The 72,089-nt window shown below is 45.1% G+C and overlaps 1 protein-coding gene across 1 annotated transcript; it reads left to right on the forward strand.

The window, feature by feature from the left end:
- The first annotated feature begins 14,970 nt into the window (after positions 1-14,970).
- CTXN3 (cortexin 3) lies at positions 14,971-22,697 on the forward strand. Its single transcript, XM_052701094.1, has 2 exons — positions 14,971-15,203; positions 21,953-22,697. Exons 1-2 carry the CDS (start codon positions 15,173-15,175, stop codon positions 22,291-22,293), a joined length of 372 nt encoding a protein of 123 aa, XP_052557054.1. The 5' UTR covers positions 14,971-15,172; the 3' UTR covers positions 22,294-22,697.
- Positions 22,698-72,089: the final 49,392 nt, after the last annotated feature.

Raw genomic sequence — 72,089 nt, forward strand, 5'->3', positions numbered from 1 at the left:
AGAGAAGATTTATGCCCATTATTTCCACTAGGCAAATTTGTGAATATCTCTTCTCCCTTTCTCAACACTGATCTCAAACTGCCATGATAATGTCAGCCTTGCTACACTGATGGAGTTTCTCCTATGTCAGATAACCAAAAAGTTTTCAAAACTCTTCTCTCTCTTTTCTAAGATCTCTTTTCTAAGATTTTGAATTAAATAGAAAAGAGAGTATCACAACCTTTTTAAGAAATGTACATGGGAATACGCACGTCTGTTTGAGATCTCAGTGCTGTGGCTGCTTGCAAAGACATTTAGATAGATAAACATTTACCTTACTGACATTCTGTTTTCACTTTAGGGCATGTATCTGGACTGAGATTATTGTTCAGGGCTCAGTCATCAGCTTCACTAATTCTTTCTCTGTTAATCACAAAATAATGCCTGATTATTTTCTCTTCCTATTAACTCCATGCCTATTCCTGCCAAGAGCTGTAAACTTTGATGCAAACCTTCCACTTCCTTCATTGTTGACTCTTTGGAAACAACACAAAACTGAGTGTTTCGGGTGCTGTCTGTAGCATTTACTCCCATCCTGTCGCCGCCATGGAAATACAAGTCATAGTTAGCAAACAGTCACAATGCAGTCATCAAACAAGAGGAAACACCTGGATCCAAGCACAGCTAGCAAGGAAACACGTCCACTTGCCTATCCGAGAGAAATGCTCAGAGGCTTTGTGATCTCAAAGCGGTTTCAAGGAAACCCTATTTCTAACAGCATCCTTATAGGAAAAGTGCCAGCTGTCATGTACTTGAGAACTGATCTCTCCAGAGAGAGCACCCTGCCCATCACACACAATATGGCCACGTGACACACTGGTGCTTTTCACTTTTTAAAATTTGCCTGTGTTCCTATGTTGGCATGCAGAGGAGGGCAGCAGCCAGGAGGATGGGAGTCACATCCTACCACAGTGTACTTTCAGGTGTCAGAGCTGCAGGAGGTTCTGAGCAGGAATGAAAACTAGAGTCTGAAATACTTCATTCAGAGATGGAGAATTGTATGCTTCCATAACCGTCTTTCAAGAGCAGCCAGCTGATCTTTTTGTTTCTTCATTGTTTTTCCAAGGAGAGAATTATTTCTCTTGAAGATCTTCTGATTATCCTCTTCTCTCTCCATTTTCATCAACACACTTTACACACCCTTCCTTATTAGTGGGGATTTAACAACACTGCTTATCAGAAGACCAGTTTGTGTTGCAGCCTTGCAGCCTTCCTTGACCCTTTTCCTGCTCAATTCCTCTTTTCTTGAGCCCACATCTCTTCTCTTCCAGTATTTGCTTCCATTCTTAAATTCCTTGCTACGTCATTTTCTGTCTGCTGCAGCTCCTTCTGGAGACAGCAGCAAACTTCTTTACTTTTTTTTCTTCTATTTTCCTTTGACTTTGTGATCACTTATCTCTCTCAAGTAATTTTTTGTTGACTGCTGTGTGCTGAGGACCAGCTGATGATGAAGTTGACTGTAGATACAATTAGGATGCTTATATACCTACTTTATCATTTTCTTCATCACTTTTTCAAGGTCACATCTAGTTAACTCTTATTTCCAGTTATATTTATGAGGAGCAATGAACCTATGAGTTTCAATGTGCTGATGTGAAAAGACAATCTTACTGGATACTTGCTGAATGCTGATCTATATCCTGCAGGATCTGCATCCATTTAAGCTTATTGTTATCAGTCATTTTAGCTCATTTTATTTTAAACATAGTATCTACTTTTCTTGCTTAGTCAGGTAGATTTCTAGAAAATAGTGTTACAACAGTTTAGGAATTTAGGTTACATTTCAGTGCCTGAAATGACTTCACTTGTAGGTGAAATCTCAAAAGAAATTAGAACACAGTCCTATTGCTGAATAAGATGCCTATGGAATATTCAACAAGAATATGATATCTGAGAAAACGACAAAATGTTTCCAAAACATAAGTAATCTGAATGTGAGGCACATAGTTACTAGCAAAAGTAGATTGGAATGAAAGTACTCAGCACGCTCTCTTCATTCTTTCTCATTTGTGGCCATTTCCTTCTTTTTTTACTCTTCATTTCTCTTTTCTTCCACATAAATTTCTTTTATTCCCATTTGTCTCTCCCTCCGCATCTACTTTCCTTCAAGATTTTATTTGCATTGTGTTCCTTCTCTATTTCTCCCTTCTACTCTTTACCTTACATGAACCTTTTCTAGCTATTTCCAGTTATTTACCCTTCTGGAAGTACAGAGAAGTCCAGACATTTTTTTCTTTTATATTGTTACTTTTGTTCACGAGGACACTGAGAAAACAGACAACCTATTCACAGATGTCCAGTGGATATCTCAGCAGAAGAATACAGCTTTAGCAACTGCAACTTAAAGTAATTCAGTCACACATTCAGTGTTTCATGGTACTGAGAACACTGTTCTTACTTAAGGAACTGTGAGGATCTTGCATGTCTCCCTGGGAAGGACATCTGGGAGCTCAGAGCACTTCCAAAGGAACTTGTATCTGAAGAAACACTGTAACAGAATTTCACAATATGGGGTCTGTGTTTCTTTGTGGGTAAAGACAGTAATGTTAGTGATTTACTATACTGCTCTTCAGAAAACCAGTTGAGCCCCAGGGCTGCCAAATTAGATTAAGGTACAAAGAAAAACTCGCAAACTAAGGTCATGTGGTTTTCCTCTGTGTGAGTCAGAACATCACTTGAGAGGCTCCAGCTATTCAAAAACTTGCCTGCTTTTCTTTCTCAGCAAGCTAAAAGACAATGCTGCCAACTTCTGCAACCTAATTGTGGCAATTTAAAGTTTTACTTAAAGACCAGTTCCTACTGGCATTTGACCATGTGAGAAATTCAACTTCCACTTAAAGAATAATGAAGATTCTAGCCATTAAATTGAAGAAATAAGCACTCAGTAGGGTTCCAAATGCACACCAGTGGCTCACAAAAAGAAGGAGAAGAAGGAAAATTCTTTGTTGAATATTAGACAAACATCTGCCAGAATAATTTTGGTGTAGTTGGGTTTGCCTTAGGAAAATCTCATGTTGGCTTCAAATAATGGAACTGAAAAGACATCAGTTTCAAGTTTTGTTTATAATTCTGGGAATAGATTGTGAATGGGACAATGAGATTTCATCCCTATTTTTATTTTAAAGAAGTAGTTTTAGTAATTCTAATGCTAAAGTATGAAAGCTTTTTGTTGTTAATTTTGTGAATTTTCAAAGAAATCATAGAATCAGAGATTCATAGAATGGCTAAGGTTGGAGGGGATCTTAAATAGCACTGAGTACCTTCTTTCTGTCGTGGGCAGGGCTGCCCCTACCAGCTCAGCTGCCCATCCAACCTGGCCTTTATTGCCTCCATGAATGGAGCACCACAGATTCTCTAGGCAGCTGTGCCAGGGCCTCACCCTTACCCTCTGAGTAAAGAATTTCCTCCTAACATCCATCGCAAATTTTCCCTCTTTTAATTTAAAGCCATTCCCCCATGTCCTGTTACTATCAGATCCTGTAAGGAAGTCCATCCTCCTGCTGCCTGTAAACTCCCCTCAGTACTGGAAGGCCACACTGAGATCTCCCTGCAGTGTTCCCTCCTCCAGAACAAGCTCCTCTTTGAAGGTGAGGTACTCCAGCCCTCTGAGCAACTTTATGGCAACTTCTCCGGACCGCTCCAAGAGCTCTGCACGGTTCTTGTGCCACACAGTACTCAGATGGGGTCTCACAAGGGCACAGCAGAGGAGACAATCATCTCCTTTGCCACTGTTTGTGGTGCAGTCCAAGATAGAACTGACCAACCTCGGGGATGATTATATGAAATGCATTTCATTGGGAAATTATCTTCAGAAAATAACGTCTCCTAAAGTAAAAGTAACTTCATTATCTGTTACGGAGACACTTGGTACACTCAATACACAATCTTAGAAATTGTCATTACAGATGATCCATCAGTGTAGACTCCCCTTCTCTTTATACAGACAAAGTTTTCTCTCTGTGACATTTTGTCAAGATAAAATGCAGAAAAAAAAAAACCAAAACAGTCCACCAAGAAACCCGCAGGCTTTTCTGAATGGGAACTGAAAAGTGGTCAAAGAGAATATTCTTATGTGCCCTCTCTATAGTGATAAAGAAGTGGGTAAAACTTACACATCAAATTTAAAGCAAAAAGAAAATATTTATGTGAGTAGGTAACTCATTGTAGAGCACACTGAAATGAAAGATACTCGAGCAAGTGGCAGAGCTGAATAAGCAAAAGAAATAGGTGATTTTGCACGTTTCTAATATTTACAGTTTTTGCAACCACAGCTGAACAAGGCTGTATTTTGTGGTGTCAGGACTTCACCTTGCCAAGAAGCAGAGGGTATAGGTTCAGGTGAAGCGAAACCAGTGTAGCTCAGGTCTTACGCTGGGAAAGCTTGTGTATACAAGGTGAACTGCTGCATTAGTGTTGTGAAGGCATTCCCATTGCCTTGCAAATGCAAATGCAGCACTGACGAGCAACCATCAGCCTATCTGTTTCACAGAGTGGCTGCTCTCAGCCCACCTAAGATGACCTGAAGAAAATTACTTGAATTTAGCTATTTTGCACTGATCTTCTGCTATAGGCAGAACAGGATGGCAAAGTGCCTCTGTGGACTAGAAGTAGATATGATTGCAAGTTAGTAAAATCCTGTGGAAGTCAGCAGCTTCCTTAGCATTTTCCCATGAGACCTGTTTTAGGCAGGCTGTGGGAGAGTTGAAAAAGCAAGGTGAGACAGGGAGGTCTATTCATACAGATTTTTGGAATGACTGAGCATGGAGAGAAAATGGGAAGTAAGATTAATAAGTTTGCTGGTTTCAGTGAATAATTGCCAAACTCTTAGAGGGATGATCACAGTGTGTAGACTGCTCAAAGAAGACAACATTCTTCTCTTGATAGGAGAAGCACAGCTAGATTTTGTGTTGTTCTTCCTCAGCCTTTCAAAAGGAAATATTTCAAATAATATCACTTTTATCTCTTTTATCTCTGACACTTTTATCTCTGAAGGTCTTGAGAAATAAAAACTTGCAGTCTCCAGTTCTATTAAGTCAGCTTCACAATTGTTTTAATATTACCTCATATCTTTTAAAATGAATTAATATGAAGTGCTGTTTTATCATTTGGAAAGAGCTAAGGGACCAGAGTTCTGTGTCACCAGAAAGCTGATAAATTTATGTGCTCATGAAGTTCTGTTTGATGGAAGGCAATTAAATACTCTTTTGATAGCATTTTCAGCGTTCATGGCTCTCAGCCACAGCTGGAGTTCCCTCAAGACCTTACCTGAGCCTGCCTTTTGCTAGACTGCAGTCTGCCTGTTACAGCGCTGAAGGTCGAGTTACTGGAAGCTGGCATTCAAAGTACTGCATCATCCACTGGTTGAGACTAATTTATTAAAATTTTGTGGGCATTCTTTTTGCAGATTTATGACAAGGTTCTTCTTTTTTCCTCTTTGTTTTTAATTTTGTACATGTCATATATATCAAACAGTTTCTTTTTCTTTTTTCAGTAAAGTAATTCAAGAAGGATGGAGGAGGACCTTTGGATATTACTTTTACATTTCTTGAAGTGAAAAAAGTAACTTTGGGGCCATTATTTTTCAGTATACCATACTAAATTTAAAGCACCAGAAAGCTATTTTTCACACAACAGGGAAAACACATACCAAAACTCTGATGGCATTGGAGTTCTACTTTCAGATTCACACTTAAAACTTTCTAGTGAGAACCTAAGAAAAATGAGGTGTCGAGGAAAAGGTGTACTCTCTTGTGCGAGAGAAGATGCACAGACAGCTCCAATAAGACCAGGGAACCTCACAGCTGGCAGTGTTACTGCAGGTGCTGACAGGGAGCACACAAAGCGTGCAGAGAAATGGGGTATGTATGGCTGGGAATCTTGTAGTTCATCATAAGAAACCTGTTCCTTTACCAGAAATGTCTTCAGCTTGTGGCACAATTGCAATCTGAATATCATATAAATATTTGTGTTTGCACCCATATGTACCTTTGGCTTCATCCAAAGTATTCTTATGTAGAGAAAATTCTTGTTCCTTCCTGTGAGCCATTAGAGCCCCATCTGGCTCTCATGCATACCTAACTCATACTGTGGTTTTGCAATTAACACTCCTTCAGTCTTCAACTTCTTCTCCCGGTCTCCTCCTACAGCTTCTTTTTACCTCAGCTGTGTGGATGCAGGTCCCCTACAAGCCTGCAGAAATCATTCCACTTCCATCTGCAGCCCTCCCCCTTTACAGTCTGTGACAGCCCTATTGTGTTTCTGCTTCTCAAGGTAGACACAGCTGTGGCACATTCACGGATTCTTCCCTCTGTTACAATCTCTTTCTTTGTCCATCTCTCTGTCACTGCAGAGTCATTTTCCTCCCCAGCTTTGCAGGAAGGCTTAGGATGCAGTTTCAAGTTGCAGCAAAACTAATCTAATAATAAGCTGCTGCTGAAAAAGGCAGTCCTGCTTCTCTGTTCCCCCATCTGTGCCCATCTCTCTTGAAACGGGAACTGTTCTGACAAGAACTGCTTTTTTTTCTTTTTTTTCCCCCAGATGAATTTTCCATACCTGATTTATGATGTAGTGGCACAATATCTCTGTCCGATGTGAAGGGCGTGATGGGAACCTTCCAGAATGGAAGGCAGGGAGGGTGAGTTTGCTCCTTTTTGTCAATAGGTTGCACACTGATCCTGCTGCAGTGTGAAATGGCTGTCTGGAAGCAAGAAGTAGGGAGATGACAGAAGTCACCAGCTCCTCCTGCCTGGTGGCTTTCAAGGAAGAAAGTGCCAAGTGATATGGGAGACCTTGAGAAGACTGTAAGAGGGATTGGGAAGAAGAAGCTTAACTTCTTTCACTTCTGCCTATCAAAAAGCATTCTAAAATAACTTCAGTATTTCTTTTCTTTTTTTGTGTGTGTGTGCATGATTTTAGTAATTTTTCATTTCTGCTTCAAAGAGAAGGAAAAAGGATGAAAAAGTAGGGTTATTTGAACTTCAGGTTATTGAAATCCCAGCTTAAACAGAGCAAAGGCTGTACAGTTGATTTTCAGAATAGGAGTTGAAATATGTCATAGGAGTGAAATATGGATTTAATTGATGTATAAGCAGTTACAATAAGATTCAAAATAAAGGTTATAAATTTTCAGATGTATTTCTATTAGTAGATGATAAATGTACTAATACATAAAAATGTAGTAAATGTACAAGGAAGCTTTTTGTTTTTGAAATACATTTTGCAATGTACAATTGAAGACTTGGCATACCTTTCTTTGTTCAAGAGTGTACTGCCTTCAGATTAATCTTAATTAATTCATTAAAGGGCCTTTCAAAGGAAAGCCATTACACTTGCTACCAACTTTTGAAATAGAATTGAAGCAATTGTTCCAGTCATGAAAAGCGTGAATGTATCTTGATTGTAAATTAACTGCTGTGTTAAATAGCTCCAGTGTCTGCCTGTGTGCCTCTCCATGGAGGGCTCACGTGCTTTCAGCTCTAATTAAGGAAACTAATTTTAGTTTTGTAGAAGTATAAATTCCCTGAGACTGGACAGTGAGAGGTAGAATTACGATATGCTAGTTATTATGCTCTTTGGAAAATAGAATTGCACCATTAATCTTCTGTCATGTGAATTTCATTATGCTCATATGTGAAGTGTATTGTTACAGTAAGTAATATTTTCTTACATTGAGCAGATTTCACAAACTTATGTAAAATAATATTTTATTGTTATTTTCTGATACAAACTCATAAGACATTTGTATGATGTTATATAAATGACAGTATTCTCAGCTATGTCAGTGTGACACGTTGTTCTGCTCAAAGTGTGAAGCATGCGTTATTGAAGTTGTGTGGTTTTTACTGAAAAAGCAGCCAGCTTTGGCACTTATTTCTCAGTTAGTGAACAGGATGCCTTACATTCCTTTAAGACCCAAGCTTAACCAAAACAGTGGATAAGAATCGCTTGGGCGTTACCACTTTCCTTGGCTGACATTCTGTAGCACATTGTATAGAAATCCAACTGTATGGGTTTATTTAAGGGACCTACCTTTTCCTTTTATGACACACTCTCAAAGGATGACATCACTGAGAAAAGGAGAAGCTTTTATAAAGGAAGCAGGATTCCTGAAGGGGAAAAACATACTCATCATTCCAAATTGTTCTAAAGGTCAGCAGTTATACCACTGCTATGCTCAACCTTCACTAAGACAATACCGTCTTGCTGCTAATCTGTAGCTCACATTGCTGCATAGTTATTGAAAATATGTGGTGCAGTTGCTATGGGTCCAGAGGAGGCTATGAAGCCTGGAGCATCTCTCCTACAGAAGTTTGTTCAGCCTGGAGAAAAGAAGGCTCCGGGGAGACTTCCCGTGCCTTAAAGAGAGCTTATAAGCAGGAGAAGGACTGACTTTTTATGTGATTTGGTAGTAATAGGACTTATAAGAGGGGAAAATTACAATAGATAGTTGTTAGGAGGAAATTCATTACTCAGAGGGTGGTGAGGCCCTGGCACAGCTGCCCAGAGAAGCTCTGGTGCCCCATTCACGGAGGCACTGAAGGCCAGGTTGGATGGGGCCCTGGGCAGCTGAGCTCCCCAGCAGGGGCAGCCCTGCCCAAGCGGGTAGGAAATTGATGATGTTTGAATTCTCCTCCAACCTAAGCCATTCTATGACTCTATAACAAGGACAAAATTTAACAGCAAAGAAGCTGTGTTCTGCTCATTAAAAGATCTCACACATTTTCAAATTCGTTATATCAAACTCATTGTGTTATTCTGAGATGACTTTTAAGGCAAGCTAGTTAATGTGGGGATGGGAATGTTTGATAGAATTTCTATTTTCTTTAGCAATAAAATCTGTTCAGTGGCATTACACTGTGTTTATTTTAATGGAAATGTTCCAGATAGGAAATGTTCCTTTATTGACTTTATGGACCTACGTGATAACAAGTTACAATTCCTATATATATAGTGCAGAGATTTTGTTTGGAAGTCTACCCATCCTAATTCAATTTCTCAGCTTTCAGCATCATAGTAGTAAAATTGCACATTGCTTGTTTAATGGCTAATAGCTATGGATTAAAGATAGAAATAATTGTATGCTTTTATTCTGCTGAGTCTGAGCAAGAAAAACACTGCTTTTTTAAAGCTTCCAGTCACAGGGCACCTAGTACTCCCTACATGCAGACATCATCAGAATTTTAAACTACTTCTGGTGTAAATCACATGTAGAAATTTTTACACAAGTTTACATTCTCACAGAAGAAACACTGTCATGTTATGTCAGGTGTCATGTCTGCCTTATGACAAAATGGAGAAGAAGAGAAAAATGCAAAGAAAATAAATCCCCTTTGGAATCTTGGCTTTTACGATAAGTTATGCTAAAGTTGTTTGTTGTTTTCTTTTTTGTTTGTTTTTGTTTTGTTTTGTTGTTGTTTGTGTGTGTGTGTGTGTGTGTGTGTCCTTACAGTGAAAACTAAGGAATACAAATGAAGGAAATACGAGTCAGTATCCATGCAATATCATTTGCAAACACATCTGCGGTACTGAGGAACAAGGAGTTAGCATATTGAATGCCACTTCTGGTCTAAAACAACACGTATGGCATATCATAAGCATGATGCTGAACTCCTCGGTGTCTGATCCCCATTCTTTTCAGTCTCTGATGTTAGTCAGAGGTGAGTGACCTGAATGCACTTTGGAGCAGTTTGAAGCAGAAAGGGTTTTGTCAGCTTCTGTGGCAAAATCATCAAGCTGAAGAACTTGGAGAAGGTCTCCATGGGACACAGTCATATGTAACTAAAACACACAAGCAAGAATATGAGGGCTTGGTTTAAGCATCATATTGATGCTTTAGGTATCTCCAGAGAGGGTGCCGTCATCTCACAACCTGTATCCTTTTTCCCTCACTTCCCAAGGCACAGCATTCCTTTCCCTGCAAGGAGGAGTGCTGTTTTCATTTGTCCTTAACCAGATTTCAGCAGTCATTGCAGATTAGGATTATATAAACAGATGTCAGTGCTGGCAGTCAGAATATGAATGATATTTATACTGAATGCAGAATAAAATCTCTCCTGGCTTTCTCTGGCCAGTATGAGACAGAAATATATGCAAACACAAGATAACCATTTTTCAATGGGACAAGTGAACAGAGAGGTTACATGGCCACCAGAGCTGTAAATTCACTTTTCCTTCAGACATCTGAACTTTGTCCTGGGAGCAATAAATAAATAAATTCTCAGGGTTGCGGCACTCTTTATAAATGCTTCAGTTCTTTGTTATTTTCAGCGTGTCAAAATAAACGCACGGGAGTCCACAGAAACGACCATCTACCATTTGTCTGACAGCGCGGTGGATGGGCAGGCCAGGCAGGCAGGCGGCGCGGGCTGGGCCTGCCCTGAGGCAGCGGCACAGAGCCAAGGAGCCCTCCAGAGAGCCTGCTAATAAGAGGACGCTATTCACAGGACCTTAAGGGTTGGAAGGGACCTCTGAAGATCACAGAGTCCAGCTCCCTGCTAAAGCAGGTTCCCTTAGGTTATGCAGGGAATATGCTCCACAGCTTGTTGCGGCGCTGCGTCACTCTCCCAGTGAAGAAGTACTACCTCATGTTTGTATGCAGCACATTTTCCAGTTCTGCTGTTGCCCTTCGTCCTGTTGCTGGGTCCCATCCACTTGACACCCACCCTTTACATATTTTCAAGCACTGATAAGGTCCCCTCTCACTTTTTTCTTCCCCAGGCTGAAGAGCCCCAGTATCTACATGGCATTGCCTATGTAAGCACTTTTGCATGCCCACCGAAGAACACTTCCTCTTGCATGCACAAGCAAAAAAATTACCCTGAAGAGACAGCACAACTGACTCAGTGGGCTCCTGAATACAGCCCGTGTATTTAGTTTTTGAAATGTCTTTCCTGGTGGATGTAGAGGGTGCCTGTGGAAGCACCACAGGGCCTGGCATGAGGAGTGGGGCTGGTGTTCACCCAGTGACGGCTGGCCAGACACCAATCCAATGTGTTGAGCACCTGCCTGTGCTCGTAATGCTTACAGAACCTGCCAGCCCCTGCTCATTTGTCACCCAAACATAGGTCAGAGGAGGAATACTTCCAGATTTCTATGGACATTAAAGCCAGCTGCAGGAAGAAAGAAGATTCAGCAAGTTCAGCAGCTTAACACATGACCTGCTGACTGAACCTAGTGGGCTTTCCCCCCTTTTGAGGAGAGAAGAGGCCGAAGGGGCTGACAGCTTTCCTCCCCACTTGACCCTCCAGCCCGTTCCAGGAAGTCCAGATGTTGGCTGGAGCGGCTCAGCTGAAACTCTTGGCCCTACAGTCCTGCAGGAGAAGGCAGGTTGTGGCAGAGGGCCTGCAAAGGGACACTGGCCTCCAAGCCCTCAGCATATCACTGCTGGCACGCACTGCATGGGCTGCACACAGCCGTCTGCTGCCCTTGAAAGTCCATGATAACTGTGTGGGTGGACAGAAATAGAAGCACATAAAAAGTTGGCAGGAGTGTCTCTTAGAGAGCTGTGGTGAATGCGCAGGACTGCATTTATAGCTTTTAATCAAAATCCAGTTGTTACCTGGAAGATTGCCTTTATTTACACCTTTTGGGATTGACACAGATTTTGGAACTTTAGTCCATGTCAATAGTAAATACAATTACCTCCAAGCCTCCTACTTCAAAAAATTTATGAAGAGTGAAATACAAGTTTGTAGAAAAGGAAGTCAAAGCTGTGGAAAATATTTTAATGGTACTGGCTGAGAAAAGTTTTCTTTGAAGAACAGTGAAGGAACTTTCCTCTTAAATAACTGCAGATGCAAATTCATCTAGTTAGCAGTGTGATAGGAAATTACCTGAAATACCAATGTATTTCAGAAGTCGGAGCTATTTCCTTTCAAAGGCATATGCTCAACATTATACTTTCAAATGAGATAAAAACGTAGCCTCTGGGACTGAATATGATGCACTCATTTCAGGCCCTGGAAGACTGTCCAGCACCACGAGGTAAAACGGTCACATCCAAAACCTTTTCATGTTGCCTAAAGCAACATTAAGTGGACTGAAAAAAACTAGCTCTAAGTAGCATTTGGTTGAACTCTCTAGTCTGTCCTCCCCTCTTCCCTTCCTAAAAAGGCAATGGGACTGTGTGACAGATGCCAAGGTTTCCTGCTCAAGTTCTGGTTCTACTGGTAGCTTTTTGGGAGCAGAACATGCTAAGAGCACAATGGAAGCCACGTCAGGGGTTCAATTCACATTATTTGGCACCTGTACACAGCTTATAAAAGTTAACCAACTTTTTCCCAGGATTGCTTTTGATTTTTATTTCTTCTCTCTAATAAAATGCATACAGAGCAATAGGGGAAAAAAAAAAATTCCTACCTTCTGTAGAAATTCCCTTGTTGCTGGATTACAGATCCATGCTCTTATAAATTATTTTTCCTGTAAGAAATCATAGATTCATGGAATTGTAGAATTGCTTTGAGTAGGAAGGGCCATCTAGTTTAACTTCTTCACAACAAACAGGGACACCTAGAGCTAGATTAGATTGCTTAGAGCCCAGTCCAGCCTGACCTTGAATGTCTATAGGGATGGGACACTCACCTCATCTCTGGGCAACCTGTGCCAGTGCCTCACCGCCCTGATCATAAAATTCTTGTATCCAGACTGAAATCACTTTCTCCTGTCCTATCACCACAAACCCTCCTAAAAAGTCAGTCCATTTCTATCTTACAGCTCTCTTGGGTACTGAAAGGCAACTATCAGCTCTCCGCAGAGCCTTCTCTTCTCCAGACTGAACAGCCCCAACTCTCTCAGCCTGTCCTCATAAGAGACGTGTTCTATCCCTTGGGTCATTTTTATGCCTCTCTCCTGGACGTGCTCCAACAAGTCCACATCTCTCCTGTACTGAGGACTCCATATCTGGACGCAGTACTCCAGGAGAGACCTCTCTTGCAGAATTTCTCAGGTTCTGGGAGCTGAGTGGATGGCAATTTGCATCATGATGAGGACTGTTTAAAAGGAAGTAGGAGTTTCACTGAGACACTCTATAAAACACATCAGTTTTCCAGGATTACAGAGCAGTGGTGCTGCAGTAGGGAACTATTAAAACTGAGACTGCATGATTTGAGAGAAGATAAATGCAAAAAAAAGCTTCTGCCTGGTGTTACAAAATCACTGTAATGAAATTTCTTGGGAATGAAGTACAGCCTCTTTTGTCAAGTCTTGTCATGAATCTCACAGACAAGAGAGAGTGGGGAGGAGAAGCTACTGGTAGACAATTATCTATATACCAACTGCTTGCTATAGCAGTGGGGTGAATCAAATGCACCTTAGCTGCAGGACTTCAGGTTGAGAGAGTGGAAAATCCTGAAGAAAGGAGAAAGAAAAATTTGAGGTTGACCCACAAGGAGAGAAGCAGTGGGCCTAAGATACCCATTTCTGAAGCCAGTCTACAGCAAAAAGATCCTGAGGGACTCAGAGGATGCAGAACAACACATCAGAGTGATGAATGTCTGTGTGTAAAGGAGAACAAGGAGGTAGAAAAGAGTGAAAAGAGGTGCTTCCTTCTTTCACTGTGTAAAGCATGAGAAGACAGGCTGTGAATGGGTTTAAAATAGTCCCCCACGGTAGTGTGGGTTTCTCTGTACACAGAGATGTGTACAGAGTGTGGGTGTCCACAAAATGATCATCTCTGCATTGTGGTAATCTAAACAGCAGCTTTTTCTTATCTGTGAAAGCATATTTTGTCCTATAAAATGCACAATACCATGGTCCCACACTACACAACATTAACCCTGCCAACCACAATGCAGTTGGCAAAGTTAGAGTTCTAAATAAAGGATGCTTCCACAGGAAAATGCACATTGGGCAGAGAAAGGAAGATTGTTTGGATTTGAGCTTCAAATTCATTTTCCATATCAGAAATCTGAATGAAAAATGAAAAGAGATTACTATCCCATATTCCTTTCTTGATCTATGGCAGGATGGGATATGTACTCTTAAAAGATAAGAATGAATGACGTTCTGTCACCCCTGAATGGTTAGGAATCTCTGTGTGTGGTTTTGTCTGTTTTTAAGTAAGTAGGAACTTTGGGGGGAAAAAACACCTTACATTTTTTAATGAGTCTATGTGACTGACATACTGAAACTGGCTTTATTTTCCCATGGGAAAGGAAAACAGGAACCTTCTTGCTTTAGTTATTATTCCTCAAAATAAAATGTGGCTATATCAAGGGCAGCTTTAGTAGGTGGAAACAAGGACAACTCCCAGGGCAAAAACCTCTAGATAAAAGTTGAGCAGTAAATATTAGTGAGCATACTGCATTGTAAGGTCAGTTTATTTTCTAAGAAAATGCACCACTGGTATGCATGTGATCCACTGAAGTTTATAAATTATTTTTAATTTATAGCTTATAACCAATTTGAAAAGGTTAATGTATTTCACAGAAGATCACAAATTGTTATCAATGGAGACTGTCTGATAAAAGGTGAGTTTACTGCCAAAATAAAAAAAGGTTACTGACAACAATCAATACAGAATAAGAGAGAAACACTAGCAGACTATACCTCTGGGAATATATATTATATATATATATATATTATTATAAATATTATATATAATATATAATATAAATATTATATATTATATATATAATATGTTATTATATATATTATATATAAATATAAATATATTTTATATATATATATATAATATGTATGCATATGTATGTGGGAATATCCCTGCCTTTTTCTTTCTTTCTTTTTTTTTTTCTTCTTTTTTTTTTTTTTTGGTACACCTTTTGAATGTTAATGTTCAGCTAAAGATGGTTTCAGACAGCCTGCTAGGCTACTGCTGTACTCAGTGAAGCAGAATCCACAGAAGTGTTGCTGAGGCAGAACTGAAATTGTAGCTTCCCTTTAAAGAACTACAGCATTGTCAGACAATTGCTTCTAATACATGAATATGATTCTCCTTCTAGTTTGCTTTTATTTTTTTGAAAATAAAATCTAAGGCTTTAAAAGGCAGGTTTTGAAGTTGTGTTTTCATCAATACCTTCGCAATCCTGATCTTTTGTGCTTAGAAACAGAAGAAATGCACAGAAGAATGGAAACTAACAGTACAACTTGTAACTACCTGTAACTGCTGCAGTGGGAAATGGGTCAGGTTTCCTCTCAACTAGATCAAGGTATTTTTTTCACAGAAATTGTTTATCTAATTTTCCTTATTTATTTTAAAAACTTACAACTTTTATATTATATATGCAAGATTAATACCATCTAGATATAATAATTCTACAGAGTAGATCAGCAATATTGACATTTGACTTAAAATTTACAATAATTAAATGAATGTGCACCAATTATGTTGCTGTTTGTTATGTGTACGTATGTATGTTGCTGTTTTCTTTTCAGAAAGCATATTAGAATTTATCATTTACTATTCCATGTCATTTTGAGCTGAAAATGATTTTTTTGAGAAAGGAAGTGGTGTAAGGAAAGGAGGTGGTGTAAGGATTTATGACTTTAGGCAAAAAATTGCTTATCTGCCGATTCATATACAATAGAGTCTGTAAGGATTTTAATTATATTACTGCTTTCAAAGGCTTTAGCAAGTTTTATTATTTTATTACAACCACACATTTGAGATACTGTTTTCAGAAAAGATTTCCAACACTGATGACTGAGTACCTGTATGCTCTCCTTCTAAAAGAAGAAGAAATAGAGAGGAAGGAAAAGTGTCTGTCATGTACATATTTGAAACCACTGCACAGGCTCCTGGATGGTGTAAATACTTGGCTGTTTCACGGAGTCTTGCTTTCAGATCTTCACAGATAGCATTCATAAAGCTAACAATTACTTCAGCAAACACAGTGAGTAATCCAATCTTTTAGACTAACTTTGGCTTTTTTTCTGCATAAGTCATCCTCACACAGCTTACGGTATGTGTAATCTTTCAAAGGTGAGGTTTCTCTTTCAGCCTTCCATGGTGCATTAAGTAGAAGCGAGGTACATCATAATAGAGATGGTCTAGAAAAAAAAAAAGGATGATTGCTCTCTAGCTTTGCTAAAGTTAACCCTATCAATTTGCTTTAATAATGTAAACAGCTGAAGGGCACACCAAAATTGTCATTTATCATGCAAAGAGCTGTTAACAAGATGATACATACATGTATATGCAAAGAAAGCAATATCAGTTTGATAACAAATATTTAACAAGAAAAGACAAAAGATATAAAAAAAGGTAGGTGTTGTTAATATACCCACTTAGAGTGTGCTGTGATTGATTGTTGCAAAGCACAGTTCAAATGTATGCAAGGCAAATTTGAATACAAGGGCAGGGAATATGTAATTTAATATTTAGCCTCATACCTTTCTGTAATCAAGTTTTGTTTACCAACAGCAGGCTTAAAATGTCTGTCACAGCAACTGAGCTGTGAGCACATGAGAGTATCTTTGCTCAAATAGTTTGCGTACAGATGTTTGAGCCTGAAGAGACTTGCCATGTGTTTTGTAGCTAAGGAAGTGAGTAATCAGTGAAACTAGTATGGGTGGTATAGGAAAATCATGCACATGGGCTTGGCACCGTTGTGTGCTTGCTACATTCCATGAGATATTTCATAATGGAAACCCAATTGCTCCACTAACATAGGATACCTAAATTTTGTACATACACTGTGAAGCACCTAGCACAGTCACAAGACCATATTCTGTCCTCACACTACTCCAGTAATTCTCAAGTGAATGAGAAAAGGGCACAGAAAATTTCTCAGGGGTTGACATAAAACAGAGAGAAGAATATTCTGTTTAGCCTTGGCCTTGATGCAATCATTACTTAATTTAATCTTTATCACTTAAATTCTGCAAGGTCAAAAGTGTAACTAGGCTAGATGATAATTAAGTAATTAGAATGGTAGCTTGGCCTTGGGTCTAGTTAGCACCATACATTCCCATGACTCAGGAAGGTTTTTTCAACCTGGTCATTTCAAATGCCTGTTTTATGTGATATATAGAACAGTAATGTGAATGATCTGCTAAGAAACAGTAATAAACAGTTGTTGCTACTCTATATGGTGTTTTATTTTTAACCTTTTTTCTTTCTTTCTTTCTTTTTTTTTTTTAAATCCAAGTTCACACAGACTATGTATATTGAATTTTAATTTGAATGTCTTTAACAGTTCCTTGAGTTATCACTTCCTCATTGCTTTTGGAAGATGAGGGGCCACCAATGCTTATCAGAGTGATTAGCCTGAAGGTCATTTGTGAAGTCTTTGCTGTGTTTTTGAGTATTTGTGCCATTCTGCAACCACGTGAACATGATCTCTGAAAAGTTTATGAATGGGTAGGATAGCGAAATTCAGAAAAAACGTGGAAGTGAAATTACAGCAAAATGTGAATATGATTTCTTACAGTTTCTTTGTCTGTGACTTCTCACAAGCATACAAGATTTTCACAATAAGAATGCACACATGTCTGTATTGCCATTTATGTTGCATATGGTAATAAGGGGAAGGGCTGTTTAAACAACAGAGAAAAATCCACATTTAATGCCTTATTAGTAAGTATGTTATTCCTATAGGTGCAGCTCTTGAAATCATTCTTTCCATTTGTCCTACCATTTTAAAAGTAAGAATCTTTACAATTTCCCTAAGGAAATTCCTTTATTCTAGAGCTATTTTCAACTACAGTCGACTTTGATACAAATGAGATGCTGAAAGCCCAGAAAGGTGCTCTATTATCTAACTAATTTAGTGCCATTTTAGCTTCAAAAACCATGGTGGCTTACCTAGAAAAAAACTTTTATTTGGTGACATTGACCATGTCATGTGCTAACAAGTTACCTAATAGGTTACATGTAGGCATCTGAAACTGTATGAAGTTTATTAATTCTTAGGATGTACTAAGGACTAATACGCTGACTCAATGCTTCTAACAGTATGCAATATCAGTTCCATTTCTTTGTTTCTTTAAAAATTAGTATCTTAGAATGCAAGCCCCACCTCAGGAAGATGCATAATTGAACTACATAATGGATGTGCGCACACTGGCAAGGAGAAATAATAAGAACCTGATACGGATAGAGTGATGTGCAGCTATGTACTTATTAAACAATGGATTAGTCACATCTGCTAGGAATCCATTATAGAAAGTAATTGAATAGCATGCCTGTGCTTAAAAAAAAAAAAAAAAAAAAAAAAAAAAAAGCAGGGTTAGTTATTTAAATGAAGGATAATCTGTTTGTTCTATCATTTTTATATTTATCTAAGATATGAGAAAAAGATCTGCACCTAGACGAATCCATCAACTCATTTTAAACAACCTTGAGACTTTTTCATAGCATAACTTGCCTCATTTCTCAGTGACCAGAACAAACTAAAAACATAGAAAACATAGAATCATTAATATTGGGAAAAAACACTATGAACATCTAGTGCAACTGCAGACCCATCACCACCATGTCCCTCAGTGACACAGTTCTTGAACAGCCGCAGGGATGGTGACTCCAACACATCCCTGGGCAGCCTGTGCCAGTGCCTCATCACTCTTTCTGAGAATAAATTTGTTGTCATGTCCAACCAGAACATCACCTGGTGCAACTTCAGTCCTATTGCTATTAAATTGGAAAATAGGCTGACCCCCACCTCACCACAACTTCCTTTCTCGGAGCTGTAGAAAGTGATAAGGTCTCCCCTGAGCCTCCTCTTCTGCAGACTGAACAATCCCAGTTCCTTCAGCCTCTTCCAATAAGACTTGTTCTCCAGACCCCTCACAGCTTCATTGCCCTTCTCTGGACACACTCCGGGCCTCACTGCCTTCCTTGTACTGCACAGTACTTGAGGTGCTGTCTTACCAGTATCAAGTACAGTGGGACTCGATCTCTAGTCATGCTGACTATACTGTTTCTGATACAAGCCAGGATGCCATTGGCCTTCTTGGAAAGTTCTCTCACGTTAGCCTTCAATCAAGCCACAGAGATGGGATGGAGTTCAGGAGGCTGGAAGATTCTCCTGAGGACTGCAGTCATTCTTATACAAGAAAATACAGCTTAATATTATGTTGCCATTTCTGGGTGGTCCCTAGACAGTGAACATTTTCAACAGGAAGGAGTAACTCATGCCTGGCTCCAGTGAAGCTCTGCTGACACAATCAGCACTAGCTGGCAGGGAATGAGATATCAGGCCCAGGATCTCCTGTGCAATGTTCGCCAGCTACTGCAGGCAGGAATAGGAATGTGGCAGACCACACTGTTGTGGCCAAAGTGCCAAGGTGCATCCACGCCAGACTAATTATCTCTGCCTATAAAAAAACTCTATGTGATTAGCTAGTTACATTCTGCTTTCAAGTACCTGTGTACTTGTATCACTAGGGACAGTTAGATGCTATTTTGGTGCACAGAAAACGGACAACAATCTCACTTACATTTTAGTTTGCAGTAGAAGTGGTCCAAACAGAGCAAAGGATGTGGTTATGCCAGGTGCCATGCCATCCTGTAGAGACAAACCACCTGCCCCCTGAAACCTTGCAATCATACAGTGTAATGATTACACTCAGAAAATTGTCTGCTGCCCAAAGCCTAGAAAATATGCTCCTTTCAGCTTTGCAATGCAGTCTTGCTATTTTGTTGCATAGAATCCATAGCATAAAGATCAGCATTCAGAGTGTGAAAAGCTCTTAAGTGTAAAATTATTGGACATTCTGCCCATTCCTGTATTCAGTGAATAGCTTTAATGGTATGAAAACAACTATCTGGCTCTTCTCTGTATAATCAAGAAGAAGTGCCTATTCAGAACCTAAAGAAAATATTGAACTGCATATGCTTGTTGCTGAGCCACTGATTGCATATATCTTTCTGAAGTCAAGTTTCTTCAAAAACTGGAAAGATACTGTTTGCTGAGACTTACGTGCATTCTAAGCTTGACACTGCTTAAACCTGCTTATCAAAAGCTGGACTTTCCTGACAGTTGCAGATTCTCCATCTTCTTCATTTTCTCCCATAGTTACCTACAGCATTCAGATAACAATTAGAAAAATACTAGGAAAGCATTTCCTAGAACCCTTGGATATGTGAGAGCAAACCTGGGATACTGGATCTTGAGACTGCAGTCTGGGAGAAGAGTATATAATATGTGTACAGTTGACAGCATATTCTTAACAACATTAAAGTCCATGATGTAATATGTGTGCTGTAGAGTTTCCTGAAGCCAAATTAGAATCATAGAATCACAAAACCACAGAATCATAGAATCATAGAACCATAGAATGGTTTGCTTTGGAAAGATTCAAATCCCATCCAGCCCCAACATTTTTACATTTTTTTTTGTCAGCTGATATCTGAAACACACTTTCAAAAGACTGGATGTTTCAATTTTGGATTTTCCTATCCTTTCAATCATCACAGAATCATAGAATCACTCGGGTTGGAAAAGACTTTAAAGATTCATCGAGTCCAACCACAGCCTAACCATACTACCCTAACTCTAACAACCCTCTGCTAAATCGTGTCCCTAAGCACCACATCCAAAAGTTTTTTAAATGCATCCAGGGATGGTGACTCAACCACCTCCCTGGGGAGCCTATTCCAATGCTTAACAACTCCTGTAAATAAATTTTTTCTGGTATCCAACCTAAACTTACCCTAGCACGTAAGGTGCTTGTTCATTCACTTCCTCACAACCGATGGTGAGCAAAGAACTCCTTGTTTCCTCAGATCATCAGTTGAAGCTGAATTGAATTGAAACAGGGAATAATAGCCATGCACTGCCAGTATTTGTGTTGCTTTAATAATTCCTCCATTTTATTTGAGGCATATTTTTTAGAATAATTCCAGCAATATGACAGTATGACTGACCCAAGACCAGTGGCAAAGCAGATCTAACTGTGTAGAAGTTCCACTATGTGCATATTATCCAGTATTGTGTTCGTCTGTTCCCATTTCCTCCTCTTACAATTGGCATGACAAGATCAGCTCCTCCTTTAGCCTTCCTTGTTCCTTTTCCTGAAGATACACCTCAGGTAATATTGGCAGTATCACAGGTCATACCTGCTGACATCCAGCTGTTCATCCTTCCCACAGGATGCAGAACCCAGAATTGAGAGTCTAGCAGACACCCAGGCAGATGGTGATGGCTGCTCAAGTGCCAGTCTGGTGGTGGTGCAGCATGTGCCCTGCTGTCCAGAAACAAATTCATTCAGAAGTTTTGGCAGTCCTTCTGGTGCCAATGGGCAGATGACATAAATACCATGTGCTTGCTAACAACATTTCTAAATCTTACTGTGGTTTTTAGTAAGAAGAGGAAACATTTGCCTTTAAGCTCAATTATCAATTGACTTATTTTAGGGTGTTTTCCTAAATATTTTCCTCTCATTTCAAACACGAACAGTTTATGCACTTTCCTCCTAAATGATGCAATGTTACAATACACTGAATGGTCACTGCCTTCCATCTTGGAGAGACATGTATTCGACTGTCCTGTATCAGATTCTGAATCATCCCACCTCAAAACATTTTGGGTCACTGTGTTTATACACTTGTCTTTCAAGCCCCCACTTACGGTTCTATCAACTGTAGTTCATCTGTCCTGCAAACAGCGCACGCAGTTTGCTTCCCACTTGCTGTTTCTGTAGGTAAGCCAATGGAGCTGCGTGATCAAAACCTTCCTTTATCCTTTGCAGGAAGAAGTGTTCTGCCTGAGTCTGAGTGACAAGGTAAAGCAGAGAGACTACTGCTAGTTCAGGTTCTGGTGACATTTAGCACCAATGGCTGGACTCTGCACTACCAACAAAGCAAAATGAGATTTCTGACATGACACAGAGAGGCAAGCAAAACTGTTCTCTAATTCTTTTCGTCTAATTATTCTTCACTAGGAGAAAGTTGCATTGAAGTAAACAAACAAAAGGGCTATTCACATTTAACATTGCTTCTCCCCTTGCCCCACAGATAACAAAGTGCATCTAAATGGCTTCTACTATGGCCTTAGCAAACTAATGATGAAAAGGAGGAGACTGTGGGATTATTCGTTTCATCTTCCCTGGATGATGAACGGAGACATATTCACTGCAACTTTGGTGCCATCTGGGAATGTGACACCAGATTCTAGCATGACCCTGGAACAGAAAACAACCTTTGCCTTTGTGATTTTGTTATTTATTTTCTTGGGAATCCTCATCATTCGTTGCTTCCGCATTCTGCTTGACCCCTACCAAAGTATGCCAACCTCAACCTGGACTGATGGACTTGATGGGCTGGAGAAAGGCCAGTTTGATTATGCTCTTGCTTAGAGACTGAGAATTATGGAGGGTTATTTAGCACAGCAATAACGAAATACAATTTCTGGAATGTCTGTTTATTTTGCTTTTGTGTTTCATTATATCAAATGTTAGGAATTACAATATACAAATGTGCACAATAATTGATTTATTCTTTTTTAAATTAAATCTCAAAGCAAGTTAACTTTGTGAAAGCAGATTAGTGAATCTCCTTGTAGGAAAAAGAGGGGTGTTGCATTAGCAGAATGTTACTTCAGAACACATTGGAACAATATGTAATATATGTGATCTCATATAACTGAAGCAAGTGTTTTATCATTATGTATTATCATTAACAAAATGCTGTAGTCTAAGGTGTCTTACGAATGCTGTAAAAATGTGATTTTATGATCTATATATAGTAAATAAACTTTACTTTCCATGCTCTGAGGACAAATTAGGAAGTTTTCTGTTTTGTAATTTGAATTTGAGAGCTCAAACACCGCCATGGTTTCCCAGGTTATTTCCTACAATTGATCACTGGTTGTGCTACTTAATACTACGAAATCACTGGCTTTGTAATCTGTATTGTGAACAAAATATGTAATGATTTTGACCTACGTGTTGCCTTTTTTCCAAAACCGATTTCCACTAAGATTGGTTTTTGAATTGATCTTACAGCTGCTCATGCAAACAAATTTCAGACTGTGTATTTCAGGTACTCACTCATCCTGTTTATTTGGTATGTGTGGGTCACATTGCATTGTTTGTGTTTCCTAATTGGATGACTGAAACATCAGCAGCAAGAATCAATGAAAATGCACCCTCCTTCACTCAAAAAGTACCCTTGAAAGTGTTTGTACAATGGCAAAACATTCCTAGAAGTCACTGTAAATGAACACATATACACATGATTGACCAGGGAAAGAAATGCGTAGAAGACTGCATGAAACTTAGTGGAACAGCTTACGTGTCCACAGTGGAGGTTTGCAAGTGCTGTTCAGCAGTACTGAAATACTACAGTCTTAACAACATCTGATGTACTGCCAGGGGGGAAAGGCCATGCTCCCAAATACACCAGTGTTGTGAAAACATCCTGGAGCTGCCCAGATTGTGAAAAATTCCAGGCAGGAGGGACAGGAAGCAGCATGCTGCCTGTCTTAAGACAAAGCCTTAGATATAGCTGTACTACACTCACTGTAACAATGACAAGCAGTTGGGAAGTTCTCCCTTTGTGCTTTGGCATGCAGCCGGTAAGCAAAGCCAGCCTGTAGCTGGTACAGCTGGGGCTGTGCTGACTCATTTGCGCTGTGGCCCTGTCTCTAGCTGTTGCACTTGGAGCTATTTGTTTCCCTTTGCTTCTCATCCTGTCCATCGGCTAAAGGTTGCGGCTATTTGTGGCAAAGACAGTGGGATGGGAGGTGGCTATGCACGGTGGCTAACACAGTTCACAGGAGGGCAGCAAGAGCTCAGCTTCCTGATGGTTTCAAAGAAAGAGGAGGGACTGCAATCTGTGGCTGCTAACACACAAGCACAGCTTTGGCCCTCTCTGTCACAGAGGCAGTAACCTATGATATGGTTGGGCAGAAGGCGACAGTGATGTAGCCATGCTTTCCAGAAGCCATGAGGTGCAGCCTGTCACTGCTTCTCCACCAGTACCAGGGCACCTAGGTCAGAGCTAATGCAAACTTGCAGACTGTTAACTAAAGGCGGTGACAGAGTGGCATACAGAAAATGTTCCTGTTGGTGTGCCAATGCCCCCTAAAGCAATGTGTTTTCAATATTTATGAAGCTGCAGTAACAGCTCCCTCCGGCTTGGGATTTCTCTCCTATATCAGGGTCTACTTTTCCCTTTCCCTTTCCCTTTCCCTTTCCCTTTCCCTTTCCCTTTCCCTTTCCCTTTCCCTTTCCCTTTCCCTTTCCCTTTCCCTTTCCCTTTCCCTTTCCCTTTCCCTTTCCCTTTCCCTCTCCCTTTCCCTTTCCCTTTCAATTTCCCTCTCCCTCTCCCTCTCCCTTTTCCTTTTTCTTTTCCTCTCCCTTTTCCTTTTTCTTTCCCTTTCCCTTTTCCTTCTTCTCTTTCCTCTTTTTCTTTTTTTTCTTTCTTTTTCTTCTTCTTTTTGTAAACACAATAAATTTGAATTTATTTTAAAAGAAAAAGACTTTTCCTCATCATTACACTGTTGTGGTTTAACCCAGCAACAGCTCAACACACAGACATTCACTCCCCACCACTCCCAGGGAAATGAGGGAGAGAATGGGGAAAATAATGCAAAAGCTATAGGTTGAGATAGAAACTATTTACAATCACGGAAGAGGAAGAGAGAAATAATAGTAATGATAACAATAATATATATTTGCACATATTTACAAAGCACAACACAGCTGCTCACTATGCACTGACCAATGCCCAGCCAGTCCCCACACAGCGGCCGCCGCCACAGCCAACTCCCCTCAGTGTTACAGCTTTTCCACAGGACGCCATCTGGCATGGAACCTCCCTGTGGCCATTTGGGCCGGCTGTCCCGCTTCTGTCTCCTCCCCGCTCCCTGTGCCCCCTCAGCCCCTCTCTGCAGACGGTACGAGAAAGCGGAACGGCCTTGGCTCTGTGCAGCACTGCTCAGTGACAGCTGAAAGAAACGTCACTGTGCTGTCAGCACCATCTTTCTCCTGAAGCCACAACACAGCACCGTACCATACTCGATGAAAAAAAACAACTCTGCCCTAATTGAAACCAAGACACACACCTGGATAGGGAGGTGAGGTCTCTGACAAAAAGAACGTAGCCCCATGTTGAAGTGAGGCAATTTGACTCTTGTGTGGAGCTTGGAAGCTGTTAGCTGAGGACTATTTTTGGAACTGAGCTTGCCAGCATCTGTGGTATGTTTGGACGAATTCCAAAGAGATATTTTTGTAAATCACTGGCATAAGTCAGTCTGTTAAAGGGAATTTAATACTGCTGGGCAGTCACTTTAAGTCCGTCTGTGGATGTCACTAAATTCACTGTAGCAGAGAAAGGAAATTCACACCAGTTCCCCCACCGCAGCGTGGAATTTTTCCTTAGCGCATAAGTTTTCTGAAGACATGCTGGCACTTCATTCTCGTGATTGCTCCTTTTCCTTTCCCTGGAGAAACCGGGCCAAACTTTGAATGGAAATATGAGTATTATTCCTCTCTATGAGGCTGTGTCTGGCACATCGCTGGGCCTCATAAGAATAAGTGTCCATTGTGGAATGATCTGAAATATTAATGAGACTGGAAAGAGAGGATCTGTGTGCTAACGCAGCTGTGCTCAGGCAACTCCGAAGCTCTGCATCACTCTGCTATAGACTCTTGTTTATTACATTGGTTTTCATAGAAAATCCTATGAAATTATTAAAAACTTTTTTTTTTCAGAAGGAGTATTTCTTGATGTCAGTCAAGCAAATATAATTATGTACTGTGGACAAAGAAGTAATATTTGTATATTTTTATAAATACCACATTCATGTTAGATCGTTCAACAAACTATCCAACTGTAAGCACTTTAAATTGAAGGACTGCTGCAGAGAAAGATAGCCAAATAAGGGCACAGATAAGACTTTACTGGTAGACCCAGGTTTTACTCCAACCAAGATTTTAAGATTTTAAACTTCAGACATGAGGCATAAAGCAAACTGCTGGCCCAAACAGAGTGCTGAGGCGGAAGTCTATCCTCAGTAATGTGTAGAGGGTATGTGTGTGAAAACAGCACTGGTGCTGTTTCTCCCCTGCAGCTGGAGGTTTGAGTGAAGCTGGGATGCACTTGAGCTACCTTTAAAGTAACCTCAGAAAGCCACATCCCTCTGCACTCTGTAAGAGCTGTGCAGAGGTTACCACTGTGAACTTATGTGCTGCACCCACACAAAAAAATGTCTGATTCTAATGTGCAGCTAGCAGAATCAGCTCCCTTACAGTGGTAAGTGAAGATGCATGACCAGTGATCACCTGGTGATTCTCCCATCTTCACTCCACTCCCTTGAGGCCTTACCTGGAGTACTGTGTCCAGGCTTGGAGCCCCCAGTAAAAGGTGTGAAACTGCTGAAACAGATGCAGAAGAGACCATGAAGATGCTCAGAAGGTTGGAGCACCTCTCATATGGAGGAAGGCTGAGGGAACTGGGCTTGTTTGCCTGGAGAAGAGAAGGTTTTGGGGAGACCTCATTGCAGCTTTTCAGTATTTAAAAGAGAGTTTGTAAATAGGATGGAGACTGATTTTTTTGTATTATCTGATTCTAAGTATTTGAGGTACTAAAGCTACACATGCAAGATGCAGTCTCATGGAATGTTTCCAAGATGTCTAATTCATTGATGTAAATTATGGACCTATAGACCACTCTGTGGGAATATACACTCAGTTTGGTGCAAAGATCAAATCTTGTCAGTGTCAGTGATCACCAAGAAGAAGCCCACAGTCCCCAAAGAGAGAAGGAAAGAAGACAAAATTCTTTAATTTACAACGTGACAAGTTCTGTGGCCATGATCAGAAATGTTTCCAATATAAAATCTCATTTTTTTCCGTCCCGGTTTATTGAAATATATTTAGTTTGTAAATAGCTTCAAATGTCTACTCATACTGTTCCATCTTGCATGAAAAAAAAGCTATTCTGCAATTCTATTCTATTTTCATAGTTTCTGCAGTTCTACAGAATTTCAGAATTATCTTCTGCAGCAATATTTTGGAAATTTTATTTATTTTTTTAATATATAGATTTATTTTTGCAGCATTGATATTTCAGGTTGCCATGGCTCCTGTTTTTGTGCCGGTGCCATGATAGAAGCAGCTGACACTTCACTGCAATTTTTCCTCCCCCCCTCTTGGCATATTGACTAATCAGTACCAATTATTCCCCCTGCATTGTTGTCTGCATGGTTTAGCAGGGCCAGCAAGGTATGAAAAGTTAAGGACTTTTCAAAGCAGAGACAAAAAACACCACTGGTGCAAAGACAGGATCTACAAAGCATGGGGCTTCTTATGTTGAAGTCACTGCCCCCTATCAGCAGACAGTAGGAAATCTATGTTTTATTAGTGGGAGAACAAATGGTGCTGCAGTTGCCCACATCTGCTATTTAGGCTAGTGCAAGAGCACCAAGGGAGCTGGGGTGGAGATTTCGGTGCAGTGTTGGTGTCCTGGCATCTTGATAACCAATTCCTATAATTCTGTGCCATGGATTTGATTTTCAATGACATTCTTCATTTTCAGTAATCAGTTTAAAATTTTATCCAGTTTCTTTGGATTGGTATTAAATGTTTAACTACAGAGAAGTGATACTGAGAATTAAATGCTAACTGAGCAGAGAACTTCTGTGCATACAATTAAACCATGGCAAAGAAATCCAGTTCTGTTCCACTTGGGCAAAGAATGATGAAGGCTGGAGTAGGACCACTACATCTTAGAGCAGGGTATGTTTAATAGCCCCCACTCTGAGACAGCGGAAAGATTTGCACATGGTAGTTCCTAATCTTTGTAATTCCATGGTTGATTCTGGTAATAACTTCAGATTCCAATGTGAATCAAAGCATTGTCTATTAATCACCAAAGAACAGAAATAAAATATGACACTGTACTTGCCAGTTGTGCAAAATGAGATGTCTCCTCTGTTTATCATTTGGATTTCTCAGCGTAAAGGACTGTTTTATAGCACTCCTACTTTCATTTTCTAGAAATGATTGGTGAAAGGTCATTATTTCTCTTCCTTCCTTTGTCATTTCACATATCTGCCTTAGCTTCTTTACTACAGTTCTTTCTTCTGTTAGTGTTTCCAGGCTCCTATGTTTCTGCTTGCTTGTTGCCAAACTTTTACTTCCATGAGAGAGGTTTATTTCCAGGTGTCATGAAGCAAGAAAACATACTACAGTGGTCAAGGTAACAAAATACAATGAAAGAATTGCAGCATCAGATATTAAAACAGTTGAAATATTATGATATTTATCTCTGCCTTATCTCTGACTTAACCTAAGGATTACCCCATCAAGATGATCATTTTCAGTCATTGTAGCTCCTACTATAGATGAAGACCAACTATTTCCATTGTCGTTAGTGACTTTCTGTGTACAATTCCACATCCTCCTCCTCAAGATGCTGGTGATGCAATTATCAGAAACATTTATCATAAAACGGTGTAAGATCACCATATGTTGTCATGTTTACAAGTCTTGCAGAGCTTTCCTCCAGCAAATGCCGTTATGCTTATTAACACAGTAATTAAAATGGAAAAAAAATGAATAATGTAGAAATAACTTATAGGATGGTTTACCAAAATTAGGATGTCTACAGTGTGTTTAGAAAATAGTTGTTCACAAATGCTACTTAATGCATCTCAATTATATTAGCATACCTGTTGCTAGCTTATATAGCTTATTATAGCTTATAATGGTTCGTATGCTTTAAAGTGTTCCTTGTTGTATTCCAACTCATTTCTCAGAAGATTCAGATTTTCTGATTGCACAAACACAAACATAATTCAACACATTTATGTAAGAACAGACATGGTTGATCACGTAAAATAAGCACATAACACTATTACCTGAAGCAGTTACTGCTGACATGAAGAGGAGAGGCATGACTCTTTAGTGGACAGGGAGCAGCAACAAATCCTAATGTAAACAAGCACAAAGATATTTCAGGATATCCATATAAAATCACTTTTTTACTCCTGCATTGTGAAGTCTGAATCTACGTCTGCACTGCACAGACACATACAGCATATCTATTTCCTTTGCGATTTGTATAGGAAAACACACCCAGACACTTGAGTAACAAGGTCGAGTTTTTCTGGTAGTACAATCACAGCACTGAAAAGCATATTTTGGCTCAGAACTGAACAAGTCCTGGATAGGATATGTCACTCTGGCTAAGCTCTTTGCAGCCACTTGGTGTCTGGGGCTGATAACAGGGCTTGCAGTTTACAGAATAAATTTCACAGGTATCTCCATCCAGCTGGACTTGCTCCAGTACAGTCATTGTAACCGTATGTCACAAACTGGGCACCCAACCCCTACAATTCTGTGATTCTGTGATATATGGTGTCCGTCATGTCTATTAGAGATCTATCACTGCTCTGGATATGATGGTTACACCCTCAGTAATACAGCCTGGGACGCAGATCACTGCCTTCACCACGAGAGCAGACAGAAGGCTTATACAATTTTTCTCCCAGCAACATCGTTCAGTAATTCCAGATGCATTTTCTTGCAATGAAATGATCACAATGGAGGCTCAACTGCCCCCAGCCTAATGTGATTTTACATGGGATTTTGTTTCACATGCACAAAAGTAAACGGTGAAATTTCTCTTTGAAACTTTCATCTAAAAGCTAATCCAGAAAGGTAATTGTGGATTAAGCCAAAGACTACTTTAACAACCTTATCTTCTTTACCTCCTTCTGAAGAAGTAAAGCAGGGCTCATTTGATGATTCAGTAGTGGTATAAGGAAGACAAAAGCATTTTCTTTTATTTATATCCCTTCCTAAACCCTTCTTGAAGGCCCTATCCATTCAGCCCTCCCCCCCCAAAACAACAACCAAAACCACACAAAAAAACCACAAAACACAATGAAATCCACAACAGCTGACATAAAGTACCCTTTCTGCAATCACTTTCAATAGGTGCTTGTGCATGCAAGGATTGTTCCTGTCTTTGCATGCCATGTGATGTCTGAAAAAGAGAGGAGAGTTGGCCTACAGTTTAATTCCTCGTCATAAAGCTATTTGGTAAATCCTTCTCAGTAAGATGTACCTAAGCATATCACGTGTGTTACTTTAATAAAGCTCGTAACTTCTTCCTAGAGTCTTCCAAATATACTTAGACTACTTTGTCATAATCAATTATCAGCTATCAAAATCCACGGTATTAGTAGTGACTGATGGTAGGACTGCAGGTCCTCTCAGGTCATGGTGTAATGAGTGTTGCCTATACAGCGCTTTATTTTAGGGGCTAGATTTCAAGAGCAAGGATTAGTGACAAGCCGTTATCCCTGATGAAATGCAAATTCGCCTAGACGAAATCATAAACCTGTTTTCCCAGTCTCATCAAGCATATTTCAAATGCATATTCCATATGCTGGAAATTGTTTTAATTTCTAATGTACAGAATGTCATTTTTCCACAGCTGCACTCTTCTTATACAGTTTAGGTAACATCCCCTCAGGGCAAGTGCCTTTCTATTGTACATGAAGACTTACTGTTACCATCAACAGTACATTTACTAGGTCAGCACATTTACCAGAAAGAAAGGCCTGCATTGACTGAGGCTAAAATCGTAGAAACTTAGTTTTAAGAGATTTGAATTTCTTGCTCTACGGATATCCAACATTCATTTTCAGATAAAACAAGAGAATACATAAATATTTTCTTGAATATCTAAAAGACTTTCATTTCATGCCATTTTCTTTCTGAAAACTTTGAACAGGACAGTGAAAGGGATGTGTATTTCTCACATCCTTCCTGAGTTCCAGAGCTGGATTCCTGAGAGATGCCTGAGTTAGGACCCCTTTCTCTCTCATAAGAGGTGAAAATCCTGCCCCTTATTTCTCTGGGAAAGAGATTTTAAAATGTGAAAACTTTCTGCTAAAAAAGAAAAAATCATCTCTGTAGAATCATGACTCAAGAAGTTCAGTAAGACAAGAAAATACAATCCAAATTGGAAGTTGTTGGCCTGATCCTTATCTGTTATTAGATCATTATAATCCAATGTTATTAGAATTCTATTATTAATTATGATTACCACTGAACGATTTCAGTTTATTTCAATTTCCAGAATCCAGCCTTTGTCTGTTGCCAGGACTAGAACTGATCCTAGCTGGTTCAGCTACATTACGGTGAAAGAAATTTCAGGTGAGATCAGCTCTATGTGGTCAGGTCTGAACACACTCAGCTTCAGGCTGCAGCACACTGCATGAGGTTGTATTTTTAAAGGTTGAACTCAGTGGGCAGAGTGCATGCAGATGTAGGAGCACATTAAGGACTTTCCATAAGACAGCTAGCAAACAAAACCCACCTCCGGCCACCTGAACCCTGTTTGCTCTTGATTCGGGAGGAGAGCTGTACATGCTGGGAATCAGCATGTATCTGGAAATCACAGCACGTACGAAGCCTGAGAGGGAATTTGAGAGAGTAGAACATTTCTTTCAGATAGCATTGCCTGGTCAAGTGTTGCTCTTTGTAGTTACAAAATGTTTGCAATGTTGAAAGGACTTTATGTCAGGGTTGTGGTACAAGTGGAAGCTTTGATACTCCGTTCTATTTGATCATACACTTGTTCCTTTCAATTGTGTGGCAAAAAAAAAATAAAAACTGGAACCCATAATTATGCTTCTGTGCCTGATGGTAGCAATAAGGGCAGTACAAACCATCAGGGAATCTAAACTGAAGTTTGGATAAGCTGGAAAGAGTTATAGCATTATTGTTAAGGAAAAAAAAAAACACAACCCTCAAACAATGCAAAGCAAAAAAAAACCCCTCAAAAACAAAACCTCATTCAACCTTAAGTACCAGACCACATTAGCTCTTTTGCATCTTGATAACTGTAAGGAATCACTTATTTGATTGGTAAGCATTCCTATTTAAATAAACTAAGTCAATCACAGGAACTCGGGTATAATTCTGTAGAGCTTGGATTCAATGTACCAGAACTCCCACTGAAAGCAGAACGTATTTGAAACAGCATGAATCAGGAAGAAGAAAATTCTTAACACTGCTCAGAATACACTATTCTGAAATGTAGACATTGTTTGCCATATCTGGATAGCTGTGCCTAAAGTGCAGTAAACAATCGATTTAACAATTAAAAAATTAAAAATTAAGAATTAAACAATATCTATTCAGTAATTTTATCTGGAAAGCGTATAGGACACTGAAAGGCAGCTGTGTTCAACCCACTGCATGCAGGCTGCGCATGGTCTGTGTTGGCTTGTAATGTGGCCTACACTGTAAAGGTGGCAGTTTTTCCCTGTGAAATGGGGACTTTACAGTCAACCTGTATTACAAGGGATGCTCTGTAAGTAGTGCCTCTTCTTTTATGATGTTGTCCCATGGCATCAGAGGCAGATGCTGGTGGTATGGCAAAGATAGAACCTTCACACCAATATCCTACATGTTACATGTTGTTGCCATGTGACAGATGGCAGCAGAGGAGCAATGTGAGAGAATGGTGTCTGACACAGGAGCACGCATGAAGCAAAGGTGTGTCATTCAATTCCTCATAGAGGAAACAGTGGCACCCACTGACTTTCATCGACTCTTACTGATCATTTACAGAGACCAAGCAGTGAGCGTGAGCTCAGTGAGGTGGTGGGTGGTGCATTTCAGCAGTGGCAACACTAGATCACTTCCACTGGTGCAGAATTTTATGAGTGCAGCATGCAGGTTTTTGTCCACTGCTGGCAAAAATGCATAGCTAATGGTGATGACTGTGTTGGAAAATGGTGTTTTGTAGCAGAGAATTTGCTCTAACAAAGTGTTGTTATGTTCTTTGTATCTCAAAGTTTCCATGAAAATAAATAGGAGGTATTAGTTTTGAAGCAACATATATATATATATATAAATATACAGATCAGCCCATATATATGCAGCCCAAGACAACTTTTATTTTCTCAGTGTGGCCCAGACAAGCCAAAAGGTTGGATACGTATGCTCAGAGATATTACTGTAGACGCATTCATAGCAAGGACAACTTCAGATGTCTCATGTATGCTACAGTCACAGCTTGAATGCGAGGACCTCTCTTCAATTTGCCCCGCGTTTTGTGCTGATTAACTGCAGGGGAGTAGCTGCTCCCTTGCCATAAACTGGGCACTGCATTAGATGAGTCTGATGATGTTGTTTCTAGAAGGATTCATTGAAGCTTTCATGGCTTTATAGCCATAATGCTAAAGCTACTTGAGTAAAACACAGTGTGAAGAAATAAAGATCCTAAGATGGATTATAGAAAAATAGACCTTATTTATACTGTACCAATAGCCTTTAATTTTATTCCAATATTGACTACCTGCACATACTAAGAAAAGGAATATCCAGTATATGTTATGACTACTCATATGTATGTACATTGCTTTGATTTCTGTGTTTCAGGTCTTCAAAAAAAAGTAAAAATAGTAATTACCAAAGTGCATTCTTTTTAAAAACTCAAAACTGGGAGATGCATGCTGGTTATTCTGACTTCAGGATTGTATTTGGGAGTGGTACAGCTGATAGTGCAAAAAGCCTGAGCACACAATCATGGCAGACCAGGGGCTGGGCTCCTGCAGAGCTTCTTACCTCCTCCATGAGACAATTGGATCTGCCCAGCAACCTTATGTTTTCACGGCTAGCTCGCCTTTCCCTTTGGCTTGGGGCTGCCTCAGTCTCTCTGCAACCCCAGGGAACAAGTTTGGCCATCAGAGGCAGCCAGAACAGCGTGCCTGCTAGTGTGTCACCTGCACCTTGCTGCCAAACGCATGCCTTCCTCTTGAAGCCATGAGGGAAGCAGCTAGAGCCCAAATGCCTGCTTCATCCTCCCAGGGCAAGGAAATGCCACAGCGGAGTGGTGAGGTGAACATGTCCAACCTAATTTTAGCCCTGAAGTATCATAGTTGTTACTAGAGTGGTGTTTCTCAGTGCACCTATTACTAGCAAAAGGGCGAGCTTGAAAGCATGGCCTGAACAGCGGGAGGAAGGGCCTGCAGAACCAGGTTGTAATTTTGGAGATGATGGAAGGGAGGAGCAACATGTGGTGTAGCTCATTGGGCTTTCAAACACTGTTCTCTGCAAACCCACATTCTGTCATCTGATCTCACTCTGGACATTTTACTTTTATTGGAGATAAGATTAAATGTTGCTGTATTGTTTAGTCGGTGAGGAATGACGAGCCACACATTCAATATGAATGTTTAGCTATCGTCCTCTTTATTCCGCAACTGATAACATATTTATACACAGGGTTACATAACACCTGTATGGCTTTGCATTCTATACATGATAGATTTATTATTCTCCTAATGATAAACAAAGCAGTTTTAATGAGCATCTCGTACATCTTGGCTTTCTCTTATCAAGCATCCTTCCGTCTATGTCGTTTATCATTCTCCTAATTAGAGATGCAGCACAATATCATGATTGCCAAAGCACAAAAAGTTATACTCTTAAGCGATTACACATTTTTAAGCTTTCTACATAGAGCAAGGTCACAGTTGGCTCATAGCAAACTTTCCCATGAAACTTTTCCATTATTTTACTGCACTAAATCCCACAATTAAACAACATCACTGAAGGGGAACCTTGGCCTAAGGAACAAAATGAGTTTCCTCATGCATCGGCTGCCATAGGTGGGTACTACTACCAATGGTGTGTCCATGCTAGACAATTTTTTTCTGTGCTATTTCTTTCTCCGTCTTGTTTTCCAGTATCATCTTACAAAATCTAATACTTACACTGCTACACACTCCAGAGACATTTAATGCTCACATTTAAGCATAATTTGTTTGCCAGACACTGACATTTACAAGATTAACTAAAGTTTAATCATTCCTGAACAGAAGATTCCATACTCGGACCCAAAATGGTTACATCAGCAGCACAGGGATTTAAATAAAAACATTTGGTTTAACTTATCATTCAGCTGAAGATTGCAATAATGAATTAGACAAAAAAAATAATTCAGTGTACCAGCATAAACTGGTACAATTAATTTCTACTGTAACTATGACCTAAATCATTCTTGGCAGTAGACTTTGTGCGGTAGGCCTGTAGGAAATAGTTTTTAGCTGATGCAGATGGCTTGGCCACCCTTCCTGGCAGTACTATTCATGTGTTGATGGTAAAGGTGAACTTAATGAGTGAGTTAAAGTATTACCTCCTAAACAGTGATGGTAATCAGGTTTGTAGCAATTCAGAAATGCACATTTCTATTAAACAATGAGATGCTGACAAATTATGCAGAGATACAGATGCATGATGGTGTTTGAAAGAGATTTCTGCATGTTGACAGTAGGCTGATTACAAAATTTGGAGCCATACATTTTCTGCTAAGTTGCCACAGATCACTCCCTGACTGAACAGATCTTGCTGGATTGCCCTGGAGAGGAACAGCATTTTGCTCAGAGCTGCTTTCAGGAAAAGGGTTAATACTCCATCATGATCCCTTCTGAGGGCAAGTAAATCCTTCAGTGCAAGGTAAAAGAAACATGCACAGAGGCAAAATGGTTTATTTTCTTATTCTTGCACCAAAGATCAGTTCTAGCAATTCCTGCAATTATATTAGGGACATGAACATGAATGGGATGACAGACTGGGGTGAGTGGCTGTCTCTAACAAGTAATGACTGCATCTTGTAAAGTGATAGACAGACTCCAAAAAAAGCACGTCATTATGGTAAGAAAAAATACAACAGAAAGACTGAGAAATGCAGCCAGAATTAAAGAAAAAGGAAGCAATAAATCTCACATACTTTACTGAAGTGTACAGCAGGAAAACTGGTAGGCATACACACACATACATACACACCCTAAAAAAATGAGAGAAAAGGCAATAAAGAATCACAGAATCACAGAATTGTAGGGGTTGGAAGGGACCTCCAGAGATCATCGAGTCCAACCCCCTGCCAAAGCAGGTTCCCTACAGCAGGTCGCACAGGTAGGCATCCAGGCAGGTCTTGAACATCTCCAGAGAAGGAGACTCCACCACCTCCCTGGGCAGCCTGTTCCAGTGCTCCGTCACCTCACTGTAAAGAAGTTCTTGCGCACGTTTGTGCGGAACTTCCTGTGCTGCAGTTTCCAGCAGAAAGAAAAATACAGCTCAACCCATAGAAACCATAGGAAATCATGTGATTACACTGTGATATCACTTGCATTTCTGCACACCATCTACATTTTAATAGCAGATATCTACTGGGGCCTGATGACCATTTTAGGCATCACCTCCACTCTTACAACAGAAACTCAGCAATTCATAAGTTATTTGCCAAAGACTGCATGCGCTGAAAGTAAAAGATATGATGTACAGTCTTTATGTAAAACTGACCATTTTGGAAAGGGAAGGGTTATTTCCTATTTCTTTCAAGGCATCCTTCTAGAGGAGGAGCCATTGTTTTCTGTATGTTTGTGGTTTTTTTTTTTTGTTTGTTTCTTGTGAAAGAAAACTTTAAGCAAACTGAAACTCTTTAGAATAAATGTTGGATTTTAAAACAGAAGTAAGTGAAGCTGCTTGTTGTTTCTCAAACTGCATAGACATCTGATATAGTTGTTGTGAAGGCTGACTTGCTTAGAAGCATCTTCTAGCACATCTCTCTTTATTAAGCCCTCATTTTAAGAGAAAGGTCCAATTTATTTTTCTCTGCAAATACCATCCAGAAACTTTTCAGTAACATTTGTAAGGGTGTTTACATCCAGTGCCAAAAGACAAGCTCTGTTGGTATGGTGGGTTTCTGGCCAGAAATTGTGTTGAGCTCTGCTTTATTACCTGGGAGAGAGGGGTACATGAGCAGATGCATGGATGGGCAGGACTGACTGGATGACTAGTTGACCCAGACCTGGTGTAGGGAACCTGCTTTGGCAGGGGGGTTGTATTTGATGATCTCTGGAGGTCCCTTCTAACCCCTACAATTCTGTGATTCTGTGACCCTGAGTGAGGTTCCCCAGAACTCTATTGCTGTGCAAGTGTGAGTGCTTGTAAGAAAACCTGAAAGAAAGCCACAGGAAGGTGACATGAGAGTAATGGGAATTACCTCCACTGGAACAAGAGGCCCTAGCTGCAATACCTCCACTCATGGCATTGCTGGTTCTTAGCTGGGATAACTGAAGGTGTTTCTGATTTATAGCAGTGTAGTTTTGGTCGTGGTAGGGTAGAGAAGAGAACGGGTGGCATAAACTGATATCTGAGTGTAACCTGAAATCTCTGGCATTCTGAGCTACTGACATGGAGAAAATAGCCCTCTTTGCTTTAAATCTGGTTTGGGCTAAGTGCTTTGTGGGGCTGACAGTGAGCAGTAACTCTGTGGAGTAAAAGAGACTCCTATTTGTAGCACAGGTATGTTGTCAGGACCTTCAAGTATCTCAGAGGTTCTTCAGCTCCCTGCACCTTGGCTTTGCACTGAAAAAGCAGGATGAGTAGCTTACCCTGTCAGAAATGGGAAGTAGGGGCCTGAGTAGCCCACAAACAGTATGGATATGCCATCTCCAAAGGTGGCACTGACTCCTCTTGTTTTTTCTTGTTTTTTCCTTTCTTCTCCTTCCAGCCCGTGTGGGACATAAAAAGAAAGTGAAAAATGCTTACAGACATGGGCTCGCCCTTTCTCCATGGGCAGATCTTCATAAGAAAGTCAGAACTGGTCTAAATTCATCTGGACTATATTTGTTAGTATGTTTTCCTCGTAGCATCAGCAAAAGAGATCTGGGATCCAGGAGAAATAACAGTCTTAGATTTGCTGCAGCTTAAGAGCAGTGACAATCCTAGAAGATGATGCCTTACGTTGGACAGTGCTCACAGTTCAGCTCTTGGAAGAAAAAAGCTATGGGTCCTTGAAGTATGTCAAGGTTTGCATGAGGTTAGGGAACTGTGAACACAGTGTATGAAGACACATTATGAGTTGGAACATAGAGATATTGTGGAACGTGTTCTTCAGATAGGACTGTCTGGAGATTCTCTAGCTAGAGACTACAAATATTACAGTATCCTATACTAATGTATTGGATGCTGGAGTATGCCTGATTTTAAATAAACGTGTGCACAGGTGTGTGTGTATATCTGCACATGTATAAACACACTGAGAGGTCATACAGTGAAACAAAAATGTAGCCTGATCTTATAAGTTCATACAAAATGTCTGTACTGTGCTTCTCCTACGGATAGGGCTAATATCATGTCTTTTTGAAATAATTTTTGGCTGTTCCTTTGCCTGATCATTTCAGGTTTGTCTGCTCTTACTTCTGTGCTGTTCACACTTAATTTACAAGTGGCTAAAGGCCAGTTTTTCTGAGAACTTAGTCCTTTTGCAGACATTCTCAATTATTTATGCCTTTCTTCAACACTGAGCATATTGTTCTTCTGCCTTGTTTGCAATGAATCTGTCTCCTCTGTGTGACTACTACTCTCTGTTATACAAGGATGCTTTTTTTTTTTTTTTTTCAATAGCTCGTCTCAAATTACCAAAAAGCTAAACAGCTTTTGTAGGTGATGATTTAAAATGATCTTTCTTCTTTCTTGGATCACATAACTGTGATGCAGCAGGCAGAACAGTAAGCCTCACAGGAAAGAAGTTGGGGGAAAAGAACAACCAATTCCCCATTGGCCTGTGAACATAGGCTAACCAGATTATTCAGGAAAAAATTATCCTTACAGTAGACAGCCATGCAGTTCCTGAATGCTTTAGGGGCAGAAACATGACGTGCATTGGTAGTGACTCAAATGATTGTCTCCTTTTTATTTGGATAAATTCTAGTGTTCTTGCTGTGACTGTTTCTCAGATGTGTCTACTGAGGTTTTTACCTGACCCTGTTCAACACTGTTTTCTGCACTTCTTTTTGCTCCAGTTTAAACATAGTATTTTCTCTTAGCCACTGTATTCCAATTTTATTATTCTGTCAATGGTTTACGGGCTGGTTTGTCCCAGTTCTGTGACGGTGGGACAGAAGTGGGGGAGTAGGGTGGAGGGATTTTGCAAAATCTGTGCCTTCGGAAAAGGGAAGCAGGGGACCCCAAAATAATTAAAAACAGCGGCAACAATCCGAGGGGAAACAAACTAACTTACTAAATACACTATCGGAATGCAAGATAGCACACTATAATACAATATAATCAGAATTGAAGCTAATAAATCAAATATAATGAGAGAGAGAATGTCCGAAAGGTGGGTAGGCCTCACCACAACGCTGAGGTGAGATGCACAGTCCGCCTGAGCAGCAGGGAGACAGGACGAGAGCCGACCATGAAGAGCAGACGAAAAAGAGCGCATCAGCTGACCTTGCCAGGACTTGTATCTCCTCTCCCTGAGCGCAAGGTCCCCTGGGGAATGTAGTTCTTCTTCTCTTCTGGGCAGGTACCCAGGACTTGAGCATTAACAGTTCAAGTCCCAGTGCCCCACGTGATGTTATGATGTGGAATACCGAAAGCCAAAAATCACAAAACCATGACAACACAGCACTATGGGACAGGTCTGAGCATCATATCGGGCCCTCGGTTCCCCTCAGAAGGGAGGCCCCTACGATGACAGCCCTTCTTTTTTCCTGACTGATGTTGCAGCAGACCATCGGGAGCAGACTGACTAGCCTTGGGCAACCTCTCCTGTATGGATTAACTTTCACTGATATCCACATCCCCCAGTCCCTCCAGAGCCTCATACCTGTTAAGGGTACCTGGGAAGGTGGGACAGGCTGAGGGGCAGTCCTCTTGTTGCCCCCAACAGGCACTGGGTGTTTCCAACCCTCGCTGTCCCTGAGGCACCCTTTCCCACCTGACTATGAAAGGGCAGATGATCCCCTGCTGCCTGAGGAGCATCTCCCCCACGCCCTTCCTACAGGGATGGCAGAGTGCGACTCCACCAATCAATCCCCTTCCCACAAGCCCGGATGCTCCTCAGCCTTTCTACTTCCTCTAGCTCTACCATCAGGCTGAGCAGATCATCCACCTGCTCACACCACACATAGGTGGTATCCCAGCTGCTCTCCTGTAGCAGTGACACAGCCAGGTATTCTCTGCAGCCTGAGACTCGAACTGCAGCATGGACATTCATACTCTCAGAGTCCCCACGTTCCTTTTAGCAGCAGCTTGCCACCGTATGGGTGCACTTCGGTGAGTCGACACAGCAGCGACCTAAGCGACCCGCTAAGTGTTACGTGCTAAGTGCTTAAGCCCCCTCCTGTGTACCAAAGTGCCTCGCCTCGCCTGCACGCCTATTCGTCCTGCCTGCCCGCCACGCTGCCGGGAGGATGGGGGGCAGGGAGGGGCTCTACCTCGCTCTTCCTCAGCTTCTTAGAGCTTCTTGGAACTTCTTAGATGTGGTTTTTTGCTGCGATTTGGACCTTCAAAAACGGTCCTTCGTCGTAAGGCTCCGAAACGAGGCTGATCCGCTACGGGTTTGCCCGCATGCACTTTTCAAACTGCAGCCGACACTCGCCGCTCCTCCCGCACGCGCCCCAGCCGCCACGCTGCCGGGTTTGGGATGCGCCGCCTCGCTCTCCCTCCGCTTCTTAGAGCTTCTCGGAGTTTCTTAGAAGCGGCTTTTTGCCGCGATTTGGAGCTTCTAACTACGGCCTTTCGTCATAACGGCTCCGAAACGAGGCAGATCCGCTCGGGGTTTGCCCTGAAATGGCGGCTGCCATTTTGATTTTCAGGTGATCAGAAGCAGGAGTGGCAAAAATATTTCAGTATGGGAAAACACAAACTAAATAAGTCTGCAGAAGTTATTTAGCTCTTTCTCCTAGCTAAAAATTTAGCTGTAATTAAAAGGTTACTGCAAGGCTGAATAGATCACAGAATCACAGAATGGCCAGGGTTGGAAGGTTCGTGAATCTCCAACCCTCCTACCACATGCAGGGCCACCAACCTCCATATTGAATACTAGACCAGGCTGCTCAGGGCCCCATCCAGTCTGGCCTTGAAAATACCTCCAAGGACGGGGCATCCACAACCTCTCTGGGCAGCTGTTCCAGCACTTCATCACCCTCTCTGTAAAGAACTTCCCTCTGACATCCAACCTAAATCTTCCCTCCCTCAACTTAAAACTGTTTCCCCATCTGCTGCTATTTACCCTTTCAAAGTGTTGACTCCCCTCCTGTTTATAACCTCCATCTAGGCACTGGAAGGCTGCAATGAGCTCACAGTGCAGGATTCTTTTCTCCAGGCTGAACAAACCCAGCTCCCTCAGCCTGTCTTTGTAGGGAGTCCTACCTGCACTGATCATCTTTGTGGCCCTCCTCTGGACCCTCTCCAACAGCTCTCTGTCTTCCTTGTACTGGGGGCTCCAGACCTGGAAGCAGTACTCCAGATGGGGCCTCACAAAGGCAGAGAAGAAAGGGACAGTCACCTCCCTGTCCCTGATGGCCACCCCTCTTCTGGTGGAGCCCAGGATACCATTTGCTTTCTGAGCTGCAAGAGCACACTGCTGGCTCTTGTCAAAATTCTCATCCACCAGGACCACCAGGCCCTTCCTCACAGGGCTGCTCTCAAGGACCGCTCCTTCCAGTCTGTATGGATGCCTGGATTTCCTCTGGCCCAAGTGCAAAACCTTGCACTTTCTGTGTTGAACCTCATCAGGTTCACCTGGGCCCACTTTTCAAGCCTCTCGAGGTCCCTCTCAATGGCATCCCTTCCTTCCACCGTGTCGACCGCACCGCTCAGCTTGGTGTCGTCAGCAAACTTGCTGAGGGTGCACTTGATTCCATCATCGATGTCATTGATAAAGATGTTAAAGAGCACCGGTCCCAAGACAGACCCCTGAGGGACGCCAGTGGTTACCGGTCTCCCCCTGGACATAGAGCCATTAAACACCACCCTCAGTCTGCAGCCGTTCAACCAGTTTCTTATCCATCAGGTGGTCCACCCATCAAATCCACATCTCACCACTTTGGAGATACGGATGTGGTGGGGGACCATGACAAAGGCCTTGCTCAAGTCCAGGTAAATGACATCGGTTGCCTTCCCTTCGTCCACCAATGCAGTCACTTCATCACAGAAGGCCACCACATTGGTTAAGCATGACCTTCCCCTGGTGAAGCTGTGCTGGCTGTTTCGGATCACATGCTCATTCCTCATGTGATCAAGCATGTGGTCAAGGAGGATCAGTTCCATGATCTTCCCAGGTACAGAGATGAGACCCACTGGCCTGTAGTTCCCTGGGTCTTCCTTGCTCCCCTTCTTCTAAGTGGGAGTGAAGCGACCCTTCCTCCAGGATATAACATGTTTTGGTCCTAGCGTATGTATGGGTCATGCTTATATTAATGCTTGTACTAACATTGAGTTGCAGTTAACAGTTCAGCGTCCATGCAGAGACCAGTGAAAGTGGCATTCCTCAGGGATCGGTGCTGGAACCAGTGCTACTAAGTATTGTAGGTAAGCTGGACAGGGCTCGAGTGAGTGCACCCTCAGCACGTTTGTAGGTGACACCACGCAGAGCGCTGCAGTTGAAGGAGTGCTATCCAGAGCAACCAAAAGAGGCTTGAGAGGGGGGTCCATGCGAGGCCAAATGCAGGATCCTGCACCTGGGTTGGAACAACCCCAAGCACAGGTACTGAGTGGGAGAAGAGCGGCTTGGGAGCAGGTCTGCAGAGAGGGATTTGGGGGTGTTGGTCGATGAGTGACTCAACATGAGATGGCAGTGTGTGCTTACAGCCCAGGCCAGTTGTATCCTGGGTTGCATTAGAAGAAGCATGAAGCAGATCAAGGGAGGTGATTCTGTCCCTCTATTCTGCTCTCAGGAGATCCCACCAGGAGTACTAGCGTTCTGGGGCCCTTGATGGAAGTATCCAAATCATTTATCAGGACAGTATCTCTGATCAAGCAGATTTTATTTGCGATTGCAATAGCGGGCATCCTGCAAGCAGGAGCGCGTGCAGAAAGCAGTGTTACATCTTTAATGCCCTATTACTCGACGCTTGTCACTATCTCCCCTGGTTCCCTCCTTGGCCAAGTACTTCAGGATCACAATCTTCTGAAGGCTCAACTAAACATATGGATACTGGATAAACATAAATTTATGCTAGGTAAGCATATGTTGCTAATTATTTAACTTCTAGCATTTGCTCACTCAACACTTGGTCATTATTTCTGGACGTCTGCTCATCTTTGGATAGAGATAAGCTTTGAAGGACAGAGGGGAGTGTCTTGATGCCTGCCTGTTGCCTGTGTCTTGTTGCCTACGTATCCACAGCGCGAGGCAATCCAGCCTTGTGGGGAGGCCCTGCCTTCTCTGATGTTTGTTAAATCTGTTGGGTGTTTTTGCTGAGCTCTCTTATCTGAACAGAGTAGCCTTACAACATGCTTTCCAATCCATAATAGTATACCCATACTACCTGCAACATCTAAAAACAATTGCACTTTTGCTTTATTAGAATTAATCTAATTAATCTAATTAATAGAATTAATCACATAATTCAACAACTATGTTTCTAAACTCTGCTACTAACATATATGGTATTTCTACTTTTTCACATCAGCTATTTCTAAGGATAGGTTACAAAATACAAATATGTTGTGCTCTACTTCTTCAGATCAGTTCCCCCTTTTCAGTATCTGATATAGAAACAACATTCCATTCCTACACCCTCAACAAAGGAGGACATGGAGCTGTTGGAGCAAATCCAGAGAAGGGCCACAAAGATGTTCAGAGGGCTGGAACGGCACCCCTACAAGGACAGGCTGAGAGAGCTGGGGCTCTTCTGCCTGGACAAGAGAAGGCTCTGAGGGGACCTAGTAGTGGCCTTCTCACAGTACCTGAATGGAGCCTACAGGAAAGCTGGGGAGGGAATTTTTCTAAGAACACGTAGCTACGTGACAAGGGGAAACGGCTTTGAACTGGAAGAGGGAAGATTTTAGGCATTAGAAATAAATAAATCAGATTCAACTGCGAGGCACAAAGTAATAAAAGCAGGATTTTGACTCTCAAACCGAGTGACTACGACAGCAGTTGTCAGAGGAAGGCACATGTCACACACAGAGATAAATCCACCACAGCAAAACTAGCTGCCACATTCCATACCAGCGCTTCATTCCTACAGGAAGCTCTCTTCTTGTTTGGAGCAATGAAAAACTAAGGGATTTGAGTAGAGGTCTCCAGTAGCTCACTCAGTACCTACATGGTCATAGAGGCAAATGTCCAAGTTCTCTTTTGGAGGAAGCATGGCACTTTTTACCTCTGACTTTGCTCTAACCACTGCTGTGTGTAGTCTGCTTCTTTCTCAGTGCTTGCCGTAGTGCATGAAATAGACAAACATCCACTTCTTTTTTCTGCCGTTGCTGTTGGTGTTGCTTTCCGACTGATATCGGCTTTGCTGATGCTCTTCTCCACTCTTTTTCTGTGGTTTTGTAGAATTAACATCTCAGTTTCAAAAATACAACTTTGCCACTGTGTTCCCATTTGCAATAATCCAGTGAAATTCCTGTTGCATTTGATGAGAATAAGGCAGTCCATATTGCATTGTTAAGAGAAAATAAAACATGCTTGCACTGAATATTAACTCAGTTGCATGTGTGACCGAGCTACAGTATGTGGTCCTTGATAGGGGAAACCAAACAAAGCTAACAATCGTACCTGCCTCTGGAGCACAAGCTCAGCATAAGTTCTCCTTTTCTGGACCTTGCATTGAAACATGATGCAGAACAAGGAGGCAGGCTGATTGAGGCAGGCTCACACAGCCTGACTGTTCCAGGATGCCTAAGACACATTTCATCCAAATAAACTCTTGGATCCAGGGCAACATCCATGGATTGAATCAAATTACCTTGGTGTATTTTCTTGGTAAAACAGGTGATGCTTGAGGATCTTACCTCAAAATATCTGTCACAGGTTGCATGGGAAATCGTCAAGCACTCCTTGAGACTTGAGTTAACCCTAACCAACTAAAGAGCCAGTCAGAGAGGAAAGGGAACCAGCAGTTTTGATGACAGATCCCCATCCTTAAGGAAGACAGTGTTTTCAATATCTGGCCTTGGGACTGCTCTTGTCCAGATGTTTTTGTTAGCAACCTTGTCACGCTATGGAGATTTGGCGATGACAGAATGCCATTAAGGTAGGAAAAGTGCCAAACAGAACAAACGATTTTACAGAGTGGTGCACTGAGAACAAATCAGGATGAGTAATAGGAAGGACTACAGCACAAAGACATAGAGCAAGGACTTCTGTTACCACCTGGAAAGGAGAGTTCATCAAAATGTTGCCCATCAATGCAACGTGTCCTGTGTTTGCTTGTTTGGTACATTGTGAAGCTCCGTATACTTCTGATGGCAGTCTTCTTTGCTCTGGCAGTCACAGCTACAGCTTACCAATCCCTTCCTCTTTATACTTTATGGCCAAGCAAATGCCATCTGTTTGCAAATGCCTGAGCGTTTGCCATGGAGGTGGCTTGCGCCATCTAAAATTCCTTGTTCTCTATTACCTCCTGCTTTGTATTCCTTTACCAGTGCTGTAGCGTTCTAACTACGTCCCTCCTTCCTCTATTCTTGTGTGCAGGGACCCTCCCACCAGAGTTCCAATTCACTCCGCACAAGAAATTTCCTTAGGCGACTCTATTCTCCCCATGCTCCCCAGAGTTTTTGATGTGTTTTTGTGGTGTTGTTATTATTCTTCATGTTAATATTATGATCATTGTAAGAGTTACATGTCAGCAGAGAAGATTTGGATAATCATTTTCTCCCAGTTTTGAAATGCAGACCCCAAATCAAAGATCTTTCGCTCTGAATTTCTGGGTCTCCAGGGTATAAGGAGAAATGTTTTTTTCCCCTTGAAATAAAACCCCATTTGTCTTATTCCACATGGCACTCGTGCCCAGGCACACAGCACTACTGAGCAAACAGGACCTTGGCTTCATCTTTGTACTTCATCTTTGCAAGAAGTTAGGAGAACAACTACTTTCTCACTTTATATCTGTCGAAGGCCCAGCCAAATGAGCAGATACGCTGCTCAAAGCAGCATACGTGTCTGCCATGAAGCTAGTCTTACTTTGTACACAGAGAGAATAGAGCCCTTGATAGAACTTGAAGAGAAGCCTTGGGGTACTTACGAATGATGTATGCCAGATTAAAGACTTGTTTTATTTTCTTTAGTGGAACTCCATGCTGTTGCTGATTGTCCAGCCATCCAATAGACCTGTATCCCCATGACAGGCCTCTCATCTCTCCAGAGAATCAATAGCACTTCCCCCTTGAGTATTGTCAGCAATACTCAATGTGCTGAGGATGCAATCTTGCATCCAGACCAATCCTTTGATTTCCTTTGACACCACGAACCTCAGGGAAACAGCCTATACCACCATGGTTCTCCTCATGGGATGCAGCCTTCTTCAACCCTGATCCAGCTGCTCCTCTTACATGGCTTCTCCAGGGGCAGTTCCCATTTGGAGCTGGCTGGGGAAGGCTGTTCTCCCAAGCTTTCCTCGTGCTGGTTCCACATACAGCCCACTGCTACAGAAGCCTTGCACATAAGCTCAACAGAGAAGGACACCTAGGGAACAGCTTTGTAATTGAAGTTTTAATTGATCATACTTATTAGGAAAGATGGAATTGCAGGGCCAGCAACACAGTTCTGCAGGCCTGGCCCATTCTCATTTTTTCTGCTGCTGTGAACGTCTCAGAATATGGGTTGTCAAAGTTGCCTGAGAACGGACTGATGGATGACTGTCATGTTCCAAAACATGGAGGACTGCAACAGAAGGAAACAAAACAGGGATGAAATCCACCAACCTGTAGAGACCTGCCAGCATCCCCTTCAGACCATGCCAGCCTCAGCCCCACCCATCACTTCTCCAGGCCAGGAGGAGCACGTGAAACTAAGGGTTCAGCTGGAAGCCTCCGCTCAGGATTGCTCCATCTGCCCCAAGAAAGTTCCTCTGCCGCTGCAACATTTCCTTGGAGAAGGACACAGCTGCACGCTGCTCAGGCTCTGTCCCCTGCCTCCCCCCCCCTCCCCCCAAAAAAAAGCCCCAGCACACACAGCACTGGTCTCACTCACCACTGTAGATTTTCTTCCTGTTTCCCTGCCTTGGCTTCCAGGAGCTCCACGCCAAGCCTAGGTAGAGAGCTCCCATCAGATCCCCACCCCCCAGCACGCTCCCACGAGCACAAGCTGCAGTCCAGCCAGCCCAGCTGCTTCTGGTCCTGCACCCCAGGCAGGGACGATGCCTGAGGGAGGACTGAGCGAAGCACCCATTGGGGCTACTGGCATGGGCAGAGTGGTACCTGGGGGCTGCATGGCTGTGCCTTGCTGCCAGGGCAGGGCTCAAAGAGGGACCAGGGGTTGGGCTCACCAATGAACAAGAGCCTCTTCTTGCACAGAAGCTTGAGAATTCTTCAGGTAAAGCATGGGAGGACAGCAACGGAAACGGCTTTGTAATTGAAGCTTTACTCAGTCAGTCTCATGATGAAAGAGGGAATTGCAGGGCCAGCAACACAGTTCTGCAAGCCTGGCCCATCCCTTCTTTTTTGGTGGCTGTGAATATCTCAGAATAGTGATTGTCATAGTTGCCTGAAAACGGACTGACGGATGACTGTCATGTTCCAAAACACGGAGGACTGCAACAGAAGGAAACAAAACAGAGATGAAACCCACCAACCTGTAGAGACCGGCCAGCATCCCCTTCAGACCATGCCAGCCTCAGCCCCACCCATCACTTCTCCAGGCCAGGAGGAGCACGTGAAACTAAGGGTTCAGCTGGAAGCCACCGCTCAGGATTGCTCCATCTGCCCCAAGAAAGTTCCTCTGCCCCTGCAACATTTCCTTGGAGAAGGACACAGCTGCACGCTGCTCAGGCTCTGTCCCCTGCCTCCCCCCCCCCCCCCCCCCCGCAAAAAAAAAGCCCCAGCACACACAGCACTGGTCTCACTCACCACTGAAGATTTTCTTCCTTTTTCCCTCCCTTGGCTTCCAGGAGCTCCACGCCAAGCCTAGGTAGAGAGCTCCCATCAGATCCCCACCCCCCAGCACGCTCCCACGAGCACAAGCTGCAGTCCAGCCAGCCCAGCTGCTTCTGGTCCTGTACCCCAGGCAGGGACGGTGCCTGAGGGAGGACTGAGCGAAGCACCCATCGGGGCTACTGGCATGGGCAGAGTGTACCTGGGGGCTGCATGGCTGTGCCTTGCTGCCAGGGCAGGGCTCAAAGAGGGCTCAAAGAGGGACCAGGGGTTGGGCTCACCAATGAAAAAGAGAGCCTCTTGTCGCATAGTAGCCTGAGGATCCGTCAAGTACTGCAGGCTCTGCCGTACAATTTTACCCACCCTCTTCCTGTTCTGCTGTATCTGGACAAGAACACAAAGGCATGGGGCTTGCAGACCCTTCCCAGCTGCAGGTGCGGCCCCCCCCCCACCAGTGTCCCCTTCCTCAACAAAGGGGTAGGGGTTGTGGAGTTGTCCTTACCAAGCAATCCGTGATCCCCATCAAATTCCTCTTTTCGGCCTGGTGCTCGAGCTCCTGCCATTTCAGGAACCTTGCACAAGCGACAAGGGCTTCCCCGGCAGCCTACGGAGCAACAGATGCTGGGAGATGGCACCACAGACACAGACCCCAAGAGCTGGAGTGCTCGCTGCCCTCAACCTCCAACCCCAGACCGCCCTCGAGGATGCAGCACATACTTGCCTGCATACTGGCCAGGTCTGAAATTCATACCTGCGCTACACTCGAGGTCTCATCATGGCTCCGAAGGAGCAGAGGAAGCAGGCCCCTGTGTACTTTCTTCTTCATTTCTCCCTTTTGCCACCACACCACAGCCTCTATCACGTCTTTGAAGAGGAGCATGGAAGACTCTCGTACTTTCTCTGACACCTGAGGGAGGAGTACGGGAGAAGCTCAGCAACTCTCTCTTGTTGCCCATGGTGAGCACGAGAGCAGGTGCGACTGATGCAAAGCAAGATGCGTCAGAGTCATGTTCTGCATGGACGTGCTGTGAATTCATGCAAATCAACGCAACAGGTTTCCAGCACGCACTGCCTGTGCCTCAGAGTGCTCCCCCAGCACCCCAGACAAGGCTGCCCCTTGGCACTGTCTCCAGGGCACACGCTGCCTGCGTAGCCTCCACGTCTTTGCTACGGCACCTGGGGAGAATGCCCGGTGCTGGTAGTAAAGGGGCAACTGGAGAATCTGAAAGGAGCCCTGGGCAGCGGGTGCTCTGCAGTGGTCAGGCTAGGCTGCAACACAGGGGCCTCACGTCATCAAGAACAACCAAGCTGCCAGGGACGAGGCCTGCTGGGCTGCAGAGCCCAGAAGACATCCCATGAGAGTCCAGAGGAGCAGAAAGAGAAGAACGCATTCCAGCCAAGCACCCATCTGCAGAGCTCAGCATCCCACAGCAGACTTACATGATTAAAAAGATACAGGAGCTTGCCAGCCAGCTCCAGAGCAATGGGACATGCCTCCATATTCCCCAGATGATTCATCATGTTTCTGAAGAAAGTCAGCACATTCAGAGTGATGTGCACATTGCCAAACTGCAGGGTCTCCATGACGTCTGGCAGCAGGGCCCGTATTTCTCTTGCCTGTACAAAACACACAATTTCCTTTTCATTAAGAGGGCAATGGCCACCATGGCCTAAAAGCCCCGATTTCAGAGCACCAGCCACACGCCTTGCTTCCTGGCAGCTGCCACAGGAATCGCAGCATCACACTCCGGGCAGGTGGTGGCCACGGGCAAACTGATACGGACACGGGGAGATAGGAGAAGGAAAGCAAGTCCCGAGAGCATGGACTCCGTGTACCAGCTCACCCACCCCCTTTTCCAACAGGCCCCCAAGTAACCCGTCTGGAAAGATCCCCAGGCAGCCGCCAGGCCCCACCGTGGCCATCATTCGCACTCCTGAATCTCGGGTAAGGTCAAGGCACAACACTGCCCACCGCCCCAGCACCAGGCTGCCAACAGGGTTTTCATTTGACTAGGGCCTGCTCACCGTCTCGGGTCTCTCTGACAGAAGGACGAGGCCTCTGAGCACCAGCCAGAGTAGTGGCAAGCTTTTAATCTGCAGAAACGTCTGGAAGAGCTCTGGATTACATAATTCTTGCCGGATCTCTTCAGTGGGGCACATCACCTGAAACCAACACAGCAGTGAGAGCCAGACAGAGGCGGCAGGACTCCCTGCACCTTGCAGCTTCTGGCTCCCCTGGCAGCTCAGGGCAGGGCACTGCGGCCGCACAGCCTGGCCTTCGGGCAGCAGTGCTTTTGGAGGGCCCCGCAGTCTCTGTGCCGCAGGAGTAGCACTACACAAGATGATTTTTTGGCCTGCTGCTGCGCCCCTCTGACCAGACACAGCCTCTTGCTCTCGTGCCTCTGAGGAGAGACTGACCAGCAGGAGCTGGCACGAAAGTGGCACCAGGCATGGGTGGCCACAGGCACTTCAGCCACGGCCCTGACTCTTCCCCTGCCCTTCCCCAGCTTCCGTGTCTGGGAAACGAGGCAGGGGGAGGCAGGGAGCTGGGGAAAGAGAGCCCTAGAGGACAGGAAGGCACCTTGTCCAGTAACTCACAGTCAGGCGAAGGAGGCCAAAATCCACTGGGGTGCTATTAAAAATCATGCACAGCTGTTGGTCCTGAAGAACACTGCGCAGTTCTTCCAAGAGCTTCTCTGAAGTCGCGTCTGGGGCAAGGATTCTGCTCCAGATGTCCAGAGTAGTGCTGCAAATGAAGAGCAATGCTCTGTCAGCAGGGTTGCCTCAGCCACAGCGTCATGACTCAGGCAGCCCTGGTAGCCCACAGGCTGTGCTGCAGTCCCTGCCATCCCGCATCCTCTGAATGGGGGCTCTGCGCTGCCTTGATTGGGGTTGGCTGCTGCAGCCCTGACTGGCCCGCCAGCGCTGGAAAGCACAGTGGCATGGAGGGCCTGCTGCTCAAGGATGTCCTGTAGCTTTGCATGGCTCTGGCAGCCAAAGTGTCTCTGAGCCCTGCTCTTGACAGGAAGAGGACCGCAAGGCTGTCAGGGCTCGTACCTGTCACTCTGTGGAAGGTGGATCAGCACACTCATCAGCACATCTCTGGCAAACAGCCTGGTCAGCATACCCAGTAATGAGAAGAGTGTATGCTGAAGTGCAGTCACGCGCCTTCTTTTCAGGTTTCTATGGATGGACTGAAGAATCTCTGGCACCTGTTGGGAGAACAGAGGAAGAATATTGCTGCAACTGTACTACAGTCAGTTGCCCCGCTGCCAGTGATACATACTATTGCCCCTCCCATTGTTCCTGTGCTGGCTTAAAATGGCTTCAGATGCCCAAGAACTGTGGAGAGCAGGCCACATCATCAGCATGACTGATGCCAGGGGAGATGCTTCAGAGGCATACTCTGCAGAAATGTGTTGTGTGTTCGCGCAAAGGAATGCAACAAGTTTCAAACACGGGGTGTCTGTGCCTCAGAGCGTTCCCCTGCCACCCAAAATGGTCAAAGCAGAGCTCCCCAGGCACTGGGACAAGGAGGAAACGGGGCTGGCCCTCAGCAGTGCCTCTGGGCCACACGCTGCCTGCCTAGCCTCTGCCTCCCTGCTGTGGCACCTGGGGAGAATGCCTGGTGCTGGCAGCAAAGGGAGCAGTGGAGGGTCTGAAAGTAACCCTTGGCAGCAGATGCTCTGCTGCACAGAAGCTGAGCAGGTCCCCAGTACAGGGGCCTCACATCACTATGAATAACCAAGCTGCTAGGGACAAGGCCTGCTTCTCCTGCCTCTCTGACCAGCCACAGCCTCTTGCTCTCATGCCTCTGAAAAGCAATTGACCTGCAGGAGCTGGCACAAAATTGGCACCAGACGTGAATGGCCACAGGCACTTCTCCCCTCCAGTCCTGCAGCCCCCTCAGCCTGTACAGAGGTGATGGCTCTCCCTGGTCCCGCATCCAGGACCCCGTCTCTATCCCTTCCATTCCCCAGCTTCCCATTCTGGGGGCAGTGCAGAGGAAGCAGGGAACTGGGGAGAAAGAGCCCTGAAGGAAAGCACGGTGCATTGTCTGGTAACTCACAGTCAGGCGAAGGAGCTCCAACTCAGCTGTGGGTATCGTGCACAGACCATCCATCTTGAGCACAAGGTATAGCTCTTTTATGATAATCTGTGATGACCATGTGAAGGACAGCACACTCTTCCACATATCCAGAGTAGTGCTGCAAAAGAAGAGCAATGCTCTATCAGGAGACTGATGGGAGCCCTAGGCTGTCTTGGCTGGAGTTAGCTGCTGCAGCCCTGACTGGCCTGCCAGCGCTGGAAAGCACAGTGGCATGGAGGGCCTGCTGCTCAGGGATGTCCTGCAGCTTTGCATGGCTCTGGCAGCCAAAGCGTCTCTGAGCCCTGCTCTTGACAGGAAGAAGACGGCAGGGCTGTCAGGGCTCGTACCTGTCACTCTGTGGAAGGTGGATGAACACAGTTCTCAGCACATCGCTGGGAAACTGACTGGCCAGCATAACCAACAGTAACAAGAGAGTCTGCTGACACGATGCAGGCGTTCTTTTCAGGTTTCTATGGATGGACTGAAGAATCTCTGGCACCTGTTGGGAGAATAGAGGAAGAATATTGCTGCAACTGTACTACAGTCAGTTGCCCCGCTGCCAGTGATACATACTATTGCCCCTCCCATTGTTCCTGTGCTGGCTTAAAATGGCTTCAGATGCCCAAGAACTGTGGAGAGCAGGCCACATCATCAGCATGACTGATGCCAGGGGAGATGCTTCAGAGGCATACTCTGCAGAAATGTGTTGTGTGTTCGCGCAAAGGAATGCAACAAGTTTCAAACACGGGGTGTCTGTGCCTCAGAGCGTTCCCCTGCCACCCAAAATGGTCAAAGCAGAGCTCCCCAGGCACTGGGACAAGGAGGAAACGGGGCTGGCCCTCAGCAGTGCCTCTGGGCCACACGCTGCCTGCCTAGCCTCTGCCTCCCTGCTGTGGCACCTGGGGAGAATGCCTGGTGCTGGCAGCAAAGGGAGCAGTGGAGGGTCTGAAAGTAACCCTTGGCAGCAGATGCTCTGCTGTACAGAAGCTGAGCAGGTCCCCAGTACAGGGGCCTCACATCACTATGAATAACCAAGCTGCTAGGGACAAGGCCTGCTTCTCCTGCCTCTCTGACCAGCCACAGCCTCTTGCTCTCATGCCTCTGAAAAGCAATTGACCTGCAGGAGCTGGCACAAAATTGGCACCAGACGTGAATGGCCACAGGCACTTCTCCCCTCCAGTCCTGCAGCCCCCTCAGCCTGTACAGAGGTGATGGCTCTCCCTGGTCCCGCATCCAGGACCCCGTCTCTATCCCTACCATTCCCCAGCTTCCCATTCTGGGGGCAATGCAGAGGAAGCAGGGAACTGGGGAGAAAGAGCCCTGAAGGAAAGCACGGTGCATTGTCTGGTAACTCACAGTCAGGCGAAGGAGCTCCAACTCAGCTATGGGTGTACCACAGAGTTTTTCCTTCATGAGCACAGAGCACAGCACTTCTAAGATTCTCTCTGATGACCGTGCAGAGTAAATAATGTTCTTCCACATATCCATAGTGCTGCAAAAGAAACGCAACAGTCTGTCAGCAGGGATGCCTCAGCCGCAGCGCCATGGCTCAGGCAGCTCTAGTAGGCCACAGGCTGTGCTGTAGCCCTGGCCCTGCTGCTCCTCGTGCTTTTGGAGGCCTGGGGGCCCAGCCTGGGCCAGCAGGAAGGGTGAGAAGGCCTTCCCCGAGGGGCAAGTCAGGAGGCTGATGGGAGCCCTGGGCTGCCTTGGTCGGCATTGGCTGCAGCTGTCCTGACTGGCCCACCAGCGCTGGAAAGCAGAGTGGATTGGAGGGCCTGATCCTCAAGGATGTCCTGCAACTTTGTGTGGCCCTGGCAGCCAGAGCGTCTGTTCACATGAAGAAGACCACGGGACAGTCAGGGCTGGTACCTGTCATTCTGTGGAAGGTAGATCAACACACTTGTCAGCACATCTCTGGGAAACTGGTAGGCCAGCGCGTCCAGCACTGAGAGGAGTGTCTGTTGAACTGATGTGCTGCTGCTTTTCAAGTGTCTGTGGATGAACGTCATGATCTCTGGCGCCTGTTGGGAGGACACAGGAGATTGCTGCTGCCACTGTACTGCGGCCATTTGTCCCGCTACCAATGACATTACTGCTCTTCCCACTGCTCTTTACTGGCTTAAAGTGCCTTCAGATGCTCACGACCTACAGAGGGCCAGGCAGGGCACAGTAATCTAGCCTTGGACTGCTTACATCCATTAGCCAGACGCTAGGCTCACACAGAACCATATCCAGTATAACTTCGGACCACTCATCGTCCTCAACAGCGCAGTCTTCAGTGGTCTTTTCAAGGGCCGTGAGAACGATGTCTGTTCTCTGAGAAGGTTGGAGGTGTTTTCCAAATGGCTACAGTAGGAAGGAAAAAGAGAGGGAAGACATGTCAAATTGAGTGAGAGAATGTGGTCTGGAGGGGGGAGAGCAGAGTAAAAGGAAGGATGAAGACCCTTGCTTCAGGGCAGAAGCATGCTGAGGGCTCCCAGCTGTGCCCAAGCTTGTCTTGCAGGTACCCCTGAGCTGCAGGTTGCTCTGGGATGCGGAGAAGGGGAGATAGCCTGTCTGGAAAGTTCCTGGCTCCTTACCTCCTGACAGAAACCATAAAGCTTACAGATCTGCTCCACGGCCCTCTCACGCACAGTTTTTGTCTGGGAGCTGATGAAGGGCAGCAGCACCTGTGAGGAGAGGAGTGCTGGTTTGCCTGGGAGCTGCAGATGCTGCCTCCAGCAGAAGCAGCTCTGCTGAGATCCCGGCTGGAATCACAGCATCCATCCAGGCCTTCCCCCCAGCCCTTCTCAGGCCTGCTACAGCCACTGAGGTCCCTTGCAGGCTCCTGCTGCTAACAATGTCGTTCCTACGGAGAGAGCTCAAATTCTACCAAAGAGAGCTCTAGGGGTAGCTCCGCAATACAAACCTCCAAGATGTTCTGCAGCTTCTCTCTGTTGGAGGTGCGATGGCTGACCAGCAGAGTCTGCAGCATTTTCTCCATAGCACGCACGGTCTGTAATCAGAGCAGCAGGTTGTGAAAGTCTTTCAGAGGGCCCTCTCACCACGAGGAAACTGCTGTGAGTCCCTTTGACTACCAACGAAGGACATGTGCAGATCGATGCACAGCCTGGGAGAGGCCTCAGTGCAGCAAAGCTGCTGTGTGCAGACCAGGCTGTGAGTGCTGCGTGTTGCCCGGCCCACGGCAAGAGTGGGAGGGAAGCAGTGGGGGAAGCGAGGCCAAGACCCAGCCTCAAGGATCCTTACTAATCTCTGCACACGAATAACACAGAGGCATGGGCACTGCAGTAGATCACCCAGTACATACATGATTGTAAAGGCAGATGTTCAGGTCCTCTTTTGGAGGAAGGCAGAAGATGGCTTTGAAGCTCGCATGTGAAAGAGGTATTATTTCTTGCTCCGAAATTGCCTTCATTTCACTGGAAATAGAGAGACATTGCTTTGATGGTGGTCCCCCCCTGGGCAAGGCTCCCTAGGAGGGATGTGGAGCCCTGCTGGGAGGCACCTCCTCCACGGGACTGGCCTGGGCTGGAGGACAGTCCTGATGCTTCCTGCTGTGGGGCAAGAGCTAAGACCCTGCAGGGAGCTTCACGGCTTCCTCCAACCTCTGCAGAAGCCCACAGCAGGGCAGAGCTGAGGGCTACCCTGCCCACGTGGGGATGCCTCCCAAGAGCTACCAGGACTGTGCCCTGGGGATGCACAGGAAGAACTGGGGTTGGGCTGGTACCTCAAGGCAGCGATTGCAAGCATAGCTTGGTACCGCACTGCTGTGCGCAGCTGGTCCGTGGGCTCATTTTCCAGCAGCTCCTGTAGAATACAACCAGGATGAGACCTAGCAGTCACCAGCACCCTGCACCAGCAGACCTGGCAGCCGCTCAGCAAGTGCCAGAGGAGCCCCAGTGCCTCCAGCCCAGCACCGGAAGGCAAAGGCACCCTGCGTTGCACTGCTCAGATCTCAGCAGCACTCATAGTCCCCCTGCCCACCCCTGCCTCACAGGGTATCAGTCCCTGGGCAGCTCTGTCCTCTCCCACAACCCCTTACATTGTCCCCTCACCTTGACTTTCTCTGCCAAGTTCTTCTCACGGCAGAAAATAGCCAGGCTCTCACACATGCCCTTCTTTTTGCTGATTCTGCAAATGCTGCAGATGCTCTCCAGAAACACCATCTTCAGCATGTCCTCCTGGCCACCACAGAGAGACAAGGAGAGAGCGTGAGCTGGGAGAGCTGTGTCCAGTAGGCCCAGAGCACTACGGGGTGCGGAGCGGTGTGGGATGCCTGGAGGGCAGCAGCTCTGTCCAGCCAGTGGCCCTCCTGCAGCCTGAAGGCAGAGCCAGAGGGACCACTCAGAGATGCAAGCACAGCTGTTACCTTTTCTGTACTCCTTAGGAAGCATTCTATGTTATCTAGGGCCGCCTTCTCCTCTGTCTCTTCATTCTCCTCTGCATGGAGAGGCAGGCAGTCAGCATCTAACAAAGAAGCAGAGTGAGCAGCGCTGTAGAGGGGTCAAAGGCAGGCGCGAGCAGAGGAAGGAGCTCTGCCCACTCCAGGCTTATGCCTGCTGGCCTAGCACAGTCTGTCCTTGGCTGCCAGAACGCAAAGCCCTGGTGTTGAGCAGGAGGCACTTGCTGTCCCAGCCTACCCTGCTGGGGACCCTCACTCACCACCATGCAGCGACTGCACCTCGGTCACCTCGTAGGGCTCCCCTGGAGGTCTTCTCTCCTGGGGAGCCTCACTCTCTGCCCAGGCCACCCTGGGGCAGCTGGGGGGTCTCTCCTCCATCCTGTGGGATGAGGGCTAATGGTGGGGAACGGGGGGGAACAGGCAGACACGGGGCTGCCACGGGTAGAGGGAAACGACGTGGGCTGCACTCGGGGGCTCCTCGCCAGAACCGCACTCTACTGCCCTGTCGCCTCACTGTCCTGCCGGACACTGAAGGTCTTCCAGGTCAGCGCCAGCTACCCCTGGATGTCACAGGGACACGTCACAAAGGGCCCCACTGTGACCCACTGCCCCGCCCAGGCGGGGCAGCCTCAGGGTGCCAGCTATCCCTGGGTGTCACAGGGACAGGTCACAAAGGACCCCATTGTGACCTGTTGCTCTGCCCGGGCAGGGCTGGCTCCTGGCGGTGAGGTTGAAATGGCATAGACCAAATTCCCTCAACAGGAGGGATGTGTGGGCATGTTTACCCAGAAAGCTTTGGAAGTGAGCCCAAGAGCAGCCATGCTGCCCAGGCTCTCGCACTTTGGCTTTTGTGAGGCACAGCCGCAGCAGGACAGAGGAGAAAGATGAATTCTTGCCATCAGCTCAGCAGCTGTTTTGTTCACAGGCTTGTGAGCTCCTAGGCATTCACTGCGGAATCCTAAAAATGCAAATCATGTTTCACACAGGAGATACAGTCCTGTGCCCTTATTTCTGATTAGATGACAATAAACTTTCAGATAATTGGTAATACTGCATCCCAACAAGGCATTTCCCTGCACTTATCAGAAGCAGCTGAAATCAAAGAAGGCAGAAGCTGTTATGTTTTTAACAGTTTGAAAATAAGCTAGTTAAAATGTTTTAGCTCGGCAATTAAGGCATCGTGTAAATTATTGATTTTACTTTTTTTCTTTTCTTCTCAAGACTGTCTTAAAAAAACAGACGAGGCAAGCAAAAGCCTGAGCCGGATTTATAAACGTGCTGCTAAAGATATGACAGGACCAATCCTTGATCTTAACCCACAAGCTCTCCACCTGATCATGGCTGTTCCTCAGACATAGCTCTTTACGATCTATCCACTTCCTAACATAAAGGGCAACTCCCCCACCCCTCCAACCCTATCTGTTGTCCCAAAAGCCTGTAGTCCTCAATCAGGCTATTCCAAGCGTGGGATTCATCCCACCATGTTTCCACGATAGCAATCAGGTCATACTTTCCCAATTGCGCCACGCTTTCTAGCTCCTCCTGTTTATTTCCCATACTGCACACATTGGTATGGAGGCATTTCAGCTTAGCTGTTGGCCTCGTTGCCTTCTCGGAGGAGCCCTCCCTAATACTTCCAGGACAAATCTCGGGTTTTTCCCTACCGCCTTCCAAGGCAACAGCATTCCCACACGCTTCTCTGTCACCCAGTACACCCCCTTCCCCATCATATCTAGTTTAAAGCCCTGCTAGCCAGCCCAGACAGCTTGCTCCCAATAGTATCTGTGGCCCTTGTAGTCAGTCGGCTCCTGTCTGCCATCAGCATTCCCCTTTTCTCAAGGCTGCATCCCAAACCATAGCATGACACCATTCATCACCACATCTGTCCTCCTCCTCTTGTGCAGATCCCAGCTGCCAACTGAGAGGACAGAGAAGAAAACAACTTGCACTTCTGATCCCTTCAGTAGTCTTCCTAGAACCCTGATGTCCCTTTTGATCATTCGAGAAATTCTTTTGCCTACCTTTCATTTCCAGTGTGGAAAACTAGGAATGGATAATGGGAAGGGCTAAACCAGGCAAGGGATATTCCTAGCAACATCTCTCACCCAGGCTCCAGGCAGGCAACACACCTGTCAATGGTTTATGGGCCGGTTCGTGACCAGCGGGGCAGAGGGATTTTGCAAAATCTGTGCCTCCGGAAAAGGGAAGCAGGGGACCCCAAAATAATTAAAAACAGCGGCAACAATCCGAGGGGAAACAAACTAACTTACTAAATACACTATCGGAATGCAAGATAGCACACTATAATACAATATAATCAGAATTGAAGCTAATAAATCAAATATAATGAGAGAGAGAATGTCCGAAAGGTGGGTAGGCCTCACCACAACGCTGAGGTGAGATGCACAGTCCGCCTGAGCAGCAGGGAGACAGGACGAGAGCCGACCATGAAGAGCAGACGAAAAAGAGCGCACCAGCTGACCTTGCCAGGACTTGTATCTCCTCTCCCTGAGCGCAAGGTCCCCTGGGGAATGTAGTTCTTCTTCTCTTCTGGGCAGGTACCCAGGACTTGAGCATTAACAGTTAAACTCCCAGCGCCCCACGTGATGTTATGATGTGGAATACCGAAAGCCAAAAATCACAAAACCATGACATATGGGAATTTATTATTCCATTTTATTATTCTTTTTAAATGATTCTTCAGTTGACTCCTGTCCATTAAGTGCTCTCTTGTTATTTGTCTTCAGATGTCTTTCTTGTCTTTTACTATGATCACTATGGAATTTCATGTTTGTGTTTAAAACATTTGTGGAAATTTTCTGTTCTTTTAGCATCAAGTAGTTATCTGCCAAAATAATCCTTCCTTTTTCTATCTTCCTTGGTTGAAATATTGAAGGAGAAATAATTTAACAGAGCATCCTTTACGCAAAGATGGTAAAAAAAGAGATATTGTGTATGTTCTGGTGAGCAATGTTGAAGGCCACCTAAATGAAGTTTTATACAAGAAATACTGAAAAAGAAGGCAGAAGATACCAGTTTTAATAAATTCCCTCTTCATACTTAATTTTTTATTTAATGAACTGGCAGTAGTAGGTATGTAAACTTTATGAGCAGTAAATTTCTTATCTGATGAATCCTCTAATGCTGGCCAAAGGAATCATAACTATCTTAACGTATCTTAGCTATCTAAAACTGAAGGAGAAAACGATCCTTCATGTCCACAGCCATCTAAACCAGGCAGAATTCCTGGCACATATATATAATGGCATACATTTAGTTACAGATTTTTGTGAAGCTTGAAAGTAGCACACCTAACAAAAAAAAATAATAATTAAAAAAAAAAAACTTTTTTCAACTGTAGTGTGACTAATTCACCTTCTCAGACTTCTCCTTTTACTTGTTTTGCCAGAGATGGTCCTAAAGCATGAGAATAAAATGAAGAATTAAAGCACCTTGTCACTAAGTATCATAAATAATATTAGGATGCTTATCTAAATATTTCAAAAAACTATTTCCAGAGAGGGCGTAAGAATGAGCAAACACTTCTAAATCACTATTCTGTTTCTAAAAAAATAAGTTCCACTGTTTAAAGCAGAGATTTTCTACATGAACAACCTAGTCATTTTTCTAGTTTTTAAGCTACCCACCATGCTTAACTCTAGAAAATGTTTTTTCATGGGTCTTCACACTTTAACATTAGCAAAAAATTAAAGTTGTTTTTTTCTTTTAATCTTCCCAGAGTTGTTTATTGAAAGCTCATCTGTAAGTCTACAAGGGCTGCTCTAAAAGCAATGCTTTCTAAGTTACTAAGTTGGCCCACAACATCAGAGGCAGATGTTGGGGGTAAAGGCAGTAAAGGCTGTACGCTCCCACCAATAATCTATTACATTTTGTTGCTGTGTGTCAGATGGAAGCAGAGGGGTAGTATGACAGAATGATATCTGACGTGGATGTGCAGATGAAACTAATGTGAAAAATATTGTTTTGCAGCTGAGAATTTGCTCTAACAAACTGTTATTGTGTTCACTGTAGCTGTTATAGTTTCCATGGAAATAAATAGGAGACATTACTTTTGGAGCAACAGCTCACTCGGTGCAATGAAAATGTAATTAATTTCTAGAGCTGTCGCTGAACAATTGTTACATTATGGTAATGGAGAACTTCCATTTAGAACTTCCATGCTAAATTTTGTAGCTTCTACCAGTCAGTTAGCCTCTTCAATACTTTAACTGATTTTCTCTTAACATCTAAACGCTTCAACAACTTTCCTGTTGAAATTATACTATTGGAATTGTTTCTTAAGATGCTTTGGAAAGGCATTAATTTTAATGCCACGGAAGCTTATTGGATATGCCTTCCCACTGCAAAGTAAAACTACCAACATGTTGTAGACTCTGTCTCAGTTTTGTTGCCCTAAGTGGTTGTCTTTTAGGTAATGAAAATCTCGTGCCAAAAAACACTACAGCATAGTGAAGGAAAGAGAAGGAAGATAAGTGCTGCTTTGGCCTTAGTGGATGAAATAACAAGTTTCTCCTTTTTTACTAGTAGATTCCAGTTCTTTTATTGCTACAGCCTTTTATTCTTTCTGGTCATTTGGTGAACCTTTCCATCAGAACAGGCAGTTAAACAGCTGTGATTCTTTACCAGCAACTTGGATAAAAACACTGATACTTTTTAGCTAAGATCTTAGATTTGCTTGAACTGCAGTAAAAAAAAAAAAACACCAAACCAAAAGAAAACAAAAAAACCCAGAAACCTATCTTATGGGAATTCTTTGATCCCTGTGTTTCAGGCAGGTCAGAAATGAAACTTGATCAAAGGACAGTAACGCTCAGATAAATAAGGTATCGTTTGCCTTGGTTTGTGAATCTTCAGTTATGTAAACCTCTGCTTTAGAAAATGAACTTCAGTTTGGTTGCCTTGAAGCTGGAGGGAGAGAATACTAGTTAGGGAGAACAATGTAATTGTTAATTTACAATATGTAAGTCAAAAAATTGAATTCCCTAAAATGCAAACAGAAACCCTGACAATTCATTTGAAAAGGAGTGAGAAACTGTGGAAATGAAGACAGTGTTGTATTCTTAGAATTTGCTGTGAAGACATGGAAAAATAGCACGTCCAGCAAACACACTCCAGAAATCTCTTTTTAGACAGACAGAGAAAAAAAAAAAAAGGCTTTCTGTTGAGCTCAGTATTGCTCCACCAAGGTTTCACAACCAGCACTGCACCTTCCTATTTAGAGAGAGTGATTGAGTTTTGGCTGAACACGCCTGGCTGTAGTAGAAACTGTATTTAAGGTTAAGTAAGAAGTGAAGTTTCTGCAGTTACGACAAAATCAGTTCTAAATTTTTATTCACATTGAAAATAAGAGCTACAGATCTTGCAGATAAACTAGCACAGGAATGGAAGGTAGAAGGGAGAGAAGGGACTAGAGCATCTCAGTTCATTTTCTACATGAAAGAATGAGCAGATGAGCAGATGAGAATGATCACAGATGATATAAAGGATAGAACTGTCCTTCATGCATTTCCTGCCTACTAAGGAAACTGGGAAAATAGAGAAGACATGGAGGATATGGGCAATAGGAAAGTCATTAGTTGGACTGCTGTGGTGCATCTAAGAAGGACAAACTAAATCCGAAAAAAAGGAAAAAAGCCCACTTAGTTTCACTTTGTGTAAGTGATGCATCTATCGGAGTCAATCTTCTGTCTAACAACAAAGTTACTGATGAACTTACAGATTCCAGCTCAAACATGTCTATGGGCTAACAGAAGACTTTGAATTAGAGTTTAGAGTCATTTTTGGCCTATTTGATGTCGCTGAATTATGAATTACAGCCCATATATTCTCAGCAGAAACCTCTGAACTCAGTGAACATACAAGAAACAATGCTGGAAAGGTGCATCACAGAATGATTCACAACAGAAATCCTAGCAATGCCAGGTTTTTTGGGAAAACGAACTTTTATTAGCATACTAAAAGTGTGAGTTCTTGTGGTACTAGACATGTCCCTGTACTCCCTTCTTAGTTATATAGGAGGAGAAGCAAGAAAATTGAGGGTCTGTGTCTATCTTGCAGCTGTTGCAGATAGAGTTCAGTAGTTTCTACGACCTAACTACTTAGGATTATATTGAAATGCTGCTTTCATTCTGGCAGCCAAAAAGAACTCAAACTGATATCTTCCCTTGCTCTCCTTTTTCAGCTATTTACAGATGGCATAAGGACTTGGAAACGCCTCTTGTTTGGCTCTTCTATCTTATTCTGGCCCACATTTCATGCCTCATTGAATTACTTTTGATCGCACTTCTGAGTTTACAAACTGCAGCTTGAGCACATATTTCTACATAATACCTACACAAACCAATAGAGATGCTAAAGATGGAAATTCCAGCTGGAGACATCTCTGACTACAGCAGCATATTATGCTATGTCTATAGGTTGGTTAGAGAGCTGTGAGTGTTGTACTGAAATCTTAGACCGTTTCATAGAGCTTTTCCTCTCTCTGGAAGAAAGAGAGAGTAGTCCACAGTTAGTCCACATTTAGTCCATGGTAACTCTTGCTGTCAATGCTGATGATAAATAAAAATATAACTGCTTTAGAACATAAGCCAAGGAGAAATTCTCAAACTAAAGCTACTACTTACTGCTCTGCTTCCTTTGAAAGCAGACTTGTGCACTCAGTTTTCTCTTCTCTACTGACATTTGTAACAACTGAAGTGATATAGAAAGCAGATGTTTGGAGAACGGAGTGGTGTGAGCAGTGTGAATTGCTAAATCAAAATCAAGAGCCAACTAGGTTACCTGTATTATTTAAGAGCAGTTGTAGCTGAGATGCTACCAAATATCACTGAAAAGGGATTTCATCTTCATTAGCAATCTGAATTACAAGGGAATCTCATTAAGTTGGTTAGTAATAGGAAGAATTGAGTAATAGGAAGGACTACAGCACAAAGACATAGAGCAAGGACTTCTGTTACCACCTGGAAAGGAGAGTTCATCAAAATGCTGCCCATCAATGCAACGTGTCCTGTGTTTGCTTGTTTGGTACATTGTGAAGCTCCGTATACTTCTGATGGCAGTCTTCTTTGCTCTGGCAGTCACAGCTACAGCTTACCAACCCCTTCCTCTTTATACTTTATGGCCAAGCAAATGCCATCTGTTTGCAAATGCCTGAGCGTTTGCCATGGAGGTGGCTTGCGCCATCTAAGATTCCTTGTTCTCTATTACCTCCTGCTTTGTATTCCTTTACCAGTGCTGTAGCGTTCTAACTACGTCCCTCCTTCCTCTATTCTTGTGTGCAGGGACCCTCCCACCAGAGTTCCAATTCACTCCGCACAAGAAATTTCCTTAGGCGACTCTATTCTCCCCATGCTCCCCAGAGTTTTTGATGTGTTTTTGTGGTGTTGTTATTATTCTTCATGTTAATATTATGATCATTGTAAGAGTTACATGTCAGCAGAGAAGATTTGGATAATCATTTTCTCCCAGTTTTGAAATGCAGACCCCAAATCAAAGATCTTTCGCTCTGAATTTCTGGGTCTCCAGGGTATAAGGAGAAATGTTTTTTTCCCCTTGAAATAAAACCCCATTTGTCTTATTCCACATGGCACTCGTGCCCAGGCACACAGCACTACTGAGCAAACAGGACCTTGGCTTCATCTTTGTACTTCATCTTTGCAAGAAGTTAGGAGAACAACTACTTTCTCACTTTATATCTGTCGAAGGCCCAGCCAAATGAGCAGATACGCTGCTCAAAGCAGCATACGTGTCTGCCATGAAGCTAGTCTTACTTTGTACATAGAGAGAATTGAGCCCTTGATAGAACTTGAAGAGAAGCCTTGGGGTATTTACGAATGATGTATGCCAGATTAAAGACTTGTTTTATTTTCTTTAGTGGAACTCCATGCTGTTGCTGATTGTCCAGCCATCCAATAGACCTGTATCCCCATGACAGGCCTCTCATCTCTCCAGAGAATCAATAGCACTTCCCCCTTGAGTATTGTCAGCAATACTCAATGTGCTGAGGATGCAATCTTGCATCCAGACCAATCCTTTGATTTCCTTTGACACCACGAACCTCAGGGAAACAGCCTATACCACCATGGTTCTCCTCATGGGATGCAGCCTTCTTCAACCCTGATCCAGCTGCTCCTCTTACATGGCTTCTCCAGGGGCAGTTCCCATTTGGAGCTGGCTGGGGAAGGCTGTTCTCCCAAGCTTTCCTCGTGCTGGTTCCACATACAGCCCACTGCTACAGAAGCCTTGCACATAAGCTCAACAGAGAAGGACACCTAGGGAACAGCTTTGTAATTGAAGTTTTAATTGATCATACTTATTAGGAAAGATGGAATTGCAGGGCCAGCAACACAGTTCTGCAGGCCTGGCCCATTCTCATTTTTTCTGCTGCTGTGAACGTCTCAGAATATGGGTTGTCAAAGTTGCCTGAGAACGGACTGATGGATGACTGTCATGTTCCAAAACATGGAGGACTGCAACAGAAGGAAACAAAACAGGGATGAAATCCACCAACCTGTAGAGACCTGCCAGCATCCCCTTCAGACCATGCCAGCCTCAGCCCCACCCATCACTTCTCCAGGCCAGGAGGAGCACGTGAAACTAAGGGTTCAGCTGGAAGCCTCCGCTCAGGATTGCTCCATCTGCCCCAAGAAAGTTCCTCTGCCGCTGCAACATTTCCTTGGAGAAGGACACAGCTGCACGCTGCTCAGGCTCTGTCCCCTGCCTCCCCCCCCCTCCCCCCAAAAAAAAGCCCCAGCACACACAGCACTGGTCTCACTCACCACTGTAGATTTTCTTCCTGTTTCCCTGCCTTGGCTTCCAGGAGCTCCACGCCAAGCCTAGGTAGAGAGCTCCCATCAGATCCCCACCCCCCAGCACGCTCCCACGAGCACAAGCTGCAGTCCAGCCAGCCCAGCTGCTTCTGGTCCTGCACCCCAGGCAGGGACGATGCCTGAGGGAGGACTGAGCGAAGCACCCATTGGGGCTACTGGCATGGGCAGAGTGGTACCTGGGGGCTGCATGGCTGTGCCTTGCTGCCAGGGCAGGGCTCAAAGAGGGACCAGGGGTTGGGCTCACCAATGAACAAGAGCCTCTTCTTGCACAGAAGCTTGAGAATTCTTCAGGTAAAGCATGGGAGGACAGCAACGGAAACGGCTTTGTAATTGAAGCTTTACTCAGTCAGTCTCATGATGAAAGAGGGAATTGCAGGGCCAGCAACACAGTTCTGCAAGCCTGGCCCATCCCTTCTTTTTTGGTGGCTGTGAATATCTCAGAATAGTGATTGTCATAGTTGCCTGAAAACGGACTGACGGATGACTGTCATGTTCCAAAACACGGAGGACTGCAACAGAAGGAAACAAAACAGAGATGAAACCCACCAACCTGTAGAGACCGGCCAGCATCCCCTTCAGACCATGCCAGCCTCAGCCCCACCCATCACTTCTCCAGGCCAGGAGGAGCACGTGAAACTAAGGGTTCAGCTGGAAGCCACCGCTCAGGATTGCTCCATCTGCCCCAAGAAAGTTCCTCTGCCCCTGCAACATTTCCTTGGAGAAGGACACAGCTGCACGCTGCTCAGGCTCTGTCCCCTGCCTCCCCCCCCCCCCCCCCCCGCAAAAAAAAAGCCCCAGCACACACAGCACTGGTCTCACTCACCACTGAAGATTTTCTTCCTTTTTCCCTCCCTTGGCTTCCAGGAGCTCCACGCCAAGCCTAGGTAGAGAGCTCCCATCAGATCCCCACCCCCCAGCACGCTCCCACGAGCACAAGCTGCAGTCCAGCCAGCCCAGCTGCTTCTGGTCCTGTACCCCAGGCAGGGACGGTGCCTGAGGGAGGACTGAGCGAAGCACCCATCGGGGCTACTGGCATGGGCAGAGTGTACCTGGGGGCTGCATGGCTGTGCCTTGCTGCCAGGGCAGGGCTCAAAGAGGGCTCAAAGAGGGACCAGGGGTTGGGCTCACCAATGAAAAAGAGAGCCTCTTGTCGCATAGTAGCCTGAGGATCCGTCAAGTACTGCAGGCTCTGCCGTACAATTTTACCCACCCTCTTCCTGTTCTGCTGTATCTGGACAAGAACACAAAGGCATGGGGCTTGCAGACCCTTCCCAGCTGCAGGTGCGGCCCCCCCCCCACCAGTGTCCCCTTCCTCAACAAAGGGGTAGGGGTTGTGGAGTTGTCCTTACCAAGCAATCCGTGATCCCCATCAAATTCCTCTTTTCGGCCTGGTGCTCGAGCTCCTGCCATTTCAGGAACCTTGCACAAGCGACAAGGGCTTCCCCGGCAGCCTACGGAGCAACAGATGCTGGGAGATGGCACCACAGACACAGACCCCAAGAGCTGGAGTGCTCGCTGCCCTCAACCTCCAACCCCAGACCGCCCTCGAGGATGCAGCACATACTTGCCTGCATACTGGCCAGGTCTGAAATTCATACCTGCGCTACACTCGAGGTCTCATCATGGCTCCGAAGGAGCAGAGGAAGCAGGCCCCTGTGTACTTTCTTCTTCATTTCTCCCTTTTGCCACCACACCACAGCCTCTATCACGTCTTTGAAGAGGAGCATGGAAGACTCTCGTACTTTCTCTGACACCTGAGGGAGGAGTACGGGAGAAGCTCAGCAACTCTCTCTTGTTGCCCATGGTGAGCACGAGAGCAGGTGCGACTGATGCAAAGCAAGATGCGTCAGAGTCATGTTCTGCATGGACGTGCTGTGAATTCATGCAAATCAACGCAACAGGTTTCCAGCACGCACTGCCTGTGCCTCAGAGTGCTCCCCCAGCACCCCAGACAAGGCTGCCCCTTGGCACTGTCTCCAGGGCACACGCTGCCTGCGTAGCCTCCACGTCTTTGCTACGGCACCTGGGGAGAATGCCCGGTGCTGGTAGTAAAGGGGCAACTGGAGAATCTGAAAGGAGCCCTGGGCAGCGGGTGCTCTGCAGTGGTCAGGCTAGGCTGCAACACAGGGGCCTCACGTCATCAAGAACAACCAAGCTGCCAGGGACGAGGCCTGCTGGGCTGCAGAGCCCAGAAGACATCCCATGAGAGTCCAGAGGAGCAGAAAGAGAAGAACGCATTCCAGCCAAGCACCCATCTGCAGAGCTCAGCATCCCACAGCAGACTTACATGATTAAAAAGATACAGGAGCTTGCCAGCCAGCTCCAGAGCAATGGGACATGCCTCCATATTCCCCAGATGATTCATCATGTTTCTGAAGAAAGTCAGCACATTCAGAGTGATGTGCACATTGCCAAACTGCAGGGTCTCCATGACGTCTGGCAGCAGGGCCCGTATTTCTCTTGCCTGTACAAAACACACAATTTCCTTTTCATTAAGAGGGCAATGGCCACCATGGCCTAAAAGCCCCGATTTCAGAGCACCAGCCACACGCCTTGCTTCCTGGCAGCTGCCACAGGAATCGCAGCATCACACTCCGGGCAGGTGGTGGCCACGGGCAAACTGATACGGACACGGGGAGATAGGAGAAGGAAAGCAAGTCCCGAGAGCATGGACTCCGTGTACCAGCTCACCCACCCCCTTTTCCAACAGGCCCCCAAGTAACCCGTCTGGAAAGATCCCCAGGCAGCCGCCAGGCCCCACCGTGGCCATCATTCGCACTCCTGAATCTCGGGTAAGGTCAAGGCACAACACTGCCCACCGCCCCAGCACCAGGCTGCCAACAGGGTTTTCATTTGACTAGGGCCTGCTCACCGTCTCGGGTCTCTCTGACAGAAGGACGAGGCCTCTGAGCACCAGCCAGAGTAGTGGCAAGCTTTTAATCTGCAGAAACGTCTGGAAGAGCTCTGGATTACATAATTCTTGCCGGATCTCTTCAGTGGGGCACATCACCTGAAACCAACACAGCAGTGAGAGCCAGACAGAGGCGGCAGGACTCCCTGCACCTTGCAGCTTCTGGCTCCCCTGGCAGCTCAGGGCAGGGCACTGCGGCCGCACAGCCTGGCCTTCGGGCAGCAGTGCTTTTGGAGGGCCCCGCAGTCTCTGTGCCGCAGGAGTAGCACTACACAAGATGATTTTTTGGCCTGCTGCTGCGCCCCTCTGACCAGACACAGCCTCTTGCTCTCGTGCCTCTGAGGAGAGACTGACCAGCAGGAGCTGGCACGAAAGTGGCACCAGGCATGGGTGGCCACAGGCACTTCAGCCACGGCCCTGACTCTTCCCCTGCCCTTCCCCAGCTTCCGTGTCTGGGAAACGAGGCAGGGGGAGGCAGGGAGCTGGGGAAAGAGAGCCCTAGAGGACAGGAAGGCACCTTGTCCAGTAACTCACAGTCAGGCGAAGGAGGCCAAAATCCACTGGGGTGCTATTAAAAATCATGCACAGCTGTTGGTCCTGAAGAACACTGCGCAGTTCTTCCAAGAGCTTCTCTGAAGTCGCGTCTGGGGCAAGGATTCTGCTCCAGATGTCCAGAGTAGTGCTGCAAATGAAGAGCAATGCTCTGTCAGCAGGGTTGCCTCAGCCACAGCGTCATGACTCAGGCAGCCCTGGTAGCCCACAGGCTGTGCTGCAGTCCCTGCCATCCCGCATCCTCTGAATGGGGGCTCTGCGCTGCCTTGATTGGGGTTGGCTGCTGCAGCCCTGACTGGCCCGCCAGCGCTGGAAAGCACAGTGGCATGGAGGGCCTGCTGCTCAAGGATGTCCTGTAGCTTTGCATGGCTCTGGCAGCCAAAGTGTCTCTGAGCCCTGCTCTTGACAGGAAGAGGACCGCAAGGCTGTCAGGGCTCGTACCTGTCACTCTGTGGAAGGTGGATCAGCACACTCATCAGCACATCTCTGGCAAACAGCCTGGTCAGCATACCCAGTAATGAGAAGAGTGTATGCTGAAGTGCAGTCACGCGCCTTCTTTTCAGGTTTCTATGGATGGACTGAAGAATCTCTGGCACCTGTTGGGAGAACAGAGGAAGAATATTGCTGCAACTGTACTACAGTCAGTTGCCCCGCTGCCAGTGATACATACTATTGCCCCTCCCATTGTTCCTGTGCTGGCTTAAAATGGCTTCAGATGCCCAAGAACTGTGGAGAGCAGGCCACATCATCAGCATGACTGATGCCAGGGGAGATGCTTCAGAGGCATACTCTGCAGAAATGTGTTGTGTGTTCGCGCAAAGGAATGCAACAAGTTTCAAACACGGGGTGTCTGTGCCTCAGAGCGTTCCCCTGCCACCCAAAATGGTCAAAGCAGAGCTCCCCAGGCACTGGGACAAGGAGGAAACGGGGCTGGCCCTCAGCAGTGCCTCTGGGCCACACGCTGCCTGCCTAGCCTCTGCCTCCCTGCTGTGGCACCTGGGGAGAATGCCTGGTGCTGGCAGCAAAGGGAGCAGTGGAGGGTCTGAAAGTAACCCTTGGCAGCAGATGCTCTGCTGTACAGAAGCTGAGCAGGTCCCCAGTACAGGGGCCTCACATCACTATGAATAACCAAGCTGCTAGGGACAAGGCCTGCTTCTCCTGCCTCTCTGACCAGCCACAGCCTCTTGCTCTCATGCCTCTGAAAAGCAATTGACCTGCAGGAGCTGGCACAAAATTGGCACCAGACGTGAATGGCCACAGGCACTTCTCCCCTCCAGTCCTGCAGCCCCCTCAGCCTGTACAGAGGTGATGGCTCTCCCTGGTCCCGCATCCAGGACCCCGTCTCTATCCCTTCCATTCCCCAGCTTCCCATTCTGGGGGCAGTGCAGAGGAAGCAGGGAACTGGGGAGAAAGAGCCCTGAAGGAAAGCACGGTGCATTGTCTGGTAACTCACAGTCAGGCGAAGGAGCTCCAACTCAGCTGTGGGTATCGTGCACAGACCATCCATCTTGAGCACAAGGTATAGCTCTTTTATGATAATCTGTGATGACCATGTGAAGGACAGCACACTCTTCCACATATCCAGAGTAGTGCTGCAAAAGAAGAGCAATGCTCTATCAGGAGACTGATGGGAGCCCTAGGCTGTCTTGGCTGGAGTTAGCTGCTGCAGCCCTGACTGGCCTGCCAGCGCTGGAAAGCACAGTGGCATGGAGGGCCTGCTGCTCAGGGATGTCCTGCAGCTTTGCATGGCTCTGGCAGCCAAAGCGTCTCTGAGCCCTGCTCTTGACAGGAAGAAGACGGCAGGGCTGTCAGGGCTCGTACCTGTCACTCTGTGGAAGGTGGATGAACACAGTTCTCAGCACATCGCTGGGAAACTGACTGGCCAGCATAACCAACAGTAACAAGAGAGTCTGCTGACACGATGCAGGCGTTCTTTTCAGGTTTCTATGGATGGACTGAAGAATCTCTGGCACCTGTTGGGAGAATAGAGGAAGAATATTGCTGCAACTGTACTACAGTCAGTTGCCCCGCTGCCAGTGATACATACTATTGCCCCTCCCATTGTTCCTGTGCTGGCTTAAAATGGCTTCAGATGCCCAAGAACTGTGGAGAGCAGGCCACATCATCAGCATGACTGATGCCAGGGGAGATGCTTCAGAGGCATACTCTGCAGAAATGTGTTGTGTGTTCGCGCAAAGGAATGCAACAAGTTTCAAACACGGGGTGTCTGTGCCTCAGAGCGTTCCCCTGCCACCCAAAATGGTCAAAGCAGAGCTCCCCAGGCACTGGGACAAGGAGGAAACGGGGCTGGCCCTCAGCAGTGCCTCTGGGCCACACGCTGCCTGCCTAGCCTCTGCCTCCCTGCTGTGGCACCTGGGGAGAATGCCTGGTGCTGGCAGCAAAGGGAGCAGTGGAGGGTCTGAAAGTAACCCTTGGCAGCAGATGCTCTGCTGTACAGAAGCTGAGCAGGTCCCCAGTACAGGGGCCTCACATCACTATGAATAACCAAGCTGCTAGGGACAAGGCCTGCTTCTCCTGCCTCTCTGACCAGCCACAGCCTCTTGCTCTCATGCCTCTGAAAAGCAATTGACCTGCAGGAGCTGGCACAAAATTGGCACCAGACGTGAATGGCCACAGGCACTTCTCCCCTCCAGTCCTGCAGCCCCCTCAGCCTGTACAGAGGTGATGGCTCTCCCTGGTCCCGCATCCAGGACCCCGTCTCTATCCCTACCATTCCCCAGCTTCCCATTCTGGGGGCAATGCAGAGGAAGCAGGGAACTGGGGAGAAAGAGCCCTGAAGGAAAGCACGGTGCATTGTCTGGTAACTCACAGTCAGGCGAAGGAGCTCCAACTCAGCTATGGGTGTACCACAGAGTTTTTCCTTCATGAGCACAGAGCACAGCACTTCTAAGATTCTCTCTGATGACCGTGCAGAGTAAATAATGTTCTTCCACATATCCATAGTGCTGCAAAAGAAACGCAACAGTCTGTCAGCAGGGATGCCTCAGCCGCAGCGCCATGGCTCAGGCAGCTCTAGTAGGCCACAGGCTGTGCTGTAGCCCTGGCCCTGCTGCTCCTCGTGCTTTTGGAGGCCTGGGGGCCCAGCCTGGGCCAGCAGGAAGGGTGAGAAGGCCTTCCCCGAGGGGCAAGTCAGGAGGCTGATGGGAGCCCTGGGCTGCCTTGGTCGGCATTGGCTGCAGCTGTCCTGACTGGCCCACCAGCGCTGGAAAGCAGAGTGGATTGGAGGGCCTGATCCTCAAGGATGTCCTGCAACTTTGTGTGGCCCTGGCAGCCAGAGCGTCTGTTCACATGAAGAAGACCACGGGACAGTCAGGGCTGGTACCTGTCATTCTGTGGAAGGTAGATCAACACACTTGTCAGCACATCTCTGGGAAACTGGTAGGCCAGCGCGTCCAGCACTGAGAGGAGTGTCTGTTGAACTGATGTGCTGCTGCTTTTCAAGTGTCTGTGGATGAACGT

Source organism: Tympanuchus pallidicinctus, unplaced genomic scaffold (genome assembly GCF_026119805.1).
Source record: "Tympanuchus pallidicinctus isolate F22 unplaced genomic scaffold, pur_lepc_1.0 scaffold4, whole genome shotgun sequence".
NCBI lineage: Eukaryota > Metazoa > Chordata > Aves > Galliformes > Phasianidae > Tympanuchus > Tympanuchus pallidicinctus.

Excerpts from the sequence above, each read along its gene's own strand:
- CTXN3 (XM_052701094.1), top strand. The coding sequence starts at position 15,173 with ATGGGTCAGGTTTCCTCTCAACTAGATCAAG. Across the intron at positions 15,204-21,952 it reads TTCCTCTCAACTAGATCAAG|ATAACAAAGTGCATCTAAAT; the intron begins GTATTTTTTTCA and ends CTTGCCCCACAG.